Consider the following 72,089-nt stretch of genomic DNA (forward strand, 5'->3'; position numbering starts at 1 on the left):
TTTAAACATTATACGCTGTAACAAGTTCAAAGCCTGACCTAGGTGTACACATGGTGTAAGCTGTAATAGACTTGTCGGGCTATTTAGTCACATTTGTCTCTTTTTTTTTCAGAGGCAAAACAATCGGAAAACAGACTAAAGTAGGAATAATATCATGCCTGTGTTAGATGCCTACTGAAGGAACAAACGAGAAGTTTTTCCCCCAGTACCCATGAATGTCTTTAGTCCTGCCTTGGCCTTTTTTTAAGTCAATTTATTGTCCCATGCAATAAGGTTTGGACTGAAACCCCAATTTGCATGTTCCAGTCTGAGATGGGATGTTCCAGATGTAAATGCCGTAGGGCAAACCTTAAATGGGGAAAACCTTAATAGTGGCAAACCTTAAATGGGGAAAATATTAAAACGGGGAAACCCATGCAATCAGCTTGGGACCAAAAACCCAATCCGCATGCTCCGGTCAGAGATGGGATTAGAACCGGAGTTCACAGAGGTGAGAGGCATGGGAAAAAAACAACCTCGCCAACCTGAACCCAACGGATCTCCTGAGAACTGTTTGTCAAAACTCTCTCTGTGTCCCTAATTTTTCTTTTCAGATTGTTGTTTTTCACAATTTGTGATTCTTAATACCGGCCAATCCACCCCACCCCCAAACCCCAATCATCCTGCCCTCAACAAGTTCAAAGACTAATCTTTAAGTTCGGACGTACTTTCAGGCCATCATGTGAACCGTCAAAAAACCTGATATTCATGAGACTTGAGGCATCAATCCCCGTCCATTAGTCTACTCTTACAGACTTCCAGCAAATTAGGAAAACAAAAAACAGTATCGCCCTGGTGCGGGACACACAAGGAGGGTCTGTCTTCTCATAGTTGAACAAACAAGATCTGGTTTCAAATTGGGAAACAATATTGCGTTTCTTTTGTGAACCTTTGGCTTGTACTACTAGATTCTCTACAATACCATGAAGCTTAATTGAACAGATACGTATGGCTTCTAGACTGATAGTTATTCTGTTCACACCATCCAGAAGTTGAACAGCGGTCACAGACTTTGTACTTTTAATACAACCGCTACCGTGTGTTTTTGAAAACAACCCTTCTTTGAGGTAATACTTTGAGGTTAAACACGCATAACAGAATGTTAAGTGTAATTTACAAATAGCGGGCCTTTGAATAGATGATCTGTTGTTGTTTGTCAATGATGCAAACAAACTGAGTACTCTCCGATTCTGGGATCACTGAACAACAACTTTGCAGGTGGAAAGCTTTTGAATCAACAAGAACCAACAATTATTTGAGGATATTCCTGATTCAAATAAACATGAAAGAAAGAAATCGTTGATGAAATTTCATTTCTCAAAAACTACAGCACCTCAGCAAAAAAAAAATTAAGGAAGCTTTCTATCATCATTATCTTTAAACCGTGTAAAAAGTTCAATGTAAATCTGTGGAAATCTGTGTTTTGAGTCGTACAAAAATTACCCAAACGCCTTTCAGAAAGGGAAAATTTCAAAAGCACTGAAAATATTTTCTCCAACACAATAAACTAGGTTGAAAATCCAAATCTGGTTTTACAGTCACACAGTCTCTGACGAAGTTGGGCTAGGCCAAAGCTTGGCTCCCCACCGCAAGCTAGCAGGGTGTCTCGATTCTCAGGTAAATCTCATTTGCCAATGTCTTGGAACTCGCACACACCGCTGAACAAATAATATCTCGACGGAAAGCTGGAAATGTATTATCCCATTAAAGGCGTAATGACCTGAGAAAGCCAACTTCCTTACAGGATTCTTGGTTAAGACATGCACAGAGAAAATTTTATGACAATATACCATATAAGCTCAGGATGAACTTCAAAACTTTAGCAAATGCCTCAAAAGTGAAAACTGTATTGTCTTGGTTGAAAGTCAAATAAGGGTTAGTCACATGAAAGACTGTTTTCAAACCAAAGAATGTAAATTCGGCTAGTGTACATTTTCACGTCCCTTAGACCTCTGTACCTTTAAGCACCTCATGCCCAGAGCTGCTGGGGTTATAAAGGTCTACAAAGGGAGAAATTATTTGTAATTCGGAGGCGAAATTAATACTTGGCATTCTATCGTCAGGGAGGGGAACCTCCATGCAAGGGGGGAACAGAGTTGAATTGTGGACAAGTGGTCTCTTTTTTATTTGAGGAATACGTAGGTTTTTTTCCCCAGCTTCTTGTTTGAGAGTAATTTTTAATTAAGAAAAACTGCCAAACTATGATGTGAAAGATTGGTTGCTGCTGCATAACTTGAGAACAACCAGTCGTAATCCAGTGAGCTTAGCCATCATCACTCATAATGACCTCTAAACAAAAAATTGTTTTCCAAAAGTCTGGATCAGACAAAAAGGTTTACAGAGAGTCACTTCCTGGTAATTCATCTTTGAGAGGGCCATTTACTTTTAGCAAAGGGCACCTCAATTTGGAAATCTTAAAGTATATGGGAAAGTTTTAAAGGGCATCAAGGCCAAGACTAGGGCAACAGAATTCCAGACCTGCACTTCAAGAAGAAGAAGACGATGGAGATTGTTTAAGAGAAAGCATCCCAATTAAACATTCTGGAGTAACATTCCATAATGTTCTGCATGGGTATCCAAAGCAAACAAAGCCACAAATTACCCCTAAAATTTGCTATATAAATGGATCTCATCATTCTAAATAACCATTTTGTACAAGTTGTAAAAATACTGAGCGCTATGAGACACCTGTTGGGTATGTATGATAAAGCACTAAAGAAATTCATACTTTTTATTATAATCCTAATCAGAGCAGTAGTGAGTTTGATAACTAAAAAGAAGAAAAAAAAGTCATGCCACAAAGTTGAATTCCCAGAATGACACAATATAAATAAAAATTCTACAAAAGCACAGAGTAGCTGAGATCCAATTCACAGTGGTTCGGGCCTCCCACTTCCATTCATAAATTAATAAAAACAAAGTCAAGCGTTTGATAAAACAAAGCGACAAAGTCAAACCGCACAAGCCAAAGAGAAAATACCCTGAGGTTTCAGCATAGTTTCTGACACCCCCCAATCTGATTTAGGGTGAGAGGGCAATCTTTCAATAAATCCAAGTGATCCAATCTTTTGATGGGTATCCAATTTAGTTCGGAGTTCCCTGCGGGGCAATGCGTGCACCTGTCTAAGCTGCATGAGCTGTCAAAACTGCCAGCTCAGATTCTTGTTTGAATCAAGAATTATTTCTGACTCAAAGAATTTATCATTAAAAAAAACTTGTTTCTGGCTTCATGAATTCTCAGGAGAACTTCCATTGACAACAAATTGCACTAATTTCTCTTTTTTTTTTCTTTCCCCCAGTCATTTCCTAATGTCATGGTACATAGTTCTGACATTGTGCTGAGTTCAAACTGAAAACTAAGCTTGCTCAGTCAAATTTGACATGGACAAATCCAATCTTCCCTTCTCTTGTGATAAAATCTACAACTGTTTAATAACTTTAAGATAAGATTGAAACAGACATAACTTTGAGATTTTCAACATCAGTTTTCTTTATATGTTGTCTTTAGAATGTGTCTTTGATCAGTTTTGCAAAGAAATGCTCTGCTGGCTCTAAACTTTGAAGGTGTCTTTAAAAAGTAGTCAGAAATGAAGAGCGCCACCTTGTGACTAAAAACTCTCACTCGTACAAAGTAAAAATGATTTGGTAGCTTAACAGCATAACTACACAGCGCCCTCATGTGACTAATTGTAGATAGGCATTCTGAAGAATTTATAGAACTGCACTGGACACTAATCTTAGTATCATCCAATGCAATGCCCTCATTATTTCAATAATGAAACAAATTTGTTCAACCCAAACTGAATCCAAAAGAAATTGGGAAAAAACCCATACATCACATCAAAATATCCATGATCCGTCAACAAAACAGTCTCAATTTGCTCCTTAAACATTCTAACTGTTCACTCAAAGAAAAAATCCATAAAGGGGTTCAAACCGGTGTATTTTCATAGATATTAAGTTTGCATCTGGAATAAATAATACATTTATCGGTGCATAGGTAACACTTAATAATAGTATGTTTCCAGTTGATTTGGTTTCTTATTACTAATAACAAACTTTGACATGGCATGATGGTCAATATATGGTACACATCTTTAGCGATATCTTGCTTTTATAAACAACAATATCAATACCCTTGCACTTTTGAAAAATATTTGAGCAACATAAATATGGTTAGACCAGGTACTTTTTGATTCTCCTCTTTGCAGACAAAGTACAGATTATTACATGGTGTTCCCATAAGCATTTTAGTAATAGACACCTTGCATAGGCCACCATCTTCGAGGTCAAACAATAGAAAACGGCTTGCGCTTACGCCTCATGCACACCCCTCAGCCAATGATAGGTCTTCCATCGACCTCAGAGAGGGAGCTGTTTTTGATGTCATATGCAAGGGGTGTATATCTTTGGAGGCACTGGACACGTTTGGTCATTGTCAAACACCAGTTTTTCTCCCTTGGTGTATCCCATCATTGGAAGAAATAACCAAACCTGTTAGAATTTGGGCTCAATTAGTCATTGAAGTTGCAAGAAAATAATGAAAGAAAAAACACCCTTGTTGCACAAATTTGTGTGCTTTCAGATACATAATGAAAGACCTCAGCTGAAGCCTTTTAAAATTTGAGTGAGAAATAACCTCTTACTCAACAACTATGTTACTTCAGAGGGAGCAAAATGCTTTATACTATCAACAGCTCTCCATTGCTCGCTACCAACTCAGTTTTAAGCTACCCTAATAATTGAGTATTTACCAACAGTTTCCAGTGCCTTAAAGCATTTTTGCCTGTTCAGGCTGTCATGAAATCAAGATAAAAATAAAGAAACGTACCTTTCTTCATCACTGAGATCCACATCTTTTTGAAGGAACTCTCGTACGGCAGCCATTCCATCTCTTAGTCTGCTACCACCGGTTCCCAACCTCTTAGCATACAAGAAGCCACCTCCTTCACTCATGTAGCCACTTGCTATATCACTCAACTGAGCGTTTCTATGCAAGATGTCTCCATCGCTGACGTAACCGCTGCCTATGTCCTCATCGTACATATCATCATCGTCAAGAATCGGCTGTTCTGTGTATTGTAGATCACTCAGGTGAGATCTGTTGGAGGTCGTTCGCCGCATGGAGTTACTGTACAGACGAGTTAAGGAGGGAGCGGGCACAAAGCGCTGAGGAACACCACCACTGCGGTATGAGTAAGCTGAGTAGGGCGCGTCCCCTTGGACAGGCATGGAGGGAATCTGGAGAGGCAAGGAACTAAGGTTGTTAAGTCGGGCTGCAGAGGCACCGTAGGTAGCGATGGCCGAGCGCTGTGTCCGTGGTGAGCCTTGGGGTGATTGGTTGCTTTTGCTGGATCCGGTCGGTGAGCGGTGATTCCGGAGCTGAGTTGTGACGCTATCCCCAAAGGTGGTCTCCTTGGTCGTTCTGGATGTTGGCGGTGTCTGAACGCTCATGACAGTCAAGTCCATGTTGTTGGGTCTCACGTCTGAATATGACTTTGCAGCACGTGGTTGTGTTGGTGGCGTGCCGAACGTTGTCACCACTTTGTCGTTTTTGTAGACTGATGTGCAGTAGTCCCCGTCTTCTCTCGGTCTGTACACGACGCTGTTGTCTGATGATTGGCTGTTGCTGGATGACACGCTATTTTGGCTCTGTATCGGAGTGCCTAATGACGAGTCACTCATGCTAGCACTCGCTATGCTCAACTCACTACACTCTTTAGACATTGGCCGGCTACCAGTGTAATTGAATGGCGCTACTGTCGCTGTGTTAGCAGGGGACCGTTGTGCGCCGTGACTCGGTGACGCTGGGAGGCGAGCCGTGTCTGGTGATCGAGCCTCATTCTTGGGCTTACAGCTTGGTTGTCTGCTCGCTGTATCATCTTGAGTTCTCATCTCAGTCATGGATGTTACTTCACCATTCTTTTGCTTTGTATTTCCAGGTCCTGGAAAGGTGCTGTAAGCACCGCCCCTCGTGAAGGATGCATTGTTTCCTTCTTCTTCTAGTTGCTTCGTCCCATTCATATTGGAAATCTTAGGTAAAGTCTGATATGATGTTGGAGTTTTCAAACCTGTTTTCGGACCTGCTGGGGCAGAACCAGGTTTAGGAATGCCACGAGGTGGAGTCTGGCCTGGTGTGGCAATTGTCGCTTGACCTTGTCCAGGCCCAGGTAGTTTGGTCTTAGTTGATGCAGCTGTTTGGATCTGCTTAATACTAGTAGGCTTACCTCCTGGAGGTGAGAGTTTAGATTTTGTTGATGCTTTAGCGTTAGCCTCATTACTCCTTGGTGTTTCAACTCTGGGTGTGTCTGCTGATCCAACAGGCTCTCCTCGTACCCCTAAGTCATCCTTGAGAGGTTTCCCAGGTGCTGGTTTAGTGACAGGTTTTGTCTTGCCACCACCAAAGGCTCGTCCGATGGTCTTCTGTGCGACTGCTTTGAGGGCATTCTTGGGGCTGCTTGATCCTAGACTTGAACCAGGGGATGGGGGAGTACTCTGTGCCGCAGCAGGGGGTGCTGCTCCGCCAGTACCGCCACCTCCTGATGAGGAAGCATTGCTTGCTGTGGTCCCAATACTGGAGCTGCTTCCATGTTTCTTCAAGCTGCTGCTAGTCCGTGATTTGTCCTGTGCAGGACGTTCCTGAACTGCTGTTCTATTTCTTGATGCTGCAGCATCTTTGGGTGGCTGAGTTAATGACGTTGACTCAGAACTGCTATTGTTAATTGTGGTGGTAGCTGGCTTTGGAACGCCATTAGTTTTAGGGGTAGTGTTTTGCTCTTTTCCAGCATGCTCCTTCCCGAAAAATTTCAGTTTTGTGAGCATAGAGCTCTTGTTGGGACTTTTTGGAGTCTGTTGTGACTGTTGCTGCTGTTGTTGCTGCTGCTGCTGCTGCTTCTGTTGTTGTTGCTGAAGTTTCAATTGCTGCTTCTGCTGTTTTTGCTGTGCACTACTGCTAGCTTTACTTGCACTGGGTGTAAGGGTACGGATCTGGCTGGCTGTCCGTGTGGGGGGTTGGAGATTGCTTGGAGTTGAGGCACCATTTGGTAATGAAGTACCCTGAGATGAGGTAGTAGAACTTGTTTGTATTGCACCTACACAAAGGGAATAATAATACAATAATAATTATAACTTGTTCTTATATAGCGCAATTCACAATAATGTCTACATGCGCTTTACATTAGTGCCCTGGTCATTGAGCCCAGTGAAATGCTAGTGAAGACAAGTCACAGTTTACAGGCATGATATTTAGCCCTTGAAATAAAATCAGAAAATTTTATTGATTACAAGGGTTGGCCTATATAAAATTTTCAAATTCTTCGGAGGGCAACACATCTGAAATCAGATTAAAGTAGGATGCTCATGCCTGAGTTTAGTGGTGAAGAAATTGTGTAGATAAATTAAGAAAGTCATTGTAACAAGCGTTATTCAAATCTAACTCTCAAATAGCATTTAAAGTTCTTTTATTAATTTATAAAGCCATTCATGGTTTAGCACCAACATACATTCAAGAACTCATAACCGTGAAATCCCTCCCTCAGTCTCAATCAACCTACCGTCTCAGGAGTTCTCAAGATCCCACATTGTTATCTCACCCATCTAGGAAATCTAGGCCTACATTAGGTGATCGGGCATTTCTATACGCCGCTCCAAATCTGTGGAATAATCTCCCACCTTGCATTAGACAGTCTTCTTCACTTAATTTATTTAACTCTAAGTTAAAAACCCATTTGTTTACTTCACCCATTTAATTAATTCTTGCTCTTTTTGTGTAGTTGTTTTTTCTTTGCATTTTTTGTTTTCCTTGTAATGCGGTGAAGAGTATATTTATATAGGTAACTGCGCAATATAAATGTCTGTTTTATTTATTATTATGATTGATATGTCTACAGGCAAAATGACAGACATTTCTTTAATGGAACTTGTTCAACGTCTTTTATCCTCATTTTATTCATACCTTGAGTGGGGGTGGAGGCAGAACTGGAAGGCACTCTTCCCTTTTCTAGTTGACCCCGCTGGGGGACCCCCGACCCCTGAGTTGACCTCGGACCCTTGTTGAATGTTGGTATGCGAGAACTCATGTCGGATGATGACGAGTTACGATGAGATGATGAGTTGCCTGTGAAGAAGACACGTAGTCAGAAACTAAGTTAAGCCTAAATAGATCACTTTTCTTTTTGATTTTACCCTTACACCAATGTGTGTTAGTACTGTATACTCAGTACTTCCCCTCCAGTTCTGTGGTCAAAAATCACAGGCATATTACTCGGGTTGGATTCGAACCCACGACCCTTGCAATTCAAGAGCAGTGTCTTACCAACTAGACCACCAATATTGCCTGTAGCTAGCAGCACTTTGAATCCTATAGTACTGGGTAGACTGAGGTGTAAGGGCAACACCAAAATTAACATTCTTTATCCATGATGCAAATTTAATATCTCTTAAAATGATCACCATGTGCTCACGTTGGGCTATTTAATAGTATTGATTTTTAGAGTTGTAGATTGTGTATGGGAAACATTGGAAACTGTCCATGCAGAATGTGATAATTTCTGGTTGAGTGAAAGTGGGTCAACTCTTGCAGCTGTTTGTAGCCGCTATGGGCATTTTGTTACAAGTTTCTTTCCAGCTGCTACGGCCTCTAAAGGATTAAATATCTTAATTCTTGATCATCCAGAAAATCTAGAATTTGTCGAGAGTGATGGGCTCAGGACCTGCAAAATTATATCTCATACATTGGTACCAAAATTTATGAAAACATGAATTCAGAGTTTGATTCAGAATTGTTTTAATCTATCTGATTTAAGAAGAAAAATGTATTTATTTTGAAAAGTACTCACTTTTTTGAGAGGTAGCTGATGTCGAAAGCAACATTTGAAGGAGGGGGGAAGAAAATAAGAAAAAAGAGAGAAAAGTTTAGTTGTGAATACAACAAGACAATTGTCTTATTTTTAAAGATTGGATTCAACTCATGCATATTAATATGCATGCAAATAAATGTAGCCTTGAGTTCAGATTTCTGTGCTGGTTTCATTCAAACCATTCACATAAACCAAGCGAGGGCGCACTGACAGCACTATAGTAGTAGCTGTGCTGAATTGCATCACGACTTTTTAAATTATTTTCATTGTTCATTGAAGGCTGGAAACATAAATGCTACTTCCCAATTGAAGAATTTAAACATGACGATTTAAATCACACCCCAACAGTCGGCAAAAAAAACAAAAGAAGTTTTAACTGCTAATGTGTGGTGATAAAAAGTTGATAAATGTCTTTGCCCAAGACTAAGTTATGATAGAAGTACATGACCACAATGTCCTGAAGTGAAAATGAGGAAAGAATGAGAATGGAGAAGGGCTGGTTTGGGTAGGGGATGGGAGGGTTGGGATGGGGTAAGGTTAATTTGGGTAAAGTGGGGATGGTTGAGATGGGATAGGGCAGGTTGGGTAGGGTGTAGAGAGTTGTGTTACGGAAGGTGGTTGGGGGTTAGGTGGGTAGGGTTGGGGTAGGGTGAGGAGGGTTGGGATGGAGTGGGGTCAAGAGGGACTAATATTTGACTGCCTGTATTGCACACTGTTTTGAGCAATATTAGTGGAATAAACGGATCAAGTGAATTCATGCTTGGGTGTGACTAAATGAACACTATAGATACTTGAAAAATCTTTTATGAAATGTAACCAGTGCATAAACCATTATTTAAATGTTTTCAGTGTTTTTTTTTATTTATTTTATTTAAGCATTTGTATTTAAAAAAAAATGTTTATGTACAGTAATTATGAGGTAGTTCTCTTGCAGGCATCCAGATTCAATGGTTCCTTGTGACTAGAATCTCTACAGACGCTGAACTTTTTTGAAACTGGAAAGTGTTCATAGGATGTAACTTCAGGGGCTAAAAGTAGAACATTTGGTAACTATTTAGATTCTGTAGAAGTTGAAAGAGCCAATAAAGGATTACCTCAATATTTCAACTATTCCATTTTTATGGCCAAATAGACATCGTAGATATCGGTTAATAACCATTTTACTCTCAAAATTTGCATTTAGCAATAAATAACTCGAGTCAAAAATGCCCCGGCCGCGCGGCTTTTTCAGCCGAGAGTCAAAAACGGCTTATCTATTATAATGGCCCTTTGACGCCAGTGACGATTTTCCCATAATTTGGTTTGAACACAGTCCTCAAGCTTTGGCAAACTGAGGGCGCTATTTTCCACATCAAATAGCCCCCACTGACGTCACGTTTTCTTTGTCGCGCGGGTTTGTTTGACCCCGCGTTTTTCCGAAATTTGGCTTGGAGCGTTCTGGAGAAAAAAAAACATTTTTACCATGTTTTAACGTGAGGTAAGAGACTCGTTATATTTTTGTAATGTTTCCTATGGACTCCAGCAATTAGAAAACTGTAATATCTATATATTTGAGATCATCCTTTTTTGGCTGTTGAAGTGAATAATAAACAGCCAACAATGAACACAGCTTTTGATCCAAGCAGCTGATTATAAATTACTCTACAAAGTAAATGAGAATTTGAATGTGGACAGTTATAGTATTATGGTATATAAGACTTCATGCATAGTTGGTGAACCGTTACATGATCAATCTCTCTGCATGCTATGAAAGGGGAGGAATTTCAGATTCATGAAAGTTGGTTTTTAAAAAAAGGAAAGACGAAAAATCTCAATTTTAAATGTGTGTCTTTACCTCTTGAGCGTTCAAGCCCTGCAAAATAGAAAAATGGTGTTTTGAAAATTGTTAGCCACACTCACACCAAGCCGTGTTAATTCACACAGTGTTAAAAACCCACACTAATCACACATGGGATGCAGAGACACACCAGCAGCCTATTTCACGAAGCGCTAGGATATATCTTGAGTTAGTACGAGTAACCCGTCCTTACTTAGGATGGGTTCAATGCCCATAACATCTGTTGATACGGCACTTAACTTGTCCTAAGTCCTAAGATTAATCCTAAGTTAGGAAGAGTTTGGCAAAATCGACGGCAGGGCTCGCCCTTAACACTAGCCCGGCATACTATTTCTTGTACAAATGCAACTGCCTCTAGCTACCGGGCAACCTCGGTAGTCTAGTTGGTAAGACACTGCTCTAGAATTGAAAGGGTCGTGGGTTCGAATCCCACCCGAGCAGCATGCCTGTGATATTTTTTCACAGGACTTGAGAAAGTAATGAGTATACAGTGCTAACACACATCGGTGTATGGGTAAAAACCAAAATTAAAATGCAACTGGCCCCTGTCGGCTACTAAAAACTGTGCAACGCACTCGTTTAAAATGTTCATCTTTCTTCCATTCAAGGTGAATAATACATTTTCTTAAAATGTGTTAATTTACCCTTGAGTACTTGAGAGTAACTTTATTTGGATGCTGGTTGTGATTGCTACAATTAATGCATCAGAAAGATAAATTTATGACAATAGATGATGTGACCTCTGACGTCACACGAAAACCATAACATGATTCGCGCGCATACCGCCGGGCAAAACCTTTGTGTTTTGGCAGCCAGCTAGAAAGTGTATGCAATTTTACCATGACTACGTGTCTTTTTGCCCGGCGAAATGTGACGTATACAGTGTTTTTCCAACAGAGGGTGGTTTGAATGTAAACCTTGGTCACACCGTCTATACAAGCTTCAAATCAGGACTACTAAAAACTTTCTGGGGGCAAGTTAACCAAGTTTATTAAGCTGGTCGGCTACTTAACAAAAAGCTTAAGAGCAAGGCTTGCACACCTAGCTTATAAACTAAACGTCTTTACGCATTGCGTATAGAGTTCTTAATCCAGCAATTAATTATCCAATGAAAGAGAACTATTTGCATTTCAGCACCTCCATGGAAACTATTTATGTATCTGTAATTTAGCTGGTTAGAGTATAATCTAACCCACGATGCCTGCCTTCCTACACTCGGAGGCATTTTGACCAAAACAAGAGAGGTGGGCAATAATGCTTGACAACGAGAACGTTCTGATAATTATTGACAAAGTGAAGACTGCATGTACAATGCTGTAAGAAATTCTAACATTGGAGAGGTTTCCAATGTTAACTTGTCGGAAATTAAGCTGTTTGGTAAAGAGTGAACCTAGGGTCTGTGAAAAAAATAGTGGGACTAAAAATGATTGGTTTCACTGTTTTCAAAGGTTTGGACTCAAAAGTTAAATGTTTAACCCTTTGCTAAAAATCTATGGCCTTTCAAGCAAAAACAAGTGAAACCACAACAATCTTGACATCATGTAAGTTCTTTGCAAATCTGTGAACACTTACTTTTGTAATCTCTCCAATGTTGTGCATAATGTTTATTAATAACTTTTGTGTTATAGTTTGTCCCAATTGTTAGCCACCAATTTGGTGTATTATCTTATCCGAAAAAGAGAGGGGGATGCTGGAAAAACATGCCTTTTATGAAAGACATTTACCAAATTAACCAAATTATCATTCACTCTGTTTTGAGTAAAAAGATTGTGTTCGTTTTTGCCTTTTCTTTCGGAAGGGGGTGAGGGAGTTCCCTACTGTAAACTATTTATGTATGCAACTTTTCCTTGGACCAGCTGAATCGTTTTTATATTCTCATTTGTGCCATTCAAACTAGAAAAAAAACACTGTACAAAAACCATTGGAATTTTGTAACTTCCTCTTTTTTGGTGAAATTTCAGTTGCCTGCCTGACTATAACAGTAATGCCTCTCCTCAGAGTGCCAGGTGGAAAGTCTGACTGCAAACCTTAAGGACTCTCCAACAAGCTTTATGAAATATGGGCTTCGCTTGACCTACTCTCTTATAAGTGACTTAAGAAACCTGGAGATAGCAACCATGACTAGCATCAATCTTGAGCTGACGTTGATGCATGGCTGTCCGCCTCTACCAGTGCTGGTTTCTTATTGAAATGAATGCGATGTCAATTTTGATGATTTGACCAGACGTCTTGAATTGTGAGCCTTCATATTAAAGGAAGTTTCCAGTCAGTTTTAAGATGATATAGAAGATGGCACAACAATGTTTCTTGGAATTCACATACTTAGTGACTGTTCTGTTCTATGGAAACCACTAGTGCTGGTTTAATATTGAAATGAATGCGATGTCAATTTTGATGATTTATGCAGACGTCATGAATTGTGAACAGAGAAGACAAAGTGAGCCTTCATAAGGAAGTTTCCATGTAGTTTTAGAATGATTAAGAAGATGGCACAACAATGATTCTTGGAATTCACAATCTTAGAGACTCCTCTAAGCGAGATTTGCGGTAACACCATCTGGAAATCTCTTTTTGAGTAGTTATACTTTCTTAGTTATACTTCCACCAGGCAAAGTTTCAAATCCTATTTAGTAACTCCCTTGCTCTATAGACTCAAAGGACTTATACCCATCATATAAATTTTCAGCAAAATGGATTCCTTCCCAAAACCAAAGTTGCACCGTCCTTTTTTTTTAAAAGTGTGAAGAAAAGAAATGCCTACTTGATGAAGCAAGAGACGTCGTTGATGCCCCTGCCTTGCGTTGCTGTGCACCTAGTTGGGTACTCGGACCACTCGGTTTACCCTGCGCCTTGGCTCCCGTCTGGTAGGGCGAGGGTACAGCGCTGTAGGGTGACTTGCTTGCTGGGGGTCTGACCTGGGATGATGACCTGGGTGTGGTCTGCGGTTTAGGTGTCGCTAGACGTTGCCCTGCTGAAGACTGTTACACATATAAAAAAGAACCCAGAAGAAATTATTTAAGTAATCATCAACTGTCCTTTTACATTGCATAATGGTTTTTGAAAGGAAAAAGTGCATTCCCCTTTACTTGTGAATCCCGGATCATACTTCATGCAAGTGCGAAACAAATTTTGACGTCATAAATTCGCAACAAATAATTTGCATCGGTTGCCCTAGATGCTAATTTTCTGCAAAACATTCGCTGCGAAAACAGCCCTGTGACGTAAAAATTCATGTCACGTTCGCATTTGCAAGAAGTATGAAACATTTTTTAGGAAGTTTTGAACTGGTTACTGGTGTCGAAAACTATCATAAGTAAACAAGTTTTGTACAGCATTTTCCTGGAATTTACAAGCTGAACTGAGTGTTCTCCTGACAATACCTGTGATTGCAAGTTGCCCGATTGCTTATGTGATAACGACGCCGTTTGACGCTTCTGTCCCGCCTGAGTTGTTGGCGCAGCGAGTTGCCTCTGGGGCTGCTGCCGTTGAGTTGCTTGTTGTGATTGCGATGAAGATTGCACTTTGTGTTGAGTTGATGCCGTCGTCGGTTTGTGTGTTGTTGAAGTTGGCTGCTTGCCTGCTGCTGCAGTTTGCTTCTGCTGCTGCTGCTGTTGCTGCAGTTGCTGCTTGAATCTTGACAGCGAGAAGAAAAGGCCGAGAACAGCTTTCAAGTTGCCCTCTCGGATATCTGGGGGACAAAAGAAGAAAAAAATTACAGGCTTAAAATTTGTTAAAATTCAATCATGGCAGCTTCAAGGATGACTTAAAATATCCAGATTCAAAGTTTCACTCATGTCAGAAAAGTTGAACACTGAACAAACGTAAATGGTTTCACAAACCAAGAAAACAGCACAAATGCTAAATAATCGCAAGGGAAAAGTACCAAAAGAATAGAATTTCACTTCCAACAATAACTTCCACGACTAAAATTCACAAGTATCAGTTTGTAGGTTGATTCTTCCTGGATCAAAAACGCTGGTGGAATATTTGACCTCCAACTGGTCTTATCATTTTCAGGCACCAGTTGTCAACCCCCAGGGGATTTCCGTCATTGGTTCTCTATTTATTTGTTGGGAGGGGGAACCTTGCCAAAAAGTATTTTCCAAGCTGTGCTTATTAAAAGGGAAAGTTGATGATTACTTTGTTCTTTCCTAAAACTATCAAGTTAATTCATAGTTTCCTTATGGATTTGGGTATGTTCTGGTGGACTATTACTTTTTTATGTTTGTTTAATAACTGAACGGCAGCATCTTTATAGGATGTTGCTTTACAAAAAGTCCATCAAGTATTATGACAGATGAAGTTTTATTTCTGCAATGTTGAAAGGTTAACGCTAATTATAACTTAGGTCAAAATGTAGGTCAGGGAAAGGGGGTTAAAGGTGGCAACAATCAAAGCAATTTGAGATGTTTGGAAAATTTGACAGTATTTTTAATTTCCTGTGGAAGCAGGATTTTGTCCCATTATTATTCAAATTAATATTTTCTTCCTTTCTGTAGGTCATCAAAACTGCAACAAAAACAAATTTATTTTTATTTAAGTAAACATGAGAAGATTTACCTCATTTTGCTTTTGGGCAAGTGTGCTTTGACACTCAACAGAATTGAAACACATTTATGAGATCGAAAATCAAATTTTGAAGATATTTTTTTTATGAAAGCTATTACACAGTGAAGTAATACCCTTAAATTGAAAAACACAAGATCATTGGACTTGTCAGCTTGTTGAGTTTACTGGCCTAGGATTAAAATTACTGGCCCCTCTCCTGCGGTCCAGTGTTAATTTCCAGCCCTGGTGGTGTGGAAGTGATTTTGAAAGTAGAAAAAAAGCCCTGAAAGAAATACGTGCAGTCTGATTCATCTTCACAATGTCTTGAAGACATTAGAGTGACTGTATGGGTAGCTTTCACCCATAAAGACCAAAGGGTCTTCCTTAATGACTTCCTCATGATGATAGACACCAAATATTGATCTTTAAGACGCTAACTCGACTTCCAACTGAATCAACACTATGTTCAGCTCATCATCGGTGAGCTCACATGGTTCTCTTAAATGGTACCTCCATCAAGGATGGTTTATTTTCAGCAGCGATGACGGAGAAACCCAAATTACAAAAGGTTACAAATGACATCACAGCAGTTGTGTCGGCCACAAGGTTTTTTCCCCCTCTTCTTTTAATGCTTGCCTGGAGAAGTTTTTTTTTTCACAAAGAAACTTTGCCGCCAGTTTGTTTTATTCTTTCTCTCTCTTTAAGCAGCTGTGAAAGAGATTGATTTTAAACTGTTAAGATGCAGTACGTCTGCAAGATCAGGGTTCAATCAAGCCTAGGTTTTTATATTCGCTTTTCTAATATGAAGTGTTTGTGGGGTATAAGTTCAAGGCAAAGGTGCTATTGATGAAGCTTACTATAGGCTGGAACAACCTAGCCCCCCCATAAAAATCTGGCAATTTCAATTTTGTAAAACAAACGCTTAAGCACGAATATTTGCTTCACACAGAAAAACATTAGTGACTCCAAGCTAAATTCTATTTGTTGTGTCTGGTTTCATGCTAATATTTACATGGACCCATTTAACAAAAAATTGTTGTTTGCCATGTCCTACTTTTGTAAATATCCACCGGACTTGAATCTATGTCAATTATGTGCAGACAGAGATCAAGCCCAGATGACAGTGATTGAATTCTAAGCCCAATTTTTCTTTTGTAAAGACTTCATTTCCTTTTTAATTTCCCTTGCAAAATGGCGAAGTAATACCTCTTTAATACGCCTGTTTAATAGTTACGATGAAATTGATGTAAATTGCAGAGTATGAGCTTGTTCATTTTTGTTGTTGATTATTTGCAATTGCAGCGTTTGCCACACGTTACTGATATCCCTGTGTAGCCAAGCCTAACTGATCACTCCTGAGGGCCGATTACTAACATGATGCGGTCTCCTAAACCCCGACGAGATGAGCTGAACAGATGCTGCTGGAGACTCCGAAGCAACTCAAAGCCAGGAAATGGTTTTGTTGATAAACACTGGGTTGATTTAGTTTCTTTTTGATGAAAATGCAGACCATACAATAAATTTATGAAATAGGCACCAGGAACATCACTGAGGAAATTAATGTTTTTGTAAACAAACACAATTTTCAACTTATAATATATATTTTTAAGTGCTATACGGCAGGGAACGCTTTCGTCCAGCAATTTTGCATAGCAAAGTATTTAGCCTGGACCATAGAGCAAGAACCAGATGAAATTACTAAAAGATAAAAAGCTTTATTTCCCATTAATCCCGGTTCATACTTCCTGCAAAAGCGAATACGATACAAATTTTTACGTCAAAATTTTGCAACAAATATTTTGCAACAGTTGAAATGTGTTCAACTCTTGCAAAACATTTGCAGCGAAAACACGGCTGTGACGTTTAAATTCACTTTGCATTCACATTTGTAGAAAGTATGAACTGGGCTTCTATCTATAGGCTCGATAATGTTAACCCCTTGTTCCTTCGTACTCATAATTGCATATTTTAAATTACACAAATTTCCCTTGTTGTGCCATTTCTGTGATCTAATTACCCTCGTATATGAATGTTTTACCGATTTTTCCCTTGGCTAACCCAGTATACTGGAGAGTCATCTAAGGTTGTTTGTTGTCTCGGGACTGCCTGGCATTAATAACACGGCGCACTGAAAGACATCGCTTGGCCAACTGTTGTGAATTGCGTCTCTTGTCATGCGCATCGATGCACAACAAGAAACACAGCGACCCAGATGGAACATTAGAATGTCATGGGTGTGGGCCAGCTTGCTTTTGCGCTTTTTTTTTTCTGTTTCACATTGTAACATTTAATATGGACTAGGAAAAATTAATAACATTGGATATTGACTGAGAACAATGGTAAAATTGTGACAATGAAAAGACCTCCTATGACCCTAATATATTGGGTTGCCTACATCTGTCTTTAATCAATCAGTTTCTATAGAACACCAGACTAATCTCATCTGAAAAGATGAGAAATTGTCTCGGAAAAAGAATTCTTCTTCTTTCATAAAGGATGACAAATTTAGGATGGATCGGTCGTGACGTTTGACATCTGATTTTCTATATACTTCCCTTTCAAATTGCTTATCCTTAAAACAAAAATATATATGGCCTATATAAAATACATTTCGAGGTCAACCCTTTGTACATTTCTTTAAAAAAAATATGTACGAAGATTTTGCAGAAAAAATGGCTATCAGCCTCAATGCAGGGAGAACCCTTTGTCAAAAAAGCATGATATTTGGTCCTTGGAAAAAATGTAGGAACATCATATTGAGTACAAGGGCTGACCTACTTCATTGTATGGTGTAGGCTGAAACATAATTCAGGCTATTCTGATTTTTCCCAAGGGCAAAAATAATCAGAAATCAGACTAAAGTAGGAAGAATAGCATGCGAAATGAGGATTCCTGATAGATGCAATGGAACTAAAACTAGTCTACATATGTTCACACCTATCTTATCTCATCGAAAGCTTGATATTTTTATAAGAAACATGAGATTGTGACAGAAAAAAATAAATATTGCGAAGGAAAAATATTCCTTTTTAGAAAAGTGTTTTTAGAGAAAAAAATTCCAAGTGAAGTAAGAGACAATGGAACAGGAAGCCTTGATACAGTAGGGAGAACAAAGAGGCTAACAAAGGGTATAGAACAAAGGATTATGAACATTGGCGCCTGCGGGTTAAAAGAACATGAAAACAGTCTAGCATTGTCCCGATTGTTATTGATTCTATTGCATTTGAAGGGACTTTGAATTGTGTTTAATACTTCTCACCAATATTGTTTATGCAGGCCTAACGAATATGCTGCATCAGGGAGAGGGGTCATAGAGGGGGAGGGGACAGAGGGTGTGGAATAATCTGACATTATCATCTGGGGTGGGGGGGGGGGGCCTTTCCTTTGTGTATATTTTTGATTTCATTTTCATTAAGATAGGGGACAAGGGTTCTGAAACAGCACTACCCCACACCTCTCTGGTACTGGCCAGAGGGGTGTCTGTGCGTTTTGGACTTCAAGCTTTCAATTTAGACCCTTTTTCTAAACCACTGTTTCGGCTTAGTGTTTGGCTCAGGCTCTCTCTCAGTCACTTTGATAACATGAGATTTAATTAATTAAAAATGGGTACTTATACAGCGCACATATGCCTCACTCATGTGACGCTCAAGGCGCCTCAACATTTAGTATTTTTCCTGTAAGGTATTGCAGAACTACAATTTTTGAAGTATGTGTCCTTTTCCTTTTATGGTTTACAAGGTGCTGTGGTGCTTTGAAATTTTCAGCCATTTTGAAAATTAGAAAGCACTTTTTTCCAGATCTGACTGTTACCTTGGCCCTACTTCATAGAGCTGCTTAAGCACAACAAAAACAGTTAAGCTCAACAAAATTATGCTCACCGGAATAAGGTTACCAGCCAAACTACAATGTCACTTGTGACTGGTATCCTGCTCATTTCTGCTAATAGCAAACAATTTTTAAGCAATATTTTTCTGCTTAATTAGCTCTATGAAATTGGGCTTTGGGGAAGGGAATCACTCTTGACCATATTAAAGGGACACGTTGCCTTGGATCGGACGAGTTGGCAGTATAAACAGCATTTGTAACCGTTTGTTATAAATTGCATATGGTTGGAAAGATGTTTTAAAAGTAGAATACAATGATCCACACAAACTTGCCTCGAAACTGCGTGGTTTTCCTTTTGCTTTACGAAATAACGTGGTCGGCCATTTATGGGAGTCAAAAATTTTGCTCTGGCTCATGTTTGTCGATGAGGTAAAAGGAAAACCACGCAATTTTGAGTGATACTTGTGTGGATCATTATATTCTACTTTTAAAATATCTTTTTAACCATAAATATGCATTTTATTACAAACGGTTACAAACGCTTTTCAAAGACCAGCTCGACCGATCCAAGGCAACGTGTTCCTTTAATTAACTCTTGACCCTATTCGTCTATTACCTTTGGCAAGAAGACCTTCTGTGTTCACACCCTTAGCCGCCAGACACTGAAGACATTTGTCGATGTTTTCAATCTGGACAAAGAAAGAGAAAATCAGACGAAGAATATAATAAACAACGATTCAAAATGTAACAAAATTGCAAACAATATATGTTTTAATGAAATTAGAGTTACCACAAGGGTTACCTAAGCAGGAACCATTGATAAAAAAGTCTCTTGTACATTTGGTTTCTAATACAATGCATCTTGCAATCAAGAAGATTTTGTACAACAATCATGGAGATGTTTATAACTACATTCAACACCAAGGAGACAAAGTTTATACAATCTGGGAGACAAATAAATGTTTTCATCAGATTATGGGAAGATTATTTTCAGGGAACTTTCTGCAGAATCAGGGCGAATTGGCAGCTATGTAAAACCAGTCCTGTTGGACAACTGAAGCACACTGTGTCATAAACCCTGATCAGGAACCACCGTCTCCTCATTGGGCGACTTGGGTTTCAACCGGGGTAGACATTATAACCCAGTTGGGATAATTTTTGGGTTAAAACTATTCACCTCCTTTCATGTTTATGCATAGATACCTATATGTTGGATTTGTCTAAGCTTTTCCCTGGAGCGTACTGAGAATAACACAACGAACCTATATTCAAACCCCAGGAAGGACCCGTTTTTCTCGGCTGATACATGACCACGTTGATCCGGCTTTGAGTTAAGATGACTCAGACTCCGAGAGACTTAATAAACCATTAACGTCTCAAGATTTATTATGACTGCCGTATGTCATTTCATGAACTATACATTTAAATTAGGGTGGAGGATCATGAAAGAAGGGCACTGGCCCACATACAGGGACTTTTGATGGGAAGTTAATGTCTTTCTTTTGGCTCGCTTTTTCCATTTTCCAGAACAAAAAGTAATCAAACAGACAAAATTAGATGTAGAAGTTCATGAAATGTGCATTTCAATTAGGGTGGAGGATCATTAAAGAAGGGCACTGGCTCACATACAGGGACATTTGACAGGAAATGAATGTCTTCCTCGCGCTTTACTTTTCCAACTTCCGAAAACAAAAAGGAATCAAACAATGAAGAAATGAAGAAGAGGTTCATGAAATGTGCATTTAAATTAGGAAAGAGGACGATATAAGACGGGCACTGGCCCACATACAGGGACATTAGATGGGAAACTATGTCTTTCTCTTTTTCCAATTTCTTACACAAAAAGAATCAAAACAGACAAATTTGATGTAGAGGTACATCAATCCTGACTCGGGAATGTAAGCGGTAGAAAATTCAGTGACATGAGTGTCTCTGAATATGTCCTTTGAGGGAATACTAAGTTCAAGGGAAGAAGAGAACAACGCATGACCTGGTTACAACATCCAAATCTGATAAGTGACTTTGACGGAATAGGGTGTGGATAAGGAGGCATTCTTACTCAAACTGAACACATCTTTAATAGGAGGTTTCTTAAAGTAAACTCCACAGCCTTGGATTTGACTTGAATAATTTAAGATTCAGTCTCTATAGACCTCTTTGCGTTGCCGTCATTGCTGAGTTCACACAATGGAAACAGACATGCATGTACGGGCTGCGCACTACTCTCAGCCAATGATAGGTCTTCATTGACCAAAGTAAGGGTGCTGTTTTGGGCTTTGGACATCATGCAAGAGTGTTTTTTATCTGACAAAAAGTAGTACTGCTCAAGAGTGGTCTCTTTATACAGACAAGAATGCAGTTTAGAAAATGGCAGCAAACTTTCCTAAACTTACTGGCATTTGCTCTTCAGAAAAAAGGGACCAATTTCGTTGCTCTGCTTACCGCAAAATTTGTGTAAGCAAAGAATTACTAGCATGTGGAGTATGCTTGGCACAAGAATTCCTGCTTCGGCAGCAATTCTTTGCTTACGGTAAGCAGAGCCATGAAATTGGACCAGTTGTGTCTTCCACAAAAGCTCTGGAAGATTTATACCGACATGATTGGTGCCAAACTGACTGATTGCAAAGATTATGCACATTCCACATCAGAGCCTGAAAGATGTAATTTTAATGCAAAATCTGATTGAGGTCCCCAGGTTGGGGAAAACCAAAATCAATTTCCTTCATGCAAAGCATAATTCTAAGTATTGTTCCAACATGAATGTGATCCTGATAAGGAAACTGTAGTTACCCTGGATGCAATAAATCTCTCATCGGGAGTCTTGGAGGTGACAATCAGACATGCTATACCAAAAAGCCAGACCAGACAAAATTATGATAGATGAAATTTCTTCGCTAGACCGTGCGGGCTCCCATTGTCAGGAAAGAAAAATCATAAATTATGACAAAGAGCTTGACTGGGCAACACAATGGGACTCTTGGGCAGAATCTTTTTTAATGTCTAGTTGTCAAGGTTACTAATTAAATTGTCTAATATTCTTTCCATTTCAATTTCAAGCGTGGATGCCCTCTGAAACGCAAGACAGATGTACAGATAGAATAATATTACATATCCATATGGAAATATCAAAATAATTGTTACTGGCGGGAAGGGAAGTTTCTCATTTAATTGTCTCGGAAATGCAGGGTTTTTTAAAGAATGGAATACAATATAGAGTTACATTAATTTTTGTGTTCGTAAGAAAGGAGAAGAGATGGGATTCTGATTTGTAAGAAGGAGAAGAGATGGGATTTTATTTTAAGTAAAAATCAAAAAATCAAAACAAATCTAGAGAAATTTCGGAGCTAGGAGACGATGTTATGATATGGACTCTGTGTAATGTAAGGCAAGTGGGCTTTATAAAAGTGCAAAGCCACAACCACAGGTACACTTTTTTTGTCCTTTTCTATTTTACGAACAGCAGTTTGAAAATGATGTTTGAAAATGATGTAGCAGTTATCTCACACAATCGCTGCTTGAGTTTGTCGAATACAAGATCTACAAAGAGTTACTCATTATTTATGTTGTTCATTTGGTGTCTTTGTTACAAAAAGTGAAGCTAAAGATTGTGGCTAGGGTGCACAAAAAACAATATGCCCCCATCCTCTTCCAACCAGACAGAACATTTTGCCAACATCTACCTTGCTGTACCTATCTATCACAGACAATTTACAGTTTGCTGGCATAGCACTGCCTCTAAAAGCGAATCAAAATATAGTAAAGTAGTCGCACTCAATGGGAATTATTGAACGGAACTACAGCCACAGCTATCCATCATATAAATGCCAATTGAACACAACGAGGTGCTGCGATGATGCAAGGCACGGTGGTGTGTGGAGTAGAAAGGGACCGTTGCTGATGACAAATACATATAATCTCTGCATTCCGGGAAAAACCTGAGAGTGCATTTTGAGGAAGCAAAGCTGTCTCTTTTTGAGCTTTTATTTGCTATCATATCTTTCTGGTAATGAAACAAGGGGTCCTCTAAACTAAAGGAAGAAAGGGATCATTGCTGATGACAAATACATAAATCTCTGCATTCAGGGAAAAATAAAAGCACAAATGTCTCTTTTTGAGCAGTTTTTCTTTATGTATTATTATTATTATTATTGTTTATTATGTATTTCTAGTAATTCAAAACAAGGGATCCTCAAAAGTGACTATAGCAATTTGACCCCTAGGCCTGAAAATTTTATGTTTTTATCAAAATGATTTATATTTTCTTGAACTGCCAATAAATTTATGCAGTTCTTAATTAAATTTAAGGGCTCAAACAAATATTTTGAGTATTTTAGTCTAATGTTGCAGATGTTGTATTTAAAATTTCATCTGATTGTACTAGTCTCTCCAGTTGACTAATCTTGTTATCTAAATTTACTTGAGATTTTTTAGTTTTATGGTCTTTAACTGTCAAAAGGCTGATTTTTCACAAGTTTCGACTGGCTCAATCAGCCTCCATGTTCTGCCCTCAGTTATTGTCTTCATACCCTTTTATCTATTGGTTATTTTACTTTCTTTATATATACTATGGAATTCTGTGACAGTATAATGAATGGAAGAATGAACAAATAAACAAAGGGATAAACTGATACAAATTTACAAGGAACTATATTGAAATAATACGCGGGGGAACTCAGCCACATCAAATACACAAAACAATCAGGTTTCACAATTTCATCATAGATAATATTAATTTCTTTAGTACAACTCTTTATGAAATATTTATAAAAATATCATTAGAAAAAAAGATAACAGATACTAGCCTACTCATATCAGTTTCCAAAATAAAAACAACTAACATTCGTTAATATTAATTTCTTGAGTAAAAATAGTAATGAAAATATTCATAGAATCTCATTTTATAAAGATATCAGATCCTAGCTGAAGGATATCAGTTCCCAAAACAAAAACAACCAACGCTGCATATTAATTATCAATCAGCATTTCCTAGAAACCCTTGATGAGTTGAGAGTCACCATCAGTCTCCATCTGATGCCTTCGTCATGAGAGAGAATCCAAAGCGCTGCGTGATGTACACACACACTACATATCAATGGCTGACTCATAATGAGTGTAAATTGTCAAACTGTGACCTCAGCGTGTATAAAATATACATAGTCGATGAGCAATGAATGTGTAATGCGTTGGCAATGCGTGAAGTGTTTATCATCACATCAACATTTTCTCGAGTGGGGGATGATGCAGATGCAATGCTGTACATTTCTTACTACATTATGGTTAAAATATTCACAGTTTTGTTACTTTCCTTTTTACATAATTTATCGTTTTAGCACTTTCAAGTGTGGATAATTCATTGAGTAGTTTGTGGAGTGATGTGTGTAATTTCTTATGTTGGATCAGCATTTTATGTTAGAAAATGAATTAAATTGTAATTTAATTGACCTGTTATGATTCGAGAATGGTCAACAATGGATGGTCAACAATGGAGTGACTTTGTTGTATTTCCAAGAAAGCAAAATATCACACAAAGGGTTTTTATAGCGTGAAGTGGACTTGAAATCTGTGCAAATTGGTCTGCAAATAAATAACAAACTTGACATAATTATATGCTGTGTATGTGGTTCTGCGTAAAGATTACAATGGTTTTCCCCCATTAAGTTATGGCTTTTACTGTAAATTTGAATTGTTATTCACATTTGAATAATACTTTTGTGTTTTTTTGTCTAATTGTTATTTTTATTGGTGTATTCTTAAATTTTGTTTTAAATAATTCTTATTCAGTTCTAATGCTTTTATAAACACAAAGATTCCTGGGTGATATTTACAGCACCGATTTCATCTTACATAATACCAACGTAGATTTAAGGTCACATGGCGTCTTCATCACAAATTGTGCATTTCTTGTATAAATTTTGGTGTTATTCACAGTGCTTTTTCGTCTCATCCTTGTATTGCATGCTAGACCACACCACATTTTATACACAGCATTACAAAAAAAACTCGTAGTGGAAGCTAGAATACAATCTGTACAGTTTGTTTATTGTTTAGTTCTATCCTCTAAACAAAACTTCTTTCATGATAAAACAAAACATATTTTCCTTGGAGAAATTTGTTGAACATAGAATAATTTACCGTTTAATGGAACATTCCATCTTTCAACTCACGAAAATATTCTCACCATTGCACTCATAAACATTTATTATTAGTATAATATAACTCTGTAGTCCACTTCACACCAAAGGATAGTCAAAACATAGTAACCAAGGAAATACCACAAAGTGCAAACAACGAAAGACTGCCCGAAAGGGGCACCTTCAAGAAGTCAAATATGTGTAGTCTTACTAGAGTGTAAAGTTGAATATAATTGGATTATTTGGTTATATAGGATGCTACATGGATGGAGGCCGATCATTCCCTTTAAAGGTATTACATCAGGACTCCAAGATGGATATAGAAATCTTGAGGAAAATTTGAGCTGCTCATCTGACTTGGGGGAATTCTTGTCCTTCAGACACACACAGAGAATACGTAATTCCATCGGCCAGGTGCTCCTTGCAGCACTAGGCATCGGGGCTTGATGTGAATAATCTAATGTGACTCCCGGCTAACAGAGCAGAGTTGAAGAAACAGAGAGAATTTTTTACAAAGACGCATCTTAAGATGCTCTGAGATGGTTTCCATTGTAAGAAGATACTCGGGAAACTGAAAGCTGAGCGGGACACCATTTCTTTGGCGATGGAGGGCAGGGGGGAGGTAGGGGAAGTATACTTAGGAAGAATGCGAAGCCTTAATACTGTAATCCTAACATTAGCTGCCGGCGAAACAAAACAGCGGTGGAATAAAAACTTATGTTTTTCGTTTTGAAATAACAAGGCGGGGATGGGGAATTTATCACCTCCTCCTTGATGAATTTAAATACAAGCCGACAAAAAATTTCACTAGAAAACTTAATGCTAATCCCGTAAGTAGGTAATGGTAAAACAGGGTTGAATAAAAGTACAGGGGGGTTTTAGGCAGTGGGGTTAATCATGGAGGAATCCCATGGGTTGATGAAGTGGGGTGGACTGCCAATTTTGTTCCTTTGGTAATGTAACTGAAGCCTATGGTTCACAGAAGAAGCCACTCATTTTGTAAAAAAATATCTGCCACTGGCTTAGGATGCAGTACATCAGAGAGGAAAATTAATATCACGGACGACTAAGGAATTGTGGCATGGGAACAAAGATGAAAAACTTAATACTGTAATCCAAAAAGTACTTGTTGGTTATGAAGTATCGATGTAGACTAACTTTTCTTTGTAATGAGGTGGTAGATGGAAGAAGCAAAGACACTGTTTTTTATAAAGTAGCTTCCGGCTAAAGGAGACACATTGAAAAGGGGGAAAAAAATAGAGTACTTTAAGGATGTGTGGATGATGAGGAGGAGGAAGAAGTGTGGGACTGAAGGAGCAGACTGAAGTGATGATGTCTTGGAGAGGAGAAGAGATTTGACGAGTGGGGTGCCTCTATGGGGAGGGATTACAGACGATGAATCTAATCTTGTCTTGAGAGAGATGGGATGATGAAAGGGTACAAGATTCACTACATTTTTTGTTTTATTTTTAAACAAGAAGAGGGAAATTGAAGGGCGAGTCGGTGTATCCTGACTCTTGAGGAAAGGTTTACTTTGAAAGATAGGAGAGGCAATAGACAGTGACTTTTGACCATTATGAGATGGATACGATATCGATGATGGTAATCAAAGTAAAGTAAGGACGGACAAGATGAGGGGGAAACAATATCCGCTCATCGAATCGACTTGGGTTAATTTTGTTTGTGCGTAAAATGTTTATAAGAGCTAACAAACAAACTGGTGAACAGAAATAGATCACTACAGTGACAAGTGCTGTCTTGACTACTCAAAAGGGTTTTGGTACCTTTTGTAGAACTTTTTTTCGGACCATGACATCAATCTCTACTCACACTGTGAATGTAATATAATTTACCTGTAGAAATTTCATTAGAAGTTTTTGAGAAAAAAAGTGAAAATCACAGAGCAATGTTTATTCAGGAGAGTCGCATGAAATTGTTTATTCCTTTCTCAAAAAGTAAAGCACATCAGCAAGTGATATTTTACGGGAAGCTTTATCTTTAAACCGTGTAAGTTTAATGTCTATCTGTGGACGTTTGCGTTTTGTGTCATACAAAAAGTGCCCAAACCCTTGAAGCTCCTTCGTAAGTAGGTAAGTTTATACAAGGAGAATTTTGTTGTTAACAATGGATAAATATTGGCTGGTTTGGTGTATTTTCAAAAAGACTCGATCAAGTTCTGTAAGCAGAAGAGTGAGGTTAACACTTTCAATCTGCAACAGCATGTAACACGAGAACGATAAAACGATCAGACAAAAATTGGTTCTCTTTGAATGTCACCTAAATTGACAACATGCATCATCTGACAGCCATCACTTTATGACTACTCTGGGGTAGATTTAAGTGTCTTGTATATACATCTTTACGACACTCCAGCGACTAGCTCATTGGAAGCTCAGCTTCATAACATTAACAAGATGCATGTGGATGGGTTTGTCGGGAAAGGGGGCCTGTGATGTGGTAATGTAAAGGCTATCCTCCAGGGAATATGTGGTCATTTTGAATCTGTAGTAACCTTGACAGTTAAATAGTTCAAGCCTTGTAGGTTGTCTGGTTGAACATATCATACATTTGAGATGGTTTGATAACTGAAGTGGTAACACAATACTATGGTTACAAAATGATCACAATTGACACTTTAGAAGCTTATTATGAAGCTGAATATACAAATGTACATTATCTGGAATGATAATCAGCTAGCAATACTCGCCCAAACAGAGAGTGTTTTGAACATTTGTGATTAATATATACAGCAGGCCTGGAATTTGATCTTTGAGAGGCAAGGCAAGTTTTATTTTGCAAAGGGCACTTCCATTTGGCAATCTTAAAGTATGGAAAATGTTTGAAGGGGCAGCAAAGTCAAGACCACAGAAGCAAGACCTATAGGCCATGTTATGCCAGACCTGCAACAGGCAAAGGGCGGGTTTAAGTTACCTCAATTTCATGGCATACACTAATAAAGTCCTTGCATTGCATATGGTTGAAAGACACTAAATACAATCTCAGTTCTAAACACAAAGTCCAAATGCAAACACTTCACAAGGCTAAATCTTCTTAGACCTAGTGATGATGATGATAAAGATGTACAATACATGGTAGAAAAATTAGCCCAACAGCTGTCAGAATCACCCTTAAGGAACTAAGAGACAAACGACTGTCATTCCATCATTACGATTGAATCAATTCAACAGGGTATTCGGAGAACCGAGTAGTAGGGTGGAAGCAAAAATAGCCACAAGCCCGGACGAGTTTTTCAAGTTCCTTCGACCATACCAATTGAGCCTGGAGGAAGATGCCGTGACGGCTCTAAAAAACAAGGGAAACATTTGATGACATTCACAGGTGAGGAGCAAGAAAAGTTTCCTAAAGGTATCAATACATTTTACTGGCATTTGGCACATCACAAGACAGCTCCAAGTAAACACTTACAAGGCCGTTTATATAAACGAGAGCAGTCACGTTGGCTTTAGAAGGGGGTGGGGTGGAGGCTAGCTTCGAAGGGGAAGGACTCGACAACTTCACCTAAAGGGCAAAACAATTATGAGGTTTCAGCGATCAAAAAGTTGTCAAGAAGATCTGATATGAATAGCAAGTGCACTCGACGATCATCATCAAAAAGTTCAAGTTTGCATCAAGCAAGAATTCTTTGGACAGAAGTTTGTTCTTGGGGGGGGGGGGATGTCGATGGGAAATTACGCTCAACTTGAAGCCAATTAAAACTGAAGTAAATATAAGCTGTGGAATGGGAAGCGATGGGGGTCTAGTGACATAACCCTTGGGGCTTGACTGTGATGATCACTAAAAGGGCAACATAACTGAACTATCATCTTGGACATGACATTTGGTACACCTGGAAAATGATAACTAATCACTGCATCTCAAATGCTTCAATCCCATCGAAGTAAATAATCACTCTGCGCTTAGCCAAACAGTTAGGAGGTAGCCCCAATCATTTTTGTCCATGAACTTTAGGTGTTACTATAATCTGAATAAGTAATAACCCTGCGCTAAGCCAGACAACAAGTTTAAAAAAAGTTGTATCCCTGAATTTTAGGTAGTGTTATAATCTTGGCTCTATGCTTTAATTCAAGGGAAGGCACACGTTTGGGAATTGTCAAAGACCAGTCTTCTCACTTGGTGTATCCCATCATAAGCACAAAATAACAAGCCTAAGAAAAATTGGGCTCAATCGGTCATCAAAGTTGCAAGAAAATTATGAAAGAAAAAACACCCTTGTTGGACGAATTTGTGTGCTTTCAGATAAGAATAAAAGACTTCTAGCTAGAAGTATTTTTTTATTTTAGTGAGACATTACCTCTTTCTAAAAAAACTACGTTACTTCAGAGGGAGTTGTTTCCCACAATGTTTTATAATATCAATAGCTCTCCAATGATCGTTACCAAGTCAGTGTTTAAGTTAATATTTGTTTTGAGTAACTACCAAACGTGTACCTTCCCTTCAAGAATACAACAAAACTATTCCATATCACATAGCAATACTAAATCAAAGTACAAGGGAATGTTAATGCAATATGGTATACAAAGGTATGTGCTTGCCTACTCCTCTGAAATTTCATTCAACCTTTAAGTTAAATATGGGTAAAAACCAAAATGAGTATAACCTTCAAGTTGTCGCAAGATTAACAAAAAATAAAACAACCAAAGAGCAGGACCCCTTATGAAGACCCTAAAACAACAACATAGTTGCAGACATGGAGCTAAGTGCTTTGGTTGAATCATAACCTATATCCATGGCTAAGAAAACACATTAGAGAATCAGCTGAAATACCTATCGGATTAACATGAGTTATAAGTGTGTATCAAGGCTATCCTGCTGTGTGGATGTAACATGTAACATTTTTAATGAGAGGCCAGGCATACCTAATCAAGGTCTTTCATTACTCACACAATCTTGGCTTAATTTCTGGTCAACAGAAAATACTGCTTAGCGAATTTCTGCTTAGCACAAATAAGAAGGGTACCAGTCACAGATGGTTAGTGACATGGTATTTTGGCTGTTTACCTTATTATGGTGCTAAGCTACTTTGTGTGCTTGAGCAGCTCTATAATTGGGCCCAGGTGTTGCAAGGCAGAATATGTTTTGGATTTTGTTTTTAAAAGCATACAATATGACACGTAATTCTGTTCAGTGTAATGTGTAAAGCTTGTTTAGAGGCGAAAACTCCAATCAAAATTTGACAAACAATAATTCAAAATGTATTAATAATTTTGATTAAAAAGTGAAAAGTTTGATTAATGAAGAAAACTTAATTTAAAAAAGTAAATAAGATAAGAATGGGAAGATTTATTTTAGGATAATTAGTTTTGATAATTTTTTAGGCTGCATCTGTCATGATCTTCATTTATGAAGATTGTCTTCTCTTCTTAATTCCTACCCGGGTCGCATTCTGGTCATTTTAATAATAAAAAATAATAATTTAATAATAATGGTCGGGCGATGATTCCTTCATTGACAAAATTGACAAATCTATCCACAAAGAAACTTCTCTTTCAATTTAGCAATCTATTTATCACATGAAGTCTGCAATGAGGAATAATCTTCCCAAAAACAAGCCGTTATCCAACATTCTGTTATTTTGCTACATGACTCAAAAAGCAAAAAGCCTTGTCAGATTTGATTACAAAAAACGCAATTTCACCCTTCTTGGGTAATTTAAGAAGTACATGACTTCAAGCACTGGCCTTGAGATTGAGAGCACGTCTTAAAGGATTAAATAGCAAGTTTTGCAACGAATACATTTCTTTTCAATAGTCAGTATAAGACTTAGGAATAATTCAAGGATCAAAATGAGGAACTTACTAAGAACATAAGTTTTAAGCTTTGTCATAAACTATTTCATGGATTGGGAGCAAGGATTTGTGTATAGATCATTTCAATCTTAAAACTTACTCTTTTGATGTGCAGAATTGCTACAAGATCGGTAAGCAAATATAAATGTTCACAAATTTTTCACATTAAACCTACACCCTAATCTTTTGTTTTTGCTAGAAGTACTTCAGTCTTTAAGAAATAACTAAAACATTTTTGATCTCACAAGTCTAAAATCTGATGTTTGAAAACAGTATAAACATTTGATGTTTTTTGTTCTATTTTTTGTTCTCTTTTTTCTCTACTTTCTTGTGACTTTAATAACCGATTGAGTTTAAACCTTCACAGATTTGTTTATTCAATGTAAACGTCACACAAAGATCAGATCCTGGTCTTTAACGATTACCATTGCATTAATCCCAATGGTGAACGTTGAAACGCCTTTAAAACCTCAAATTTTGAATTCTGTAAAAGTAATGATATTACATGTAATATCAGAGGATGCATTACACCTACTATCAGAGACAGACAAGCTGAACACACAGTAACCTTGACAGTGGGGGAGCATACATAAGCAGGATCTCTTTCTTTAAGGTGTCACAGGGCGACAGCAAAAAAATACATGATTGATGTGTGATGGGAGGTTAAAATTTGCCATTCATATCAGGCTAGTCCCGTTGAGGCCAGGAGAGAGAGGACCATGGTGTCAGAAGGTGAAATTGTAATTAACCACTGCTCCGGCAAACCATCTGAGGGTTATTTTCTTCCGATTGTACGGATTGTATGTTTTATTTCGATAGAAAGTGTTGCCAACTCAAGCTCACTTTATCTACATTATCCTCTCGGCAATTAATATCAGAGAGATAGAGAGAAGAGCTATCCCTTCCCCCTGCACAAAACACCTGCGTTGAATTTCCAATAATTGATGAAAATAATATGATTAAAACTTTGTTGGTTTGTCTGACTCTTGTTATTAGTAGCAGCCATCCAAGGGCATCAGTTTTATTTTGAATTTATTCATGAGGAAAATATGTTCATGTTTCAAAATATAATTTCATCTACAAAAAATGCCTGCCCTTCAATGTAGTTTTGTTCATGAACTATTTCTAGGCCTTTTTAGTTTGGTTAGCGTTCTGTTTTGGTGGGTTTTTTTTTGCATGGAGTATCCACCACGAACCCTGCTTTTTTATCTTGTCTATCCACTCTAGTATTTTCCTTAAGATATTATACTTTCGGCAAGTAGTGGACATTAAAGTTACATTAAATTAAACGCTTCTTTTGTGTATACTATGAATGAAACTCTGAAATCATATCCCTGTATCAATCTCAATGAAGCAAATTTATACAAGAAAGTTGCCTGGTGGTCCACTTTTTAAAATGCAAATTAATTGTTTTTTGACTCAATACTATGCAGCGTTCTTCCCATTTAATCCTCCATGCTCCAACATAAACAGCCAACAGTTTTTATAGTGAAGGTTTTTTGATCTAGGATGGCCAGTTGACCTGTCAGGGTTGCCCATCAGGGAGAAACAAACCATCCCGCTGTACTTTGTCTCTTAATAAAAGTAATTTGATTCTGAACGATGTGTTCTTGATCTGAAATATAAGGTCTCCATGAATGGAGGGAGGAATGGTCTGAGTAACGGCACGAGATGACACGCTCAATTCTCTCTGATTGGACGGGAGGTAAAACGGCACAAGATGATTGAGTTATACCTTCAGCGAACACAAATCACCGAAGGTTTGACAGCCTTCTAGTACGCGAATGGATGAATGAGAATTCTACGATGCTAGTTCATAATAAACGAACTCTCCATTCTACTATGTTTACATTAAAGTAGAACAAAAAATATATAAACAAAACGGCGTTGTTCGGACTAAATTACTCTGAAGAAATAAAAGCAAGTGAGAAACATTTGTTGAATCAATCAATGTTTGTATGTCGCTACTATGCACAATCCAAGTTCCATAAACATAATTCCCAAACAAAATTATTAAGAAGAGTGTAATTCAAGAATGTTTGACCGCTTTTCTGTATAGAAATGTGCATACAGGATTTCAATGCTCAATGTTTATGCCAAGTTCATGTTTAAGAAAGTCTCTGTAATGAATAAAATACAATGTTCTGAAGCCCCAAAAAAGAAAGAATAAAAAAATAAAAAAAGGGCAGGTATTTCGGTACCAGACAAAATGTTAACATTGAAAAGAGGTACGGATCAAGTACACCAATATATTGTGCCTCGTCCATCTTGAATTTCAAGGGATATTACTGGATCCATCAATACCGTCACACTGTCATATTTTGTACGTGATATATTGCAGGATGAGTCAGCTGCTTACATCAATACACTGCCATAGAAACTCTCTGCGTTTGGTGAATAGTGCAGTGCTGGAGAGCCTTCACAATATGAAATCCTCTCTGATTGTAAAAAATTGAAGACGTATCAACGCAGAGGTTCTAACAATTGTGCAAAAGAACAGACAATGATGACATCATAACATCAAAACACTGCTATAGAAACTCTCTGCGTTTGCAGTGCAGTGGAGTGCTGAGGAGCCTGCACAATATGATATCTGACTGAAATCCTCTCTGATTGTGAGCAACTGTAGATGTTTCAAAGCAGAGGTTCTAACAATTGTTCAATGGAACACACAATATTAATTTTGGCTTTTTACTAGCACTGCATGGTACTTTCCCGAGTCCTGTGAAAAAAATATCACAGGCATATTACTCGGGTGGGATTCAAACCCACGACCCTTACAATTCTAAAGCAGTGTCTTACCAACTAGACAACCAAGATTGCCCGGTAGCTAGAGGCAGTTTGAATTCTATAGGAACACACAATGATGAAACCCTTGCAATTATATGAACTGACAGTCAAATCAAAGTCAAACTTTACTTTGGTTAATTTCAGACAAAACAAATTGCCATGATCATAATGAAAAAATTACTGCAGTATCAATCATCCAGAGACAAATTTCCATCCAATCCTTTCATTAAAAAAAAGGTGATGTTTTAATCAATCAAACTCTAATATCGCATATGGTTTGACCTACAAGATGGCGACTTTCATAGCAGCAAATCTTCCACTAAATGTCCTCCTTTGACAGCATGGCACCGCATCTTGTCAAGATCTTAAAGTCCCATCCTCCTCCTTCACAAGTAATCACATGTATTCTGCTGCAACTCAAAGCATCTTTGCTGAATGGAAAATCCTTGATGTTTTTAAGAGAGCCTCTTTGAGCTGTCAACGCTGTACTATCAATGAAAGCCAAGGGCTTTTGTCAGAACTTATAGCTCGCGCTAACCGTCATGAAATCAATTCTTGTTTAAATGAATCAAAAACTTATAATAGCTTGCTTTGAATGAATGGGTAAATAATCTTAAAATTGTCAAAGAGCACTTTAGATTTAAGTGCTTTTATGTCTGAGTAGACGTGTGAAATGACAAACGCTTTGCTCTTTGTAATATTTTTAAATGTTAAATTGTTGTAATTCACCCTTTGTGCTGCGAGGTTGCAGTTTTTTTTAATAAACCCTATTTTTATCTATCTATCTTTGTTTTCATAGGGAACAAATAATTTAATAGATTGTTTTACCCATATACACCGGTGTATCTTAGCACTGTATACTCAGTATTTTCCCGAGTTCTGTGGAAAAAGTCACGGGCATTTCACTTTTTGAAGAAAAAAAAATCTGAAATAACTTAATCATGCAGTTCTAATTTTTAATTGGGATAAAACAAAAATTAAAAAACAAGCAAGCATACCTTTAAAAATTTGTACAATTGTCATAGTTTCTTTTCATGGGGGAGGAAGATTTAAGAATCCTAAAATAATGTTGATGTCTAGAAACTTGTCCAGTATTTTTCAACATGGCCACTCCTTTTCCATCAACGAATCACATAGCCAAATAATTTGTAAATAAGTTTGCAATTGTGCAATTTAATCATGATGGAAAAATGTTGAATTTTGAACCTTTCACAAAACCTTGTTTTCCTGCCTTGACACCGCCCTAAACATTTTTGAAACTTTTTCCCAGGGTTTTGGAACAACAAATTTGGGGATTAGCTGCCAATGAAGCAGAAATGTTAAACCCTAAAGTAAAGTCTGAATCCCAACAAGTGCATAATAACACTGAAGTCTGTGACAGAAGGCAGGGTCACTGTACTATTCCATATCAGTATCAGGGATGAAACATCAAACCAAAATATTAAGTGCAAAACGCTTGACGATGTTTATGACAATTCTTTTTACAACCCTTCTTTACTACCCATAACTCCCACTCATTATTATATGACTTCAAATAATTCTCACTATCTAAAGGGCTTGAATTGTACACCAGACCACAGGCCCGAGGCCAGTAGTTTTAGTGTTGGGCCAGTAAACAAATGACTGGACAAGTCCAACGGTCTTGCATTTATTTTATTTATTTTTACTATATATTTTTTTATAAGAGTACCTATGAACTCTTGTGTAAAATCGTAATCAAATGTTGACTTTGAATCTAATCTTACAGAAACCTTTCACCGCTGTAGCAAATGAAGTATTAATACCCATAAAGACAAATGAGATCAATCTTCTTTTTACAAGTCTTGAACCAGTGCTTGTCCAAATAAAAACAGTTAACTTATGTTAAGCTGTGTCATTACATTTTTGATTTATTTTTATATTTTGATTTTGGTCTTGTAAAAATAATTCTGGGCCAATAAATTTGTTGAGTAACACGCCCTGTAGTCTTGTGGATTTATCCCTGAATTTGAGCCCTGTATCTTCTGTCAACAAGGGTCATGTGGTCACATACCACAGGTGGATGAAGTAAATACTACAAAGTACAAACACTACTAAGCAATAGGCCAACAAGATTAGCTTTTCAAACTCACCCACATGTGACTTCAAGCAAGTATATTCACCTCAAAAAATATTGCAAAACTCACTGATGGATTACAAATTGTCAAAAAGTATATAAAGAACCAATATTCTGGGTCAAGGGTGCAGTTTTTGAAATTTTGCTTGGGTAAAAAATGCGCAGGTGGACGAGGAAATATGGTTTTTATTTTTCCACTCTGGGTCGCGTTCAAGCGGGCACGAAGCTGTATACAACTGTCGAGTATTGACTTTTGTTATTGTTCAATGTTTACGGAACAGTCTCACCCACAGGCGTGGGTTGTATTTATTTTTAAGGGGAATATTAATATCCACACTATAAATTATCTAGAATTGCATCAAGACAAATTCATGTCCATTTGAATAATTCATGGTGGAAAAGATCTATACTACTGAGAGGTATCTGGTTTCCTATCTTGCATATTCAAATAGTGTTCATAATTTAGTCATCTATGGGGGCCTGACTAATCTTTCTCCATGCCTCAATTCTGTCCTATATTGCTTACCACTAAATTTCTGCTCCCAGGAGCCAACTTAACAGCGATGCTTAGTGGTAAGCACATTTTCGTGCTAACTAAAGCCTAAGCATATTTCACAGGTTAGAAAGAAAATTAGGCGCTCACCATGAACTTGAATTATTACATGTATGTCATTCATTTTCAAACAGTAAGCACCGGAAGTTTTTTTGAGGGCTTACGGTTAGCAGCCATGAAATGGAAACTCCTGCAGTAAGTACAATGTTTGAAGTTAAGTAGCTGTTTGAAATTGGTCCCGATGCTGTAACAGAAAGTTATGTTCTAGTAAAGATGTCCCACCCAAAAGGAAAAGTTCACTCAAATTTGTCATAATTTGCAGATTGTCAATCGATTTGAAAACCACATATGAAAGTACTTTTTTAGAATTTAAATGCCAAGGTTGCTTTTCAATGAACCTTATCATTTATTGACTCGGATCATTTTAATTGGATAATCTCGTAAATACCATCCGTGCACTTTCCCTTCCAACAGGAGAATTTACAAACATATCAATGACTCACGCTCCACTGAACTTGAACATGTTTTTTCATAAATTTGGTGTTTTAGTTGTACTTTCTTTACAAATGGAACAAAAACATATTTATATTTTGAAAACAAAATCATGCTTGGATGACCGAACCAAATAAGTTTGACATGTGTTCTTCGAAATTTATACTGTTGCTGGGCATGGTCACAAAAACAAAAATTCGCACAGAAATATTGGACAAAACAGAAAGGTTGTTGGGTGTGATATGAAACTTTCTGTTAAACCAAAAAAAGGTGGATGGTTAATTGTTTTAACATCCTCCCTCTAGCAATGAAATCATTGTAATTTCTTAATTTTGGATAGAATGAAGATAATGTGACGGGAACAGAGAGTGTAAATAACAAAATTTGTTCTCAAAAACTTGGTTTAAAAAAGGGTCTCCAGTCTTTTTTTTAGTAAATCAATGAGAAGAAAACTCAGTCCTGATGCGTCTTTTTTTTTTTTTAAGCGCAAGGGCACTGAGGCATTTTCTCTCTAGGAGGAAATTTGAAGTTTCCATTGGAACATTTCAAGGGGCACCAAGGCAAACAACCAGAGGCAAAATTGAGGCAACTGCCGTCATGAAATATCAGGCCTGCATAAGACATGAAATGATGAACTGGCATTTTACATCTGCTACAATGTATATTGAGAAATAAACAAAGTTATCAAAAGTATGCTCACTCAGCTGTAATAGTCATGGCCAAACAAACAAACCAAAATGTGTAAACAAGTCACGACTCCTAGCTTTGACATTCTCTTTTTAACATGAATTTCAAATAATTTCAGTGTAAATAAATACTGGTATTAAAGACACAGGACACTGTTGGCAATTGTCAAAGAACAGTTTTTTCACTTGATTTATCTGAACATATGCGTAAAATAACAAACCTGTGAAAATTTGAGCCAAAGGTCGTCGAAGTTGCGAGATAATAATGAAAGAAAAAACACCCTTGTCACACAAAGTTGTGTGCTTTCAGATGCTTGATTTCGAGACCTCAAAATTTAATTCTGGGGTCTCAAAACCAAATTCGTGGAAAATTACTTCTTTTCGAAAACTATGTTACTTCAGAGGGAGCTGTTTCTCAACAGCTCCCCCTGTAAGGTTTTATGTTAATAATTATTTTGAGTAGTTACCAAGAGTGTCCACTGCCTTTAAGTAATTTTAGAAAAAGCCCTTAATAAGACAAGGGTTATCTCATAAAAAAACTATCATGTTATCAAATATATGTTTATACATACAAATATTTCAACAATGTAAACTTGGAAGCTTGGAATGGGTGTATCACTAGCATCAGTAAAAAATAAATCGCAAAATTGGGTCAAGGACAATTTGTTTGTTTTTGTTTATCACAACATCATTTTCCCCCCAAAACATGCTCATAAATAAATGCCATGGAAATATACACAAGATGAGAAGTCCTTTTTCCCACTGACACATTAAGATGAGTTATATTATAATAAATTAATAATTATAATTACTGTGCTTTCATATCAAGACCCTGCCTGTACCTATCACCCGCACAGTCAAATTTTATGAATGAGAGATCAAACTGAAGAAATCATCGTAAACATACCTGACAGTGTAAACAAATCGTAGTGTCTTACTTCAACAAATAAAAAAAAAATCCACAGATCTGCTGAAAATTCCCCGGCCGTGGAGAACCTATTGATCTAACGCAAAAGTATATATCCAGCAAGTTGCACACACGGCTGGAACCGAACATAAGCCTCGTCCATGCCTGATGGCAATGTGTGCAGAAACTAATATGCTGCAGTACTGTCCAGTTGGTGTGTAGTCATAGTAGCTACACTAGACATGTATACACAATGACTGGATGTACCATGGCACGTGCGGGATCTGTGGGAGTTCGCGTGGCTATAATGGGGGTAACCCCCCCCCCCCCTTGCAGGTCATGAATTATTCATGAAGTGGGTTGGTTCTACCTGAAGGCCATCTTGCCTGCTGCTGATGCATTTGTCATATGAGTTTGTCTCTCTCTCTCGCTGAGAAGGGAAACGAATTAGCATCGAGTGGGGGAATGGATTTTTATGTAGAAAAAGAAAGTACCTTTTAGACGAGCTTCAAATTATCGGATGATTGTTATTGTTTCATTTTGGGGAATTGGAAGTAGAGTAAGAAAGCAAATTGACAACTTGGACTCTTTAATTATAATACATTAAGACTGTTAATGCATAGTGCAAGGACTTAAGACAATTTATAACACATCAACCAGGCTTAAATTGAATTTGAAATCTACTCTTATTCATGAGGTAAAACAAATCCCATTAACTTACACACTAAAAGATGTACTTTTACTTAACAATATTTGGTTTACTAAATCTACTCACTCATACTGTACATGTTATAAATCACTAATGACCTAATAATAAAATCTTATGGTGTGAGTAATTAACAGTAAGACTATGTAACGCCTCGTGAAAAAAATGGCACTATTTAAAAAGAGAGAACTGACATTAACAGCGAGGATAAACAAAACGTTGTTAGCCTTGGTATCAATGTGATGTGAACACCTTGAGAATAGGCTTATTTTGCGCAAAGTAGACCCTAGTTAGGTGTTGAAATGTTCAGGGCCCAATTTCATAGAGCTGCTAAGCACTAAAATTTGCTTAGCATGAAATTTCTTCCTTGATAAAAACAGGATTACCAACAAAATTTCCATTTGATGAATATTACCTGCTACTGGTATTCAGCTGTTGTTGGCTTATCCTGAAAACCACATGGAAATTTGGTTGGAAAACCTGTTTTTATGAAGGCAAAAATTTCATGCTTAGCAAATTTTTGTGCTTAGCAGCTCTATGAAATTGGGCCCACGTGAAAATTCACGTATCTGTATGTATTTGATGAGCCAATAAAACAAGCTGTGAATATTTGTGGCAAGGAGTGCCTTGTTTTTTGGTAAAGACTGTAAACAAAAAATCAAACCATTGTCTTTTGGACAGAATGGCGTAAAAAATATAAACGTAAAATCAGAGCAATTGTTTGTCTGCTACCATTGCAGATCATAATCATCAACTGACATCCAATCAAACCTACTGAATTGCTATTCATTCAACATTTCATTGACCTCGTATAATATGATTAGACACTCAACTGGGCATCTTCAATGGCGGTTTACAGATGCACCCCTTGTTTAGCATTCTCACATCACAACTACAAATAATAGCTAGTGGTGTGTGTGTGGTCGAGCAGTAAATTATAGCGAACCAGGAAATCAATGGTGTGTTCTCGGCACCTTTAGCATTGGGATGAATTACGTAAGAGGGAAAGGGCCCGACAAATTGTAATGAATCGATTCTTGAATACTTTACAGCTTGTCTACGTGTCTGGAAGATAAATGGCTAAATAAATGAGCTATTTAAATTCAGACAGGTTTTTTTTTCTTCTTCTCTTCAAACGTGATTATATACTATTTGGTTGATTGGACAGTGTAGAGAGCATTTCAGAGTTGTTTTTGAATATTCTGAATTTTGTGAGAGCAGCTGGGCAGAAAAATAGCTATAAGGAAATAACTTTTTAATACCAATTTAAAAGGTCACTTCCTATTACGAAAACACACATTACATAACAATCAAATAAATTATATTATCATCCCTTTTAAGCCTTAAAGGCAGGGTAAACTTTTGGTAATTGCCAAAAGACCAGTATCCTCACTTGGTGTACCCCAACATATGCATAAAATAAAAAACCTGTGAAAATTTTGAGCCCAATTGGTCATCAAAGTGTTGAGAAAATAATGAAAGAAAACCCCCCTTGTTGCAAAGAATTGTTTGCTTTCAGATGCCTGAGAAATGCTTAATATGCCTGAAGCCTCTCTCAGACTAAAATGGTGTGATTGAATTTGTTTTACTTTTTCTCTAAAACATACTTCGAAGGGGGGTCATTTTCTAACAATGTCTTCAGTGCTCTTCACCAAGTAATTAGTTTCTAGAGTCATTATATTTGTGGAGTCATTGACGAAGGTGTATACCCTCCCTTTAAATTTACATAAAATTGTTTTATCAGTTATCAATACCAGCAGGTTTCCTTTATATAGGTCTTACACTTTTGTTCTATTTTTTGCTGGGTTCGAGTTTCAACAACATCATGATAAATAAATCACAAGAAGCCCTTAAAAGATGCACGAATGCTACTTAGTCACCACAGAAAAAGCTAACGTTACTAAACAGGAAACTTCTGCGGCAACACCATATATATGAGAAGGATTTGAAACTGTGCATGGTAAAGATAAAATTTAGTAAGGTTTGCAGTAACACATGTACACCATTGCTTCTTTTCCGAGCCATACAACTCATAAGAAAGAAACTTCATTTACATGATGTAACTGTTAACGCAAACCCGAACAGATTTATTAAATAAAAAACTCATGGGCACATGTTCCGCACATTGCAATGGAGTTACTGTTCCGACATGGTTGTAGTACACATCTATCCCTAATGAGGACACCAGTCCTCCGGGGTACCAGCCAACGACAGAGTGTATCTCTCATCAGTAGATGTGTGGCAGCTTTAGCAGAAGAGCCGAGCTGAGAGAGAGATGCTTGGATCAGCAATTAATCAAACAAGGCCGTTATTTTAATAAACACAAATGCTTGTTTCTGATTGGGAACATTGTTTAAGTGCTAGTTGTTTCAATAAACAGTGAATGGTTTGGATTGAATGTGTGTTATGTTGATTCGTCATAATGTACACAGACAGACTATAACTGTGAAAATGTCTTCTACGCTAGTGCAGTAATCACAACAACAAAAATAGAAAATTGTGTTTCTTTAAAGATCTTTTGAAGGTTGAGTGTAACAGCTTCATTCTTAACTTTCACTAATTTAGTTTTCTTTATTTTAGATCAAATTTTAACAATTAATTTAAGGAAGGTTATACTTTTGGCAATTGTAGCCTTACAACGTTATGTATAAAATACAAACCTGTGAAGAATTGGGCTCAATTGGTCATCGAAATTGCAAGAAAATAATCCCCTTGTTGCATAGAGTTTTGTGCTTTCAGATGCCTGAAAATTTGACTTCTGGCCTGAAGCATCTGAGATTCTAAATTGTTTGTGAAAAATTACCCCTTTCTCTAAAACCACATTAATTTTACTTCAACTATTAATTCCTTAATAAAAAAGTTTGTCATTTCTAACAATGTTTATATAGCTATCGAGTGCTCTTTACTGAGTAAGTTTTTATGGTAGTTAGTTTTTTGTGATAATTAATTAAAGGAGGGCCCTTTTTTCTTTTTGCTTTTCAGTTTCTCAAAAATCTGCATAAAACTATAGAGAGAGCACTTTCTCTACGTTAAAACTGTCCCCACAAAATCACTTCCAACCTCTTGCCATTTTGTCTTTTCGGTTCAGGAATTTTGCAAGAGTTCACGATCAATGCCATAAAAGTATCAAGCTTTGTAACCCTCCTGGGTCCATAACAGCTGAACACGGCTGAAGGAGCATGAACTTCAAAGGCCACAAATGAAGACTGACATCCAGTAATTGTCATGAAATCTTTGTCCTCTCCTGGCAATTAAATACCCTCATTAAATTATTGTCCAGTAAATTTGAAGATAGTGATGGATGAAAGTGACTTTGGATGGGATGTTGGACGCATGGATCAACATCAATAGTATTATCATTTTTCTTCAAATGATTGTGTGACATCTCAAATTAAATTTATTGATGTAATAGGATATGGGGGAGGGGCTGGAAGAAAAAAAAACAACAAAAATCAAACACTTGTTTCTTCTTTCTATTTTGAAACATCTCCTAAGATCGGCTAAAGAAGATGATTCAATCTATCATATCCCTTTACTATAGACATGTTCAGATTTTAGATTATTATATTGGTTTTGTTGTGCTTTACCAAATGATTATAAAAGGGATATGGATTTGGTTTGATGAAAGTTACCTTGTGTGAGTTATTACTAGTTTACTTTTCTAGCAAATTAAACTTCTGTTGTAATTCCTGACACAACTCCTCACAAAGATCTTGACAAAACTCCTGACAAGATTCCTAGTAAGAATCCTGACAAAATTTGAGACAAAATTTTCGAAAGAACTCCCTACAAACAAAATTGACAAAAGTCAGGACAAAACTTCTGATAAAACTCCAAACAAAACTCCCAACAACCCGACCAAGATTTCAAAAGAACCTCTCACAAACCCCAAAACACTTGAGGTAAATCTTGGAACCAGTTCTCAAATAATACGAGTAGAACAGAACAGTCTGCTTTCTGCATCCAGGCCAAGAGCCTCTCAAACACCTCTCACTCTTCACTGAGTGATCTCAAATTGGATATGGAATGTACATCCAGGTCCGAATAAGGAAAAGGATTCTTAACATACAGCAAGCAGGACATCCCAGCACTGGGATGTGATGCCTTCTTAAAGGGTAGGTAGTTTGGGGGTATATTTTGAGGAGGTAAAAACATGTCAAAACACTGGGGGGGGGGGAGTTGGACCAGTTGGTAGTTGGTTATCTTATCCAATATCCTCAAAGATGCGAGACTTTAAGTTTCAATAATGCTCTAAATAAGTGGTTTTTGTACCCAAAAATGGCATATTACAAAAAATTGAAGAATACTTTTTTTAAATGGGGGTGTCAACCAATGTCCTTCCCCCTTTAACTTCATTCACCTGCTGTGTTACATAAATTGGGTTAGATCTGGTAATGGGGACTCTCCAGCATCCATGGGGTGCAAGGTTATTCTTCATACATCCAGGGTCCACAGATGGCCACTACTGTGAGATTTGAACTTTTTCTTGAAATTTATTTGTGAAATTTTGATTACAAACAGCCTTGTAGTGGTGTGATAATTGGTTTTGCTTGCTGGGCAAACAAGTTGAAGACAAAAAAAACTAATTACAGGCCTGGAATTTATCTTTGAAAGGGCAAGGGAATTTTCATTTTGCAGAGGGCACTTCCATTGGAAAGTCTTAAAGGGGAAACTTATGAAGGGGCACCAAGGCCAAGACTAGGGGCAACGATGACCATGGTCTCCATGGCCTGTGAGTAATTCCAGGCCTGTCATTATCTTGGTGAAATGATCTTCAGATTCTGAAAGCATAGTACAAACGTATTCAAAATATCCTGCCTGCCAACACGAAGCTGCTACATTTTTTGAGTAACTAGATTTTGCTAATTTGTAATTACCAACCATAGAAAGTTTGATTAAGATGTGATACATTTTAGCTAGTCATCTTTTTCTGCTGAGCAAAATCTTTTTGTGCTTAGCAACCGTTTCAACTTTCAATGAAATTGAGCACTAGATGCATATAAGGTTAAATTAAAACATCATTTTGTAACCCTGACCAAAATATAATTTTAGCCAAAAAAAAAAGTAGCAAGTGAAAAAAAGTAAATAAAAAACTCTTCTTGTTATTGCAGAGAAGAATTGTAGGTATATGAACTTCTTTGTAGAAAAGGCTCCAAGAAAAATTATTCTTGAGAGGAAAAGAGATACAGAAATGTCTAATAATTTCTTTTTTTATGCTTGAGGGGAAAACACAGCAATCTTCTTCAGTCTGACGGCAGACAGAGATCTTCTTGTAAGACAGAACATGCTAATAAAATACCGGGCAGGAAATTTGAGTATTTGTTGACTTCCCTGGTTGCCTGACAGCTTCTATGGAAAGGAATGCAGTTTTGATTGGTAGCCGCTGTGCATTATTTGTCCCCATCCTGTAAGGCCTGGGGGTAAACTGACTATTGAATAACGAAATACTGAAATTAAAAATTCATTATCGGTTTGTTTTCTAGATGTAAATTCAAAATATGAATATTTTAAAGGAATGGTTCTGGGTCTCCCATTATGGTGAAGCTATTTGTAGCCAAATTTAGACTGGAAGTTCAATTAGTCTGGTCCTGTTATGAATCTACGCGATGTCCCATGTCAATGATGGGTGTCAAAAAGTAAAAATGTTTAGTGAAGACTGCAGGGATATATTTTTTTATCCTCTCTGTATATTAAGAGGCAAAAAATAAAAAAAATTACAACAAAATCATTATTGTTTACTTTCGAATTCCAACATGTTGTCCATTGTTAGATGCTAGACAAATCGATATAAGAACAGGCCCATTCCACACCTGACTGCTCTCTTGAATAAGCAATAATTCTTTGTTTTTTTTACCTTGCTGTATGTACATACATACATGTTTCTGGTGCAATTGCTATTTATTTTATATTTAACTTGCCTCTTGCTGCATGCTCTTGTAGTACAACTGTTGTTTTTTTTCGTGCTTCTATTTATGATCTTTTAAATATTTAATTAATAGTAGCATTTAACAGAGTTTTTAGCAAGAGGTGTGTTATGCCTCCCTAGTGGAAAGTACTTTTGTATTTTAGTGTTTGAATATCTTGTATTTTATATATGTACTTAAATAAATATCTTTATATTTAAATGTTTTTCTGTAATTTAAAAAAATAGTATATGTATTTTCTTAAGCTCTGTAATTTTAAACGCAATTCAGCCTCTGGCTGCCAAGTTTGAATGTTTTTTTAATAAACCAATAATAATAATTATTTGTGCATATTGGCTCGATACTCTAGCTTGTGCCATGTGGAGAACCTTGATGTTCCTCACAGCAAGACATTCAATTGAAATAAGTTACACTGACTAGATTATATTATTCCTATAATAGGAGACTTTCCAACGCTAGGCGGCAGCAGACATACCGGGTAAATTTCCATTGTTTACGTAGTTCTGAACATGCGCATAATTCTGAGAACAATGGATTTACCCGGTAAGTCTGCTGCCCTCTATCATCCCAGAAAGTCTCCCATTAGGCACACTAGTGTACTCATCAAGCCTCATAGCCAGAGATGCCAAGTCCAGAGGCCAGCTATGTGTGAGATTTTTCAAAGCGCTCTGCCAAATTTTTGCTGAACCTGCTGGGAGAGCAAAAAAGTGCGCAATCTGCAAATTTGCGCTCTGTTTGTTTGGCAGCTCAAGTTGATGATTCTGATAAACTGTGGCAATCTGAAGATTGTGCAAATATTGTAGATTGCGTTTTGTACACACGAGTGCAATTTGGCAATGCATTGTCGTTAATTTTTTTTTTCTTCCCGGTCTGGCCCCAATGCGTGAGAAAATGGTTGCTGTGCGTGTGACCCTGAGACAGAGCCCAAATGCGTGAGTCTCACGCCTAATGCGTGAGACTTGGTAGGTCTGCATAGCTCAAGTCCAACATTTGGAATTTTGAGAAGAAAAAAAAAACGCAGCATAATGATCTACCCTTAACATCTCCCTTTAACTGCTTGATAGTATCGAGTCCTTGCTCCAATGATAGTATCATTGGTGTTGCTTTTAGAGCAAGGGAACATTCAGTCAGTCTTCAGGTGTGATGTTTAACAAGGTGCTGACAGGCATGGATGTAATATAGTAACCCAGATATGGATCAGATGTCATTACTTCATGTACTCCAATTACTGATTTGTGCTGGTATGGCAAGAATGTAGGTTCACCTTGCAACTTGCTAAGTTGTATTTGTACCTTGCTTAGCAGAATCTGGGCAGAGCCTGCACAAGGCCTTTGGCATTAATTCTGCAGATTTCTTAGAAGAGTGTTCAGTGTTCTAAGCAAATTCTAGGCTTGCTAAGCAGAGTCTATAGCTGTTTGCTTTACAGAATGTACAGCTTGCTTTAGCAGTATCTGGACATTGCTTAGAATGGTTGTAGATTGCTAAATGTTATAGTTTATTGGCAATTTTAACAACATTCGAAACCCTCAATATGCGAAAAAAGCAGGGGAGAAACAGCTATACCAATTTATGTTAATTTACACACATCGTGATTTGGTTCTTTACAAGTGGATATTTTCATGACATTGTTTTACCCATTTCTCAAAAACGACAGCACCTCAGCAACTAATATTTTAAGGTACGCTTTCTACTATTATTATCTTCAAACGATGTAAGTTTAATGTAAATCTGTGGACATTGTGTTTTGTGTTACAAAAGTACCCAAATCCTTGAAGGCTTTTCTACTTTTTAGGAGCTGCAGAAACCCTGAGTTTGTAGTCCAAAGTTTACTTAGCTGAGTCAATAGCAGCTAGAACCTGAGTCTGCTCCCACAATACAGAAAATCTCCGCTCAGATTCATAATAAGATTATGCTAAACAGGATGTGATGTTATAATAGGCATTACCATGGCAACTGTGAAAACCAAAGATGAGTTTTCTTAAATCAATCAATCCAAGGACTGAGCATAAATGCAATTTGGCTTTTACGTTTCTTTACACACACACACACAAAAACATAACAGTGCAGTAGCATAATAATACCATAATAGGCAGCCATCTGCGGCTATACCAGAGCAATAATGAAGAGCATTTGTAAATTCCTCACGGCATGGGAGTTTGAATCAATAAAACAGAGTTTCATAAAAAATTAATTATAATTCCATTGGGTTTAAATGGCAAACAAGTCTTGCCCGCTCCCATTTCCCCCAAGGTTTTACCTTGCAAAAGATGTTTCGATTAAAACAAAATAACCCGCCAATTTTCCATACTGAATCAGCTTCTGGGAAAAAAGCTTGTGTTTATATAAAACCAACCAATACTCAGGTACAAAAATAATTTAATTACACTAAAATCTTGGGTAGCATCTGTACAAATTTTCAGAATTGCAATAAAATCCTCCTCCTGGCACTGCCTCTTTCCTTTGGCCAAGTATGCAGAAAATTCTCAATGATTTTCGTTCCACTATATATCCTTATCCATTTATTTTTCATGTAGGCCTTTGCATAATTGTGATAACGCAAGGCTACACAATTGACAAAGTAATGATTTATGGATGCCAGCACGCTCTAAATGCATTCACTTTTCATACTAAGTGAGAAGATGTCCTCGAAACTGCTCTACTAAAGTGAGCCCTCTACAGTCCACACCTGGTTAGTCTGTGAGTCATTAACTTTTACCCAGCACCACTGTTCATATTTCAGGGTTAATAAATATTTCATGGTACAGCAAAGTTAGGAATTGGTTATAGCGCCCTCTTGTGTTTCCACTTGTCCATTTCTGTGGCAGTTTTGATAACAGCTTCTCGGGAGGGGGTGGAGGTTTGTTGAGATTAAAATTCTTTTTGAATCTTCTAGATTTTCTTCCCCAATGATAATTGAACAGCAATATGAAAGACACTCACCATCTGACTTGCAGTCCTAGGGCTTGGATAGATATCTGTGACCTTCGCATCGACTACATTGATAGAACAAAAAGCAATGATGCTGAATCAATTTAAATTCACAGTACTGTTTTCTCAATAACTAAAAACATACCAATCCTAGTTAAAAAATAACATCAAGCTAATGTGGATAAATTAATGCAGTTGTTTTGTTGTAGTCTCTTTACTCTCCCTACGTAAATATTCAATATACTGGACGATTCTGGCGGTTTCCCATTGGCTATCCATCTGTAAGCCCCTCCCATTTTTACCATATTTGGAGACTACTTACTGACAGCTTCAATCACTCAGGCTGTTCCACCAAGAGCACGCCATTGGTTCATCTGCAAGCCCCACCCATTTTTACCATAATATATAGAGAATACTTGCTGAAAACTTGAATCACCATCCCATTGGCTAAACCATCTATATTATAAACCCCACCCACTTTGACCATGAATACTTACTGACGGCCTCTATCACGTGTGCCAAAAGCATGCATGCCATTGGTTCATCAGCAAGCCTCGCCAATTTTTACCATAAAATACGGAGAATTCTTACTGAGAGCCTGAATCACTTGTGCCAAGAATATCCTATTGGTTGCAACCCTCTATACACCCCACCCACTTTGACCATTTTAGGTATGTATGAAATGAAACTTTGCATGGTGGAAATACAATACAGAAAGGTTTGCAGTAACACCATATAAAGATAAACTCTAAATGAGTTGGGGTGGTTCTGAAAAGAACTGTTTGTTTCAACTCGACTTTTGGATCAGTGTGCTCTGAGAATACATGTACTTACTGAAAGCCTGTATCACCATCCCATTGTAAACAACCATCTATAAACCCCGACCATTTTGACCATATTAGGTATGATGAATACTTACTGACTGCCTCTATCACTTGAGCCAAGAGCACCCCATTGGTTATATCCACCTGGAGGTCGGCTATGAGATTCTTCCTCCCTGCCTTCTCCAAGAAATGATTGGCCCAATCTGTGTAGATCTGGAAATTTAAAAAAAAATAAGTAGAAAAAAAAGGTTTATATCTCAATAGTAGGGATTTGTGACAGTATGAGTGCTTTGTTAAAGCCATTGGACACTTTCGGAACAGAAAAAACAAAAGTTCACAGATTTACAAATAACTTACAGGGTTTACAGAAGGTAATGGTGAAAGGCTTCTCTTGAAATATTATTCCATGAAATGCTTTACTTTTTGAGAAAACATTAAAACAATTATCAATTCTCGATATCGAGAATTACGGATTTATTGTAAACAAATGTCATGACACGTCAAAACGTGCGGAAACAAGGGTGGGTTTTCCCATTATTTTCTTCCGACTCCGATGACCGATTGAGCCTAAATTTTCACAGGTTTGTTATTTTATATATAAGTTGTGCTACACGAAGTGTTGGCCTTAGGACAATACTGTTTACCGAAAGTGTCCAATGGCTTTAAAATCATCAGAAACTCAATGATCAAAGCAGGACTTGAACTTGCTCTTGAAGGGTTACAGCAATTTTCCTTTGATAAGGGGCATTTCTATGTGGAAAATGTAAGTTTGAATTGCCTTGCAAAGGGCACCACAGCAAAAGCACAAGCCACCCATGGCCAATGCTGTGGGTGCCGTGGATTATTTGTATTCAATAGTTTTATACAGAATGTGAAGTACCCCCTCTCTTGACTGTCTCTGCACAACCAACAGAAATAGGCATACATGCCAGTCAGACCAGATTTATTATTTTAAAATGGTAATTCCAAATCAAACAGAAATCCATCCTTCCTAAATGTTTTGGGTCAGAGACAAGGACTATGTAGTGGGCGATGTTATGCTTCCACAAGCAAAGAAAACTCTTCACATTGTATTGGTTCAGATGCTTTTAAATTACTTAAGAAAATCTTGAGTACTCGCCTTACGTGACCATAAATATAAAATGGTCAAGTGTGGATTATTGGCAGAGAGAGGAGCAGAAAAGTGCAAATCAATAGGTTGGGTGGTCAACTCCCAAACCAAATGGGATTGGGTTGTACAATCTGAGGAGTTTGTCTTTAGTTCCATTGGCAGATGTCTCAGGTAAAATATGGACAGGATTATGTGAAAGTTAAAGGTAGTGTAACATTGATTCTGCAACACGGTACAAAATCAATTCAGGCCTGGAGTTACATGCAGGTCACCACGGAGGTCCTGGCCTCAGCTGCCCCTGGTCTTGGCCTTGGTGCACCTTCAAAAGGTTTCCCATTGACTTAGGTTTTTCCAATGGAAGTGTCCTTTGCAAAATGTATCTTGGTCTTGCTCTTTAAAAGATGAAATTCCTGGCTTGCAATTGACTGGGGGGTTTTTTTTAGTAAAAAAATTGAGAATCAATCTTCAACAAAATTGGATATGAGATGCTGTAATTTCTTGTTCAATTATTCAGAGCTGAATTGAAGATGTTTACCAATACTGTAGTTGGTGTGTGATAAAAATAAAATCCTTTATTTATGTTTTTCTAAATTTATAATCGTCGCTTGAACTTCAGTAATATTACTTTTTTTCCACCTCACAAATATATAGCTATATCAGAGACAGAATGCCACACTCTACTGGCTTTGTTGTTTTACACATCTTTAAAAAAGTTTGTCTTTTCTCGTCTGAGTCACTTGGAATCTAAGGAAATAATGTACTACTTTAAAGAAGACTGAAAATAAATCAAACCTGATGCACTGTCACGGTTAACTGAAGAAGGACCTTTCCAACAATCTGTCTGGAAAGGCAAGCACTTTCAGTTAAAGTGCTCTAGTCCTGCCGAAAAGTTGCTTTAAAAAAAGTCATCAGACATTTTGACACAGAGAAAACTTCAAACAGGAATTTCACTTTTTTGATGGGTTGGAAGATGTAAAGCAGGTTCATTGATTTATTAGGTCATCACCTTTCTTATTTAAGATTTGTAGTATCATTAATTCAAGTCACAGGTTGAATTTAAAATGGTGTGCACCCCCCCCCCCCCTCTCTCTCTCTCTAAAAATAAAATAAAAACTACAGTCAAAAACCCAAAAGAAAGTAGTAACTCTAAGCAGCAGTGAACAATTTCCCTTGTATAGCAAAGTAAAATGATGCACACAAAAAATCAGTTGCTACTATAAAAAAAAGAGGACTTGCTACTCAATATTAGCATTCAGTGTGCACAAAATAAGTTCAGTATAAATTTCTTGCTGTGCAAAATTGCTGGACGAAATCATTCCCTAAGCAGTATTCAGAAGTGTTATTTCCATTCAGATCCTAGGAACTTGTCCTGGCTTCAGAACCTAAATCTTCTCTCTCTCCTACTTCAAATAAAAACAAGGTTCAATCTCATTTCCTGTTTTTCCTCAATGAGAAACCTACCCAGCCTAGATGTCTGCATTTGTTCATGCACGTTACACAAATCCCTTTGAAAAAGAAAAACCCCAACAAAATTTACTAGAACTGCATCATTCCAGAATGACAAAAAGCAAGCCAGACTACATGTCTGATGTTGTTGTGTCATTGTTGTCCGCCTACAAAACCCTATTTCTAAACCCTGGATTGTCAAAGTGTTTCTGTAACAACCTATCGAACGTGTTCAACAAGGAAACATATCTAGTCTGTATTTCAAGGCATCTGTGTTTCTTTTCAATAGAGCCAAATGAAACTTAAGTCAGGAAACTCAGGAAACTGTAACTGTGAGTCTATTTTAGTTGGGGTAAATAGAACATCTGCTTTTTTTTTTCTGTAGCACATCTTTTTAAGAAAGTTCTCCATGGAGGGATGAAGGACTGTACATTTCAGTTACTATTGCAAATACACCCATACTTCTTTACTGTTCCTGAAGATTGCTGAAGTTTTGCATACATTTGTAACAGCATGTTTTACTCCTTAGAGCCTTACCACACGAGACAACTTTTACAGGTAACTTGGAGGTAACCAACTGCAGTGCATGGTACAGGAACACTTCGATAGCACATGAGTAATTTTTCAAAAATGTCTTGTGATCAACAAACGAAATATCAGAACATTGAAATGTTTAAGGAACACATTGCCTTGGATCGATCGAGTTGGTCTTTGAAAAGCGTTCTGTAACCGTTTGTTATAAAATGCATATGGGTATAAAGATGTTGTAAAAGTAGAATACAATGATCTGCACATATATGCCACCAAATTGCGTGGTTTTCTTTTTACCTCGTCGCCTAAAACAGTCGGCCATTTATGGGACTCCAATTTTTGGGTCAAATTTTTGACTCCCATAAATGGCCGACCGTGTTAGTTCGCGACGCAAAAGGAAAACCGTGCAATTTCGAGTGATACTTGTGTGGATCATTATATTCTACCTCTAAAACATCTTTCTAACCATATGCATTTCATAACAAATGGTTTCAAACACTTTTTATAGACCAACTCGTCCGATCCAAGCCAACGTGTTCCTTTAATGTCTTTTCTCCTGGGAGATTGCCTGGAACTGGTTGCCTGTAAATTGCCTCATGTGACATGGCCCTTACTCATCAAACAATTCAAAGAGAGCTGGGACAGCTCAACAACTCCAATAATATTCACTTCTTAACCATCCAGCCCTTCATGGCAAAACAGCCTCACTCGAAAAATAACATTTGGGAAAAACAAGTTACAGAGATAAGCTGTTTTGCCAATAAAAATGTGACGAAAATGTAAAAAGAGGCAGAGTTTGGACATGTTATCTTCACATCCATTATGAAACCTTTGAAAATTTGCAATGAAATTAACTATAAAACCAAACTTTTTGAGTTGTGCTGTTTTGCCATGGAAGGGCTGCATCATTCCCATCCAATTAAAACTTTATCCCTACTGTTAAAGGCAGTGGACAATATTGGTAATTACTCAAAATAATTATTAGCATAAAACCTTTCATGGTGACGAGTAATGGGGAGAGGTTGATGGTATAAAACATTGTGAGAAACGGCTTCCTCTGGAGTGCAATAGTTTTCGAGAAAGAAGTAAGTTTCCACGAATTTGATTTCGAGACCTCAGATTTTAGAACTTGAGGGTTTCGAAATCAACCATCTAATCGCACATAACTTCGTGTGACAAGGATTATTTTTCTTTCATTATTATCTCGCAACTTCGATGACCGATTGAGCTCAAATTTTTACAGGTTTGTTATTTTATGCATATGTTGAGATACACCAACTGTGAAGGCTAGTCTTTGACAATTACCAATAGTGTCCACTGCCATTAAGACTTTCAATGCTGTTGTATACTTGAACAAAAATCCATACTCAACTCTGTAGTTTTAAAACAAACATTACAAACCCTCACTTTGCAAACAACTTCCTCATACATATTCATGATGAGGCCCTCCGATCTATCTAACACATGTTATTTAATGTGACCAAACAGAGGCTTGGGATTGCACATAGTCTGGCCCCTATTGAAAATCCGATTTCACAACACCATGCAGCATACAGGGGACAAGACATGGCGGCAGCAAGAGACAGGTCTATGAAAGCTTCACCCATGGGAGTCATTCCCTTGATAATCTTACTCCATCCAGCAGAGTCTCAGTCTCATTGCAATCCTTCATTACTAACATTGACAATGCCCTTTCATTAATATTCAACACCCTCGTTAACGGGGAGAAAAAACACTCAAATATGAATGGAATTATTGACTTGCCAAGTTGGCTGGACTGTTAATTGCAAATCTTGTCAACCGTGGGTCATTAAAAATCCATCACCTTTGGACTTTTATTTGGTTTGTCATCTGAAATAAGAAAGGCCTATGCACTGTATGTATGAATCATATTTATACAGGGATATTCTTCACTATCTCAGTAGAATAATAATACCTTACTGTATAATATGTTTAAAGCCATTGGACCCAATCGGTAAACAGTATTGTCCAAGGCCCACACTTCGTGTATCACAACTTCTACATAAAATAACAAACCTGTGAAAATTTAGGCTCAATCAGTCACCGGAGTCGGGAGAAAATAACGGGAAAACCCACCCTTGTATCCGCACGTTTCGCCGTGTCATGCCATGTGTTTAAAATAAATCTGTAATTCTTGATATCGAGAATTGATATTGTTTTACTGTTTTCTCAAAAAGTAAAGCATTTCATGGAATAATATTTCAAAATAAGTCTTTCACCACTACCTTCTGCAAACCCTGTAAGTTATTTGTAAATCTGTGATCTTTTTTCTTTCTCTGTACCAAAAGGGTCCAATGGCTTTAACAGAAAGAAATGTTCAAATGTTGACTAAGAGTCTGGTAAATAAAGTTCTCAAATTATACTATACCGATTAATCTTCTGCTTGTTCAATTAAAAACAATTTACAAGGTTAACCTTGTAGCAAGCTCTTTCGCATGAAGATTCCAGTCTTGTTAAATAAATTTTGGTCCAGCAAACATTTTAATCTACATTTAGAGCCCTGAGATTTTTTTTTCTGAAACATCTTTTCCCGCATGATTCATCTCCTTTCCTACATCAAACTGGCCTTCAAGATGGTATGATGCAGTTGTATATATTTTTAGATCAACAAACAAAATGTTTCAAAACAACACTGAGCAAAAGGTAATTATTGACGCAAAACTGATTCGGATTAAAATTTTGGGGCACAAAAACTGATCTTTTTTCCATACCACATTCTTACTTTGAAGTGAACGGTTGCTCTAAATGCTTCATATTATCCAAAGCTTCATTAGGCTTCTAACAAAAAAATTGTATTGCCATTAATGTTAAGAGTGTTAACCAAACGTATGCCTTTCCTTTAAGATAATTTGTTTTAAACGACTATGAGCACAAGGGAACTTGACGCTAAACCAACTCTGCCATTCCTTTACATCCATGAATCATGACTGTACTTCTAAGGCCACATTTGATTAAAATCTGCGTTTCAGTTGATTGCATAAACAACATGGAAATCATCAAAGACTTGGAGGATTGGGTTGAACTGAATGTTATAAATTAACAAAGTTGTCACATAGTGATGTATCTAACTCGCACTAGATTGTCCAGATAAGACAACTTATTGAAAATCAAAAGGTACTGCCGACATAAAAACCGAGACTTAACTGGAAAAGAACTCCCGACTAGAGTGGATTGAACTAAAAAAGCAAACAGTGAGGTTTTCATTTCACACCCCTGAACATAACAAATGTTTCATTTATTACTTTCTACTATTCATTAACAGAGTCTGGTCATGTCGGGCAACATTGATGAGCTGATTGAGTTAACACTATTCCCTAGAGGTCTAGGAAGCTCTAGAGGTCTATAGGAAGTGCAAATGCTACTTAAGTCCATGTGAAATCAACTGGATAACACAAAGTACACCGGTGTTGAAAGAGTTAATGTTACACCCCTTTGGAAACAATTATAGGGACAAGGTGGATTTCAGAAGAGTGCATTTTTAAAATGCAGTGCTGAAACGAACAAGGGGGTACATCTTAGGAGGGCAAAAGGGGATGCACTATTTTTTTAAAGGATGCACCTCTGGCCATTTTGGCTTTTGTTTAAAAAAGAAAATCTAAATGAGCCCCTTTCCAGCATTCCTGTAAATTAGTTAGTAGGCCTATCTGCTGTAAGAATAATGCGTAGGGTAAAAATAAATAAGTTGTATCAGTAATTATCTGCATAAAGAAAAATGGTTTTTAAAACACTGAAAATACTACATGAAAGGCTCATAAAATGTAACTTTTATTCAGTCGGTTAAAACCTTTAAAAAAAAACATATTTGACTAATGTTACCAATGTCATATTGACTCAATGACTGATTGAATAATATAACTTTTTTTAAACAGTCTCCCGCTTCCAAACCAAATATTTGTCCCATTTCCGTCGATGGTGGTCATTTAATTAACAATATAAGGAAAGTCACTTGCTCCTACTTATTTATTTGACTTACAAATTACAGGCTGGTAGTCTTTAAACAGCTGCAGTATATTTTGTATGTAAGTTTAAACGGCCGCCCCAATGTATCAAAATACAAAACCCAGTAACTAATAAACCACAAATGGAGTCCATCACGTTCCGTCTTCACATACGAAGCCCTACATCTTTGCCTCTCGCTTCTTGTTGACAGAACATCAAGTTTCTTATTAACCAAAGGCTCTGAATAAAATATGAAATGCAAATACCGGACACTGGAGCCGAGTTAATAAGTCAGTTTCTTCATTAAAGCAAGCCCTTGGTGACAAGTCTTGGAGGTAGTTGCAATTTATTGCGGGAGGCAATCCTCTCTCTCTCTCTCTCTCCTGTTAGTGTTAGTTCCACAAGAGCCTAGAGTTCATCCATGCACTTTACAAACAAACGTGAAACAAATCTTAATGAGATTACATCATATAGAATTATTCTCATGAATAATCAAAATGAATCTTTCTCCAGAAGACAATCAGAGCATACTGATCGAAACGTCAAGTTGAAACCAACGGTTCTTTTTAGAACCCCCCAACTCATTTAGAGATTGTCATTACATGGTGTTGCCGCAAACCCTTTCCATATCGTATTTCCACCATGCAAAGTTTCAAATCCTACAAAACGAATCACAATAATTGAGTTCATTATTTCAAATATGAATCTGACAAAAAGTTGCTAGAAAGTGTTTCAAAACACCCCCCCCCCCACCCCCGAAAAAAGAGGGGAAAAAGTGGGTGAAAAAAAGACAGCTGAGTGAGTTTAAGATGTACAAAAGAAACATGGAAATGTGAAACTATAGGGTTTCTTCGCTCTTTATAGGGGCCCAACAATTTTTCTCTGGTAAATCTATGAGGAAGATGTCATTTTGCATTGAAACTTTGCAATATGTATTGAGACTTTGCAAAGGGCACCAAAGCAAAAGGAGACTTTTGGGCGTATTTTTTTTCTTCACAGTTCTAGCTAGTAGTGCCCATGCTCAGAGCTAAATTCGCAATATTGAGCATGAGCGCGCATGCTCAGAGCCGCAAAAAAAGTACCGTTATGTCTGCTGCCGCCAGCGTCTCAAAAGTCACCCATTGCTGTGGGTGCCGTGGGTTAATTTGAGGTCTGCTCTGCTATGAGTAATAGCAGTGTCATGCAGAGATTAAGCTAGTAATAACAGTCCGTGTGACTTGAGCACATGGCCGCATACACCAGCTACGCTTCGAGTTTGTTGAGTAGCCTCAGGCCACACAAGAGTATGCATCCACAATATATACACATCTAATATAAATCTCCAGATAATGCTCGTAATGAGAATGTGTAAAAGAGAAAAAAACGTGACGTCAATACGTGTGGATTATTTGTTTCGGCTGAGTTCAATACGAAGTCACAAAGACCATTCAGCTGGAAACATCTTCACAACTTTGTATATCACACATTGCAATAAAATCCATGATTCTTTCAATGTGATGAGTGGTAAGTGTGAGGCACTATTCTGTGTACATTTTAGAATTGTACCTGCCACTGCCAGTATGGTCAATATAAGTAACAATAATAATAACATCAAAGTCTTATATAGCACACGTATCTACCAAACAAGGTACTCAAGGCGCTGAGTATTATACAAACTTTCAGAAAGATAGGTTATTGCAGTGATGAATTCTGAGACCCAATTATTTAGCACCTTCTAAGGGTTTACAAGGTGCTACGGCGCATACAGCAGCCACAGCCAGGAACACCAGGGCGAACCCCTTCTCTTTTCAATAAGTGCACTGGGTTCATTTACATGCGTTACACAACACCTAGGACCAACGGCTTTACGCCCCATCCGAAGGACGAAGCAATGGTTAACTGTCTTGCTTAAGGACACAAGTGTCACGGCTGGGGATTCGAACCCACACTCTGCTGATCAGAAACACCAGAGTTTGAATTCGGTGCTCTTAACCGCTCGGCAACGACACTTCAATTTGTAGTGTCGCTACAAATAGGTAGTGTGCTTTCTGACTCCCACTCTCTCTCTCTATTCATGTATTTCCACTTCACTGCTTATGTTACACTTGGTTACCTGTTCATGTTTGTTGAGTTGTCGTTTAGCCTTTGAGAAAGACTCTGCTAGTGTTGAAACCTCAGGCCATAAACTTTTCTTTTGCATTTATACCACAGGTCCTTTTGGTTGATAAGCAGTTTGGTCAACAGTTAATTCTATTTTCTCAATTAAAATGCTACACTCACATTTTAAAAACAATTGTAAATAATTGTTCAAGTCCTGGATATTACTACATACAAAAGTCGCTGCGGTTCTGTGGCTGTAAAAACATACGCAACCCTAGTGAAACATTGAGATATTTGCTCAGGGGTAACACGCTGTCAATGTATCTCAGGATGACCCAATCTAGCAATTTCAAACACCATTAAATCTTGAAGTGCCAGTCAGGTTCAAAGTACAGTATTCCAAAGAAACTCAACATCCTGACACCTCAACAGTAGAAATAAAACAATAACCGGCAGCACTTCTATGTCCACAACACTGACTATCTCTCAGGCAAGCACACAGGGACCCCCCCCCCTCTCTCCTCATCATACCCAATCTTTCCCTTAATGAGAACACTCTATCAAAACATAGTAGTATGAGTTGTCAGAATTGAGTACACAGAGACGACTGGACCTAGAGTGCCCCAACAGACACGCATCGGTAGCCATTCCACCCTATTGCCCCCCATGCACTCATATAAATCTATAATCACGTTTCTTTAGCGTGACGGAGTTATTAAAATATCATAAAGAGGCTCCAGCCCGGCTGCCTCCTGAATGGGCAAAAATGAGTGTCCTACTGTACTACTACGTTCGTGCCTTACAGGCACTGGGAGCTACCAGTGCATACCTCATGATACGCAGAGATAAGATTATGTCATTAGGCCCTCGAAGGGGGAGGGACTGCCTTACTGGCGCACGTTTTGATCATTCAGCTGATTTATTATTTACTGGGGAGCTATATCAGTTCTATTACACTCGGTTCACTGGATTGGCATTTAACGCTTCGCTTGGAAGAATGTTGCGTAAAAATGATAAACATTTGGCGGTCGTACGGTAGAGGTATCTCGTTGGTCAAATACACATGATCGTGGACGTTAACTCATAAAGTTTAAATATAAACATGTGGCTATTTTAAGGCATACCGCATTTGGTGAATTTTATCTATAAACATCATTCTAAGAATCATTAGAGGGCATGCAGTTCATTGCAATATGCTTTAAAATGTCTTGCATTACAAAATCCTAGGGCTGAATCTTACGTTCTTCTGATATTTTTGAATTTTAAGATTAGCATAAAATACCTTAAGATATCCACAAATAGCTAAGATTGCATTTAAGTGTGAATCAATCTTAATTATTAAGCAAAGTGTGGTGGCACAATACAATCACTATGGTAATACTGCCAACTCATATTAAGATAAAGATTGGTGCTTTGTGAAATCCCTTACAGTATTCATTTTAAAATAATAATAATCATAATAATAATTGGTTCTAATAAAGTGCACATATCCTACGTTAAGTAGCTAGCTCAAGGCTCTGTCGAAAATAACTATCCTTGTCCATCTGGCATAAATTTTTAGATAATTCCTCTAAATTTCTTATCTCACTGGTCTCCTGGGGAGCATACAATACATTTTTGATACATACAGCGTACAATGTATGATATTACCACAGTGTGATTTCTCACACACTGGCACATCGAACCTTTGCATATTCAAAGTAAATCATCACACATTCATGTAGATTTATTGAAGCTGTAAGCGGGTAAAAGTAAGAAAACATAGGGATCTTAATCCGTGCTTCCCACAAATGTTCAGCCCCTGCTCATCATCAAAGACCCAAATGGCATTTTGTAGCTTTTAGATAAACACAAAGAAATCACAGTTAATAAATCTCATTGGTATTACTCAACCTCTGGAAGACCATAATGTATGGGAAGATAAATGAGGCACAACGGTTGTAGCTTATTCCATTATGCATCAGTTTATGAATGGTGCCGAATGCTAGGCTCTTTTCTCCATCGATGTTGCAAAGGGGATGAAATGACTGTTCGTTTGCAGTAAATCATTGCTGACATTATGAGTAGCTGTTGACAGTTCACGACTGTCTTAATGAAACCAGCGGGGATGAAGTTCTAGCATCTCCCACTTGAATGGTTTCTCTTGGATACTATCATCACATCTTAAAGTGGCTGATACTGTGGGGTAAATTAACTCTCCCAAAAATTGAATACAAACTTTTATTTTAGACATGCATGATGTTTGGTTCTCGGGAAAAAGTAGGAACATTTTCTTGAGTACGAGGGCTGATCTACATGTACGCATGGTGTAGGGTTTAATCAACTTTTCAGGCTATTTAATCCAAGTAAAATATAAAAAATCAGACTAAAGTAGGATAAATACCATGCCTGTTAAGACTCAAAGAGTACTCCCTTAAAGAGTTTACTTAATCATAGGATCAGCAAGCAACTGCAGTTTATTGAACAAAAGATGGAAGTGCCAAGCACCTAGCAAACCTGAGTTTTTCAACTTGTAATATGGCAAAGCTGAGAAACCAAAAACGATGAGATTATCTGCTCAGCAGAAAAATTGCGTGACTATATGTTGGAACTAGTACTAATGTTACTAACCATCCGATACTAACAGGTGCTACATGTGAAAAAGGCTGGTACAAGTCAAACTATTTGATAACCAATTGCATAAAAAATGTGTATACATTGGAAGACATGTTTGGACTAACTCCATATCCCCTTTAAAGTGTGTGCATGACATTCGCTCATCTCACAGACTTAATCAAAACTAGCTACTGAAATTGAATTCTGCAGATCTATCTGAAAATCAAATTTGAGGGGAAAAAATACTCGGTTTTGGGTCTGGCTAGTTCTCAACACATACATGCATTGGCAACATCTGGGTGTAGAACGCCTCCACAACTCAGTGCACTGCAAATCAAATCATCTTCCAGGATTGACCAACATTTCTACAGGGTCTTCAGTCACGTCCGTCATATAACCAGTAATATTGAAGGAATAGAAAAACTGGGTCGCCTATTTATGAATGGTAATTACTTGCCACCTCCCTCCCTCCCTTCCCTTCGGTATCCTGGCGTGCGATTTTAATATTGAGAGTGATATGATCGTTCATTTATTTCATGTCAGTGCGAAACAAAAAAAATCAGTGTTCCAGATGTCAGTACAAAAACAAAAATCAGCGTTCTGGAAAATTTGAGGGGAAATCTTTTGAGAATGAAAATTTGTTTAAGGAAGACAACATCAACTGAATTGGAAGGGAATTTCATTGTGCTTCCCAACAAATTAAAGAAGAAAATGATTGATGATCGTCTTTAAAAACGGAAGAAAACTAATCGTGAAGTTTTTTTATTTATATATTTATAAAAAACATGTTCATGTTGCCGCAAGTCTCCCTCAAAAGAGGGTACACAGTAATTTCAAAAAAATACATCAGAAAATATTTTCATACAGTGTATTTGTACACTTCAAGACTGAAAAATGGCAATCTATACACCTGACTTTTGACAAAGACTTCAGAAGAGCGTCATCAAACAGGTGCGCCAAAGGCTCGTCACATCTTGACGGTTTCCGACAACTACAGATCCTCACAGCTCGGTCCACAATCTTTTTACTCGAGATCTACCATGCCGGCAGTATTGGATAATCAAATTCCTATCAGGTGATCAATATGAAACATGAGTAAGGCTTGTGATCACCGCTGGTTGTCCCTGATCTGTGTCCCTGGATTTCCTTGGTAGGTGCTACAGTCTCATCTTCAATGGATTAGATGCAGATACTCGGAAGATCTTAGCGGCCTTCGCAGGATCAGGGCCCAATTTTACGGCTCTACTGCTGACCGTAAGCAGAGAATGGTGATCTTAAGATCAGAATTCGCCATTAAAGGAACACCTTGCCTTGGATCGGTCGAGGTGGTCTTTGAAAAGCGTCCTGTTTACCGTTTGTTATAAAATCGATATGGTTAGAAAGATGTTGTAAAAGTAGAATACAATGATCTACACAAATGTGCCTCGAAATTGCGTGGTTTTCGTTTTACCTCGTCGACAAACACGGTCGGCCATTTATGGGAGTCAAAACTTTGACTCCCATAAATGGCCGACCGTGTTAGTTCGCGACGTAAAATGAAAACAGTGCAATTTTGAGTGATACTTGTGTGGATCATTATATTCTACTTTTAAAACATCTTTCTAACCATATGCATTTCATAACAAACGGTTTCAAACGATTTTCATAGACCAGCTCGTCCGATCCAAGGCAACGTGTTCCTTTAAGCATAGCCATCAAATTGGGCCCAGGATTATTGGTTTCAGATCTATCATGATGTGATCAGGATTGAACCAGCCAAAGGCCTCAATAGTAAAAATACACACTCTGTGAGCTCTTCTCTTTAGTTGCCCAAGTCGTACTGCACCTATTTTGTTTATTCCCAAAGCGACATGTTCGATCTTTTTTATGTACTAAAAAAGTGTCATAAAGCGTACACGTACAACCATTATCATGTGTTGTCACAAGAGGGTAAATTATTTCTCAAAAAATATTAGTTGCTTTGGCATGTACCAAGGCAACACAAATCAGCAAGACACATTTTGCTTGGTGAGGAAAGCCTAAACAAGCCAGTCATTTTAGGTTCAAAATGCAAACAAAGTGGGGCACTGAAAGAGTTAACGGTTTCTCTACAATATCCTTACTTGTACAGTGTTGGTTTTGAGTATCACACAATGGTGCAAAGCTTAATATCTCCACCTACATGAAAATTTAATTAGAAGCAAATGCAAAGAACTATATGTGGCTTTGTGCCTTCACTCGGCTGTTAATAAGGAAATAATTGCAGTTCCCCTCTTAAAAGAAACCCAGATGCTGGACACAGGAAACAAAACTTTGGAACAATTTGCCAACTGACTACCCAAGCAATTAGGAAAATGAGATGAGGTGTTGTGTTTACATTGAGATGATGACACCACCGAATCTGGATGAAAAATCCATCAGTGAGTAAACAATCTGAGGGAGTAAATCTGAGCGTTGATGTCTGGAAGAGACTACTAATTAAGCTAATTGTTAAGTCAACATGGGTTTTGTGTGAGTGGAAAGGATCGCATTGTCTATAGTAAATCAGAATATTGTTTGGCGAAGAGGAAAGGGTGGCCATTAAAGGTTGATGATTCATCGAGAACGTGATGAGGCCATGAGGATAAAGGGGATGGGGTTTGTTTTTGAGATGTTTGTTTCTAAGGGAAGGGAGCAGGATTCAAAAGAGAAAATTAAATTGGTTCAGGTTCCTCATAACATGATCAAACGGAAAGCAGCGTCTTAATAATAATACTAGGCCTACAGGAACAAAACCCAAATAACACACACATCATTTTCTGTAAACTGATTATTCTTTGAAAATTCCTGCATGCTGGATCAGGACTTTTGGACCAAGTTCACTGGACAGGCTCGAGCATCTGTTTGGCCTCAACTCAACTTGATTGATGGATTGAAATAATTGTATCAAATAAACGCTGATATTATTGGCCTAATTCAATGGCTACTGGGGGAGCAATGGGAATGCTATTAAAACTTGTTTATGTGTCTGTTTATCATTAATTAAAATTGCAATTTTGAATTTTTCCCTTTCTGAATCAAGCTTCGTATTGGTCTTAAAGACACTGGACACTATTGGTAATTGTCAAAGACTAGTCTTCTCACTTGGTGTATCTCAACATATGCATAAAATAACAAACTTGTGAAAATTTGAGCTCAATTGATTGTCAAAGTTGCGAGATAATAATGACACCCTTGTCGCACTATGGTCACACAAAGTTGTGTGCTTTCAGATGCTTGATTTCGAGACCTCAAATTCTAAATCTGAGGTCTCAAAATCAAAGTCGTGGAAATTTACTTCTTTCTGGAAAACTATGTCACTTCAGAGGGGGCCGTTTCTCACAATGTTTCATACTATCAACCTCTCCCCATTACTCGTTACCAAGTAAGGTTTTATGCTAATAATTATTTTGAGTAATTACCAATAGTGTCCACTGCCTTTAAACAAAATGAAATTCACTTGTTGCCATCTTCATTCAAGCTGGTTTTTAATCACCAAGACTTCAAACATGTTTTATGTATCCTACACTGTTTTATGTTAAACTTGACTTGGCTATTCTTCAAAGTTCAGTCGTTTGTTCACTGAAATGAAACCAAAAGACTACTTTAAACAAAAAGCTTACTGTCTTCTAAAGCTTAAGGCCATAAACAAAATTTACTTTCCCAAAGTTCTACAACGCCAACCGCCAAACACCCACCCCTCCTTCACATCACTTCCCTACCTAATGGATTGAATGTCCTGAGCTCAAAAACACTTCCTGCTCCACAAATCCCTTCAGAAAATAAACTCAGCGACACCTCACATCTGCCGACAGTAAATGTCTTTCGTTTGGGGGATCACTCTCCATTTTCTTTTTTTTTTTCTCCTTCTTTTATCTTGAATATTCAATGATTGATTCATCAGCCGACGGACTTTTTCACTCTTGGGGATAAACGTTAAAAAAAAAAGACTTCCTTACCGAGAGGATAAACTTTCGTCAATGGGGCGCCTGTGTTTGAAATGTCTTTGACGTGAATGCATTTAGTGAGATCCTAATGGTCAACTCCTCCACAAATATTATCATCACGATGTGAATTTATGAATAAAAAACGGCTGCATTGGGAATTGTAAGCAAATATAATAAATCTTATTGTTGGAGTGCAGACTCATCAAAGACATCACTTTTGAAATATTCTTTCAAAATCAGACTTTTTATATACTTTCAAAAGGTGCATCACTTTTCTACTGTCATGTTTTTGCAGTTTTTTTAAAATGTAACAGAAAAATACAAGACCTGAAACCATCTTAACAGGTTTCAACATATTAATGGACAAGCAACTTTTACTGAAAATAATTTGAGTCAATCAGTATTATAAATTGTCTCAATTACTCTTAAATTTCAATGTAAAAATGTACGGAAAAGGTACATGTATACAGGTGTTTTGTTTCAGTCAAGTTGTCAATTCATTATGAGGTATACAAGTTTAAATAAAATGAACTTAATTTATTTTCAGTATAATAAGCCTCCATGTTCATTCACATGGTAAAAAAAGTGGCAATGAGATCAAAAGTAGTCCCCTTGTTTCTTGTCAAGTGAAAATTGTGACTAGTAGTAGCCTATGCATTTGCATTATTTTCAGCATCTTGCTTGAAATGAGCATATTTCACATGTTTTCAGAAAGAAACTTAACTATCTAGATGGTTGGGAAGTTGACTTAAACCAACTTTGAAATTGAGATATCAGAAAAGGCCGCTCCTTAATTCAATTGTGACGTAAAAATGTGGAGAAATGTGGTAATGGGAATCCTTCCCTTTCATTGCTCCGCCGTACATAAAAGAAGCCTCAAACAGACCTACATTCAAAGCACTTTCTATCCACCTGAAATTCAATGCTTTCTGGCCTCCTATATTACATGGAAAAAAAGGTGTTACTATACAGAAAGGCACAAAGTGGAAACGATTTATCAAAGTCTGCTTCTTATTTTGACACCCATTTACAAAGTGAAGTTCTTCACAACGGAACTATGTGTGTCGAGCACTCCCGTTATAGATAAAGTGCACACAGTTGCTACATGTGAGAGGAATTTGGGAGCGGTTAATGCTGTACCTATTGTATTTCATTCCCCTCGAGTCATTAGGGCTTATTAAATGTAAACTTATTTTGTATTTTGATGATATTCATTTCACTGAGTAAATCATTGTTGAATAAACTTTTATTCTGACAAAACAGGAAAACAAGGTGGGCCGTCACAATTGATTTTTTTTTATACATAAAACCTAGGTCTCAAACTCAAAGGTGCCCCCCTCCCCCAAAAAAGAAGTTTGATTATGCAAAACAAAAAGCTCTGAAAGCTAACCTTAGCCCCAATTCTTTGGTCAATATTTTTGTACCATTCCGCAACTTTAATATAAGACCACGGCTCACTGAAAATACAAGAGGCGCACACCTTTAAACTGTGTGATCCGGAGAAATATAATGTAGCTGTAATTGAGACGATGCCGCTAATAAATAGATCACAAACACCTAAAATGGGCCAGCTGTTATAAGGACAAAAGACTAAAATTTACAAATTATATGCATAGTCACGATTCTAAGACTTGGTAATTTCATTAGCAGCCGGACCTTTATGTATCTAATTTTCTAATTGTCTCAATTCTTTCAAGCACTCTACTTCCATGGTGGTTATTTAGAAATTCCTCTGATTCAATAGTTATCTGATCATATTTCAGTCTCATGAAACTTAACCATCACTGACTAACCACTTTGTGCTGTGTGATGCTACAGCATTTGATACTACCGATAGCATAATACCATTTGCCTGGCCTATAAAAAACATCTTTTTGTAGACAAAGTCAAGTGTATACTTTTTTATGGTTGGTTTGACATCACTAATGGGATATGAAGTGTTGCTTTTTGACACTGCTGTGAGTGTGAGTGCTAACAATCCTGACATGGCGGCCAATCAAGTGTTGACATTATGATTATCGTTCCCTCGTTACTAAAACCTCGTTACTGAGCACAGACAGCTTTCTAAATGTCAGAGATTGCTCTGGGTAGTCACTGGCCATCTGTCTGAACAACTTTGGTCTACATTATCTTCAAACTTAAGTAAACTATTAATGTGGGAAGGTGTGGCCATCTTTACCAATTTGGCCCAATTGCACAAAGCCTGTATAAGCACAAAAATGAGCTAAGCATAGACAAATCTTGCTTGGCACAGAAACATCTTGCTTAGCACAGAAAAATCTTGCTTATCAGAAACTAGTTACCAGCCAAAATTTCATTAAGTTTACATTGGTCAACTGGTGCCCCACTTAATTTTTGCTTAGCAAAAGAATATTGCTAGGCAGTGTTATCTGCATAACAGCTTTATGAAATTGGGCCGTGGTCCATTGGAAGTTGTATACACAGTGACATTGAAAAGTCTTATTTTTCATACCACATGATGGGACCAGACTATTTTGGTCCAGCCTTGATTCTGTTACAGACAATAAAATGAAAGAACAGCAAAGGGGGAGAGGGACTGGCCACAAAGAAGGACCTGAACAGGTCTCATAACTGTTCCATCCCTGTTTTAAGAAGGCAAAAATCAATGCCTTTATTTGGCATCATGTTTTTACCTTGGCATTCAATCCATCAAGGGGCTGGCCGACAGCAGGCAGAGTGAATGCAAACATCTTCCATCATAAAAACTTGTTTGTTTAAAGATTCTAGAATTGCCGCTGTAATGATTGGTTGATCAGCGCGTGTGCAGCGTACAAACCTCATTAGGATACTACTATTAAAAGGAACACGAGTCTTGAGTACATAGAAACTGACACTTTGTTGTCAACAAATTATTTGTTGTAAATACACGAGAGCATGGTTCAGTTACAGGGTACATATTAAATCACTGTTGACATTTCAACAAATAAGAAGCTTCACTCACGGTTGAAAGGTTTTGGCTTTATGCAAACATTCATAGTAATCTAACTCTTCTTATACAGTACTGTTGGTAGTTACAAATGAAACACATCTCCTATGTAGATGATCCAAATGATGTGTACACCGCCGCAAACTTTGATGAACAAAGTTGGATTCCTGTTGCAAATTGCGGGCTCACTGGTTTTGGCATATGAATTTTTGAAGGTACCGTCTAAAACCATCAGATATACATATGAAATTATTGCTTGGTCATAATCGTGGGGGAAAATCCAGTGAGCGAATTTACAGGGAAAGCACAAAATGTGTACTGGACCAGAAATGGTTTTTACAAGACCAAAACCAAAATGATAAAAAGTGTCCTGGCAGGGTTACTGTTTAAATTTGAACGCGCATTAAAAGCAGTGGACACTATTGGTAATTACTCAAAATAATTACCATCACAGAACCTTTCTTTCTTACCAGTAATGGGGAGAGGTTGATAGTATAAAACATTGTGAGAAACAGCTCCCTCTGAAGTGAAGTAGTTTTCGAGAAAGAAGTAATTTTCGGCGAATTTGATTTCGAGACCTCAAGTTTAGAACTTGAGGTCTCGAAATCAAGCATCAGAAAGCACACAACTTTGTGTGACAAGTGTGTTTTTTCTTTCATTATTATCTCGCAACTTCTACAACTGATTGAGCTCAAATTTTCACAGGTTTGTTATTTTATGCATATGTTGAGATACACCTAGTGAGAAGACTAGTCTTTGACAATTACCAATATAGTGTCCACTGGCTTTAAGATATGTTAGAAAACATTTTCAGTGTTTGTCTTTCTTGATAATGAGTATACAATACCTCGTTTACTAAACAGAATTGAAAGGTACTCAAATTCAACATGAATTTCTGCTCAAGATATTGCACATGTGATTTTTATTCAATTGAAAAACACAAGACCACTGGACTCACCCAGTCATGTGTTTACTGGCCCAACTCTTAAATCACTGGCCTTGGGGCATGCTGGTTCAGTGTAAAATTTTAGCCCTGAAATTAATTACTTGTCAATTCAATTTTAAAGCTCAATGATTTTAAAGCCCATAAAGATTGCAATCAATCTGCAACAGTAATTTAGGGATCGGTCTTCAAATTCTAGTTTTGTTAGCTTCAGAAGTACTGAGGCTGAAAAATATAATTAGAAGATAGACCTCCCTAAATTAGTATTGCAGATTGATTGCAATATAATTACTGTTGCCGATAGATTGCAATATAAACCAGCCTTTAATCAAATAATTACATTCTCTTTCCATGTCAGAACCATGGCATATACACAAGCTGGTTGAATTATTTATTAAAACAACTGCAAAACTATCTCTTCCACAAAACAGTAATGTGTTTTCCCATATAGCATTCAGTGAACGCTGTTCCCAGGTTTCTCAATGAAATGACCCTAAATGTTCCGCGTCTTGACAAACCCATAAAAACTTCAAGGAAGCCCTCAACAGAATGTACTTATTTGGCAAAGAGGCATCTATAAACCATAAAAATAAACAAAAAACATTAATAACTTACCTTCTTCTGCTGAACTATGGAGCTATAGCTGAACAAACCAAATAAAGTCTATATAAATCCAATACTGGGAGGTGGTATTTCCAGACAGACGATTCAAGTTAAGTCCAAAGTTTAGTCACAAAAAGTTCGCAGACATTTAGACAGCAAACATGAAGCTGTGGGAAACTCTTACTACACAATTAACAACAACTCTTTCCCTCAGTCCAACCTCTGAGCAACTGAGTGAGAGAGTGCAATAGTTAATATCAGTTACTAGTGTAAAAAAAATGGTCCCTTGACCACATCAGAAATGCCCCAACACAAACAGAGAAGTGTTGTTCCAGCAGACAAAAGCCGCTTTGTGGCCTGTGGTTTTCTCGCTCAAGCATAGAGCAAGGGCTCAAGTATACCCAAACAAACTCTTTTCTGGGAACAATAGATTAGCAACAGCTCATTAGGTGACTAATGGTAGATCCCCAAAACCAAAGCAAAAGAGTGTCTACATAACACAAGCAATGAAGGGAACTCTGTTTATTTGTCTAGCTCAAGTGTTTTTAAGAGCCATTCTGGCTCTTTCGGACCTGAGTTCTTTTCTGTTGTGTGCTTATCGGAGAGGTGTTGGAAGAAGACCCAGTTCACAATGGCTTTGGAATGTGAAATGTACATTTTTTTTTATTTTGGTATACACAAAATATTTTGACTAAATTTACCAAAACAGGCCAAACAAGCATGATGGATTAACCCTGGGAAAAGGACCTCGGGCAAGAGGTAAACCACCAGGTAATTGAATGTTCATTCTGTTTATGTTGTTTAAGCATACCACAGTTGCTAAATATTTGAAGCAAGGTTGTGAGTATGTACTGTTTACAACTGTAAATTTTACAATTGGGTTTAATTTCTCCCAAGAGACAGTGATAGCTTTATTTAGAGGCAAGGGGGTGGGGAAAGGTTTGACTTGTAACTTGGGTAGGAATCAACATAGCGCAAGGACAGGCATGATATTTGCTCCCTGGAAAAATACGACAACAAATTAAGAGCAAGGGCTGACTGACTAATGTTTATTTTCGGGATATTTAATCACAGTTTTTCTGATTGTTCCTATCCCCTAGGGGCCCCCAAAAATAAAAAATCAGACTTAAAGTAGGAAGAATACCATGCTGTCCTTACTCTATGCTCACAGGAATGCTCCTGAAGTGGGGCTGGGCAGTTTGTGCAGTTTCCTCTGACCACAAATTGGAGGTACATGGGGATCAGTGGATCCACCACATGGTGGATAGATAAGGAACAAAAATAAGTCACTGTTTCAAAGAAATGATAGAAGAACCCACAAGAAATCTGACTGAAGCTTTGAGTTATGTGAAGGTCAATGACCTTCAGGAAGGCACACTTTTGTGGCCAGTGGGTTCTTTCTTGTAGAGGGATTAGTAAACACCAGCTGTGATCTGCTGTAGGCTGTGTACCCAGCAGGTGCTTAATAGATTCATGATGAAAAGGCAACAATAAGGTGTTAATCCTAGATTAACTGGGTATGGGTGATAATTGTCTGGCCTCACTGGTAAATAAACAATCAAGATGAAACAGGATTAACAAAAAAAAAGTGACTCTTTTGTTCCTTGCTCTAAATTAGAATGTCAACTGTTTTTGACACAAACCTTGATTGTTTTCATATATAAACAAGGATAACCCTGCAATTTCTCTTTAATAATGAAGTGGTACCTTCTAGACTAACCACATTTTGATTGAGGTCTTGAGTTTGAGACTGGAAAGGTTAAGAGAAGAACACACACAGTGGCAGGACAAATGTCAAGAATCTGAGCAAAAAGAACAAACATCTTCAGATCGATTTCCTTCATAGTGGCTTTATATCTCAGTGTTTTTGTGAAGGTCATGAGGGTAATTCAGATGCTACTTGAGAAAGGGGCCCAGAATAAATAATATATTGACTCCTGGAATCTTAGTTAAAAGAGATTTTATTCCAAATATCATGGAATTGGTCATTCTTGGTTCAACAATCATAATTAGGCCTTGAAGGGAATGTTTGAATGAAAAAAAAGAAAATTGTGTTGGCTTAATACAAGCACCAGCTACACTAATTTACCCTGGTGAGGCTATCCCCCCAAATTGACTAGCTACTCATAAGCAGTTTGGGGCCATCAAATGTCTGGAACAAAAGACACTATACTAAGACATATAAACACAAACAAAAGTACAACCTTTACTGATTAGCAAACCCACTTTAAAAACGATCTTGAACAATCAGGTCGTGCGGCAGCACGTAAGCCTAGTTTACTTTTCCCAAGATACCCTAGGAAGATGGCCTCTCCTGCACGAATGTATAGCGGATGCACTGCAGTGCTAATTGCCTGTATTGTTCATGTGTATGCCTGCATTATAGGTACTATTTAATATAGTATAATAGGCCTATAATGGCCTAACATTGAATGAAGGTCTTATACTGATTGGTATAAACCCTTTACCATTCAGGCATGACATTCTTTCCATTAAAATATGATTTCCAATTATATTGCAGTCATATTTCGATAATGAAATAGCCTGAAGGAAAAAAAAAAGAGTCTATAAACATCTATTCTAAATTCTAGGTCGGCCTTTGTTCTCAAAAATAAATCTTCCTCTTTTTTTTTTGAGATTTACATTTACAAAAAGTAAATTGATTATTTATAAACTCATTGTATCAATGCATCACGTATCTTCCATGAGGAGCATGGACCCATAAAAAGCCAACTGCCTTTATTACCAGTGAGTGAAATCAATTCAATTGGCTTCTCTCATCTCATATATTCATTAAAATTCCACCAATAACCACAAAAGTAGGTCATGACATCATATGACAACCCTGGGGATAGCTCTTCATTTATTGATTGATAGCCAACCACATATTAAAATCTACCTGACAACTGTTCCCGCTATTACACCTTTTAATTGTTTTGAAATGTCAACAAAGCATTTGTCAGAATTCTGCGGCCTTTAC

General features: G+C 37.5%; 1 protein-coding gene across 1 annotated transcript; it reads right to left on the reverse strand.

Annotated features, from left to right (window-relative positions):
• Positions 1-2,781: 2,781 nt before the first annotated feature.
• Positions 2,782-49,152, reverse strand: LOC117291290 (neuron navigator 3-like). Its single transcript, XM_033772924.1, has 10 exons — positions 49,046-49,152; positions 48,139-48,191; positions 19,724-19,796; positions 14,115-14,422; positions 13,496-13,712; positions 10,732-10,749; positions 8,877-8,891; positions 7,994-8,155; positions 4,871-7,130; positions 2,782-2,809 (listed from the first exon to the last, which is right to left on the reverse strand). Exons 2-10 carry the CDS (start codon positions 48,139-48,141, stop codon positions 2,782-2,784), a joined length of 3,084 nt encoding a protein of 1,027 aa, XP_033628815.1. The 5' UTR covers positions 48,142-48,191; positions 49,046-49,152.
• Between the last annotated feature and the right edge of the window lie 22,937 nt (positions 49,153-72,089).

Source organism: Asterias rubens, chromosome 6, assembly GCF_902459465.1.
Source record: "Asterias rubens chromosome 6, eAstRub1.3, whole genome shotgun sequence".
Taxonomy (NCBI): Eukaryota; Metazoa; Echinodermata; class Asteroidea; order Forcipulatida; family Asteriidae; genus Asterias; species Asterias rubens.

Bases quoted from the DNA above. Each gene is read 5' to 3' on its own strand.
- LOC117291290 (XM_033772924.1), bottom strand. The intron at 13,713-14,114 runs GTATTGTCAGGA...TATGTGTAACAG, and splicing joins CGGGCAACTTGCAATCACAG to TCTTCAGCAGGGCAACGTCT. The intron at 7,131-7,993 runs GTATGAATAAAA...CCCTTTGTGTAG, and splicing joins TGCCTCCACCCCCACTCAAG to GTGCAATACAAACAAGTTCT.